Source organism: Hyaena hyaena, unplaced genomic scaffold, assembly GCF_003009895.1.
Source record: "Hyaena hyaena isolate Hyena2069 unplaced genomic scaffold, ASM300989v1 scaffold_131, whole genome shotgun sequence".
Lineage (NCBI taxonomy): Eukaryota > Metazoa > Chordata > Mammalia > Carnivora > Hyaenidae > Hyaena > Hyaena hyaena.
The window spans coordinates 3,271,158-3,332,105 of record NW_024080761.1 but is presented as its reverse complement, the minus strand read 5'-3'; the positions used below and the strand labels follow the sequence as shown (position 1 = coordinate 3,332,105).

The 60,948-nt window shown below is 48.9% G+C and overlaps 2 protein-coding genes and 1 long non-coding RNA gene across 13 annotated transcripts in view; 2 read left to right on the top strand and 1 right to left on the bottom strand.

The window, feature by feature from the left end:
* Positions 1 to 323: 323 nt before the first annotated feature.
* DNMT3B (DNA methyltransferase 3 beta) lies at positions 324 to 39,967 on the bottom strand. Of its 7 annotated transcripts, none has more exons than XM_039237724.1 (23): positions 39,672 to 39,967; positions 26,065 to 26,227; positions 25,043 to 25,104; positions 23,207 to 23,314; positions 22,195 to 22,320; positions 21,327 to 21,536; positions 20,015 to 20,173; positions 16,973 to 17,080; positions 15,917 to 16,061; positions 14,799 to 14,858; positions 13,477 to 13,602; positions 13,280 to 13,324; positions 11,455 to 11,534; positions 11,035 to 11,147; positions 10,234 to 10,417; positions 9,582 to 9,666; positions 8,434 to 8,579; positions 7,660 to 7,750; positions 7,198 to 7,346; positions 6,022 to 6,107; positions 3,171 to 3,240; positions 2,312 to 2,430; positions 324 to 733 (listed from the first exon to the last, which is right to left on the bottom strand). In XM_039237724.1, the coding sequence occupies exons 2-23, from the start codon at positions 26,219 to 26,221 to the stop codon at positions 592 to 594; spliced, it is 2,571 nt and encodes an 856-aa protein (XP_039093655.1). In that variant the 5' UTR covers positions 26,222 to 26,227; positions 39,672 to 39,967; the 3' UTR covers positions 324 to 591. The 7 variants fall into 7 exon arrangements, with proteins under 7 accessions (XP_039093655.1, XP_039093654.1, XP_039093656.1 ...); XM_039237723.1 differs by lacking the exon at positions 39,672 to 39,967 and adding an exon at positions 26,412 to 26,467; XM_039237725.1 differs by lacking the exons at positions 14,799 to 14,858; positions 39,672 to 39,967 and adding an exon at positions 26,412 to 26,466.
* Positions 39,105 to 46,391, top strand: LOC120235413. 2 transcript variants are annotated; one of them, XR_005529403.1, is made up of 4 exons: positions 39,105 to 39,257; positions 41,496 to 41,665; positions 45,201 to 45,295; positions 46,331 to 46,391. It is a non-coding gene; the product is annotated as an uncharacterized LOC120235413 (long non-coding RNA). The 2 variants fall into 2 exon arrangements; XR_005529404.1 differs by lacking the exon at positions 39,105 to 39,257 and adding an exon at positions 40,620 to 40,702.
* A 12,098-nt stretch (positions 46,392 to 58,489) lies between these two features.
* The window catches only part of COMMD7 (COMM domain containing 7), a 20,072-nt gene continuing 17,613 nt past the window's right edge, over positions 58,490 to 60,948 (top strand). For 2 of the 4 annotated variants that reach the window (XM_039237790.1, XM_039237789.1), the window contains exon 1: positions 58,493 to 58,668. In XM_039237790.1, coding sequence (XP_039093721.1) covers positions 58,585 to 58,668 — 84 coding nt within the window. In that variant the 5' untranslated portion in view covers positions 58,493 to 58,584. Of the gene's footprint in view, positions 58,669 to 58,920; positions 59,003 to 60,948 lie in introns of those variants that run through there. The other 2 variants (XM_039237792.1, XM_039237791.1) reach the window with 2 other exon arrangements.

The following is a 60,948-nucleotide window of genomic DNA, read 5'->3' as shown; positions in this document are numbered from 1 at the left end:
GTCCCAGCCCTTTATACTGAGGCCAGGGGAATGTGCCGGGGAAAATTCAAGAAAGACATAGACATCATTTCCTCTTCTGCTAGCCCTAGAGAGAAAAACATCCAGGGCCCTTAAAATATCGCTTAGCTACATGTCTACCACTGCACACTCCTAGAAACAAGGAGCTGCAGTTGTTTTAAAAAAATCCAACTCTTGGGATAACTGTCTTGGGTGATTTTTCAGCATTAACCTGAGTATTGGAGAGCTGTCGGCACTGTGGTTTTGGTATCTTAGCCATTGCTTCTCTGAGCAATAAACCCAGGAGGGGAAAATGAAAAGCCATCTTACTATCTACTTCAAGTTTTAAAAATTTTAGAAGACAAAATAAGCACCGTGTTTGGCCACTCCTAGCAGCCAGGTCTGAATTGTGCACGAGGGCGGCCCCTCAGGCTTTCCCTGCCAGGAGGGGGTCACGCGGCTCTGTTCCTGTGGAGGTTGGGTGGCGCGACCCCACGATGCTGAGCAGAGGAAGGGCAGAGCTGGGGCTGTACCTTCTGGGTCCTGGCTCTGCCCCACCTGCCCCAGTCTCCTGGGCTCAGGGTGCCTGGGGGGCTATTCACAGGCAAAGTAGTCCTTCAGGGGGGCGAAGAGATGTCGGATGACGGGCACACTCCAGGACCTCCCAAGCAGCTTCTGGCGGGCACCGCGGCCCATGTTGGACACATCCGTGTAGTGTACAGGAAAGCCGAAGATCCTGGCAGGAGGCACCAGAGCAGAGATAGGGAGTCAGAAGCGCCCCTGCCAGCAGGCTTAGCACCACTGGAAGATCCTCGATGGAAACAGCATGGCACTGCTCTTTCTGCTCTTTATCCCATCAGGCCAACCAGGCCTTCACTTGAGCCCTCTCTTGACCTCCAGAGGTCAGGGGCACTGGTCCTTCAGAACACAAGGGCAGGGTTCCTATATGAGAATGCCTGTTCTGTACATAGCCAAGCATTAGCGCTGGGCTCCCGGCACATAGCCGGTGCTCCGTGGACCTTTCCCATAAGAATGAATGAATAACTGGATGGATGGATGAGTGAATACATGCCAAGAAACCCAGACAGCAAACAGACAGACTTGTAGCTGCCTCAAACTACAAGATGAGAAGAGTCAGGCAATCTCCTTAATAAGAAATAAGGACACTTCCAGAAGTGGGTTATCACCTGCTCAAATAATTCACTGACTATACTGATATATCCTGCATTTTCTTTATCTCTTCAGAGCCAGTTGTTAGATCAAGGTCCAAGCTGGACATAATGGCAGATGGCAACCGAACAGACCAAGAGCTTCCTCTGTGGGATTCTACCAGGCCTGGTGAGAGGCTGCGGATACACTGGACCTCAGTCTTTCCCGAGTTTACAAACTAATTCTAAAGAGCACACCACTGGGCCAACGGCTGAGTGAATGTTAGGCTGAGTGAATGTTAAGAAACACGCCAGGGATGTAACCCCTTAGGCTCCTGTGTCGTTTGGCCAATAAAATGACAGCCATCTGCACCAGCCCCCGTTTCACAGGGCCAGCCCAACATATTAGGTTTACATTTCCAACTACAGAAGAGCCCACAAGATGAATGGGCAAGGATACCCATCAGTTTCTTTCTACAAATCAGAACTTACTTTTATACTAAGAAGACTTGTTAAGAAATCAAATTAGAAATAAAACCAGCCATAGGACTGAAATAACTGGAATAATAATACGCTACCAAATCCGGAGACACAGCCAAACGTGTAACGGGGACTAGTCATAGCCCTTCCTACATTTCCAACAACAAGGAAAAACAAAAGAAAACAAAAATTGAAACCAGAATAGGACAATTGAAATCCAAGAGCTGGCTTTTTGAATCAAAATAAACTACCAACTTAGCCAAATAAATGGAGATGGCAGACTGTGGCTAAGCAGGAATCAGCTTTAGAACCAACAATGTGGCAGAAGAAATCTTCACAGAAAGACAATTGGCAAGTCAGTTGGGTTTTCTTGAGCTGGCTACTCAGACACCCTGGAACCCAGCGTGTCGGGGCAGGTAGCTGCCAGGCGGCACAGCCACAACGGAGATGGTGCAGACTAACAACCTCGTGTTCCAGATTCCTCACCACCACCCTCCTGCCATTTCTACCAGGAAAGCCAGCACTGACTCTGCAAAGGTGTTATTTCCAGCCCCACGAACATAGGTCAGTGAGACCGTGCAAATTAAGGCAAGCACCTGGCCGTTTGTGCCGCCATCCTTAACCATGGGTTCTTCCCCTTTCTCTCTGCCTGTGGGATTTCCCTCTTCACGTGCAGCCCTGCTCACCTTTCTAGCTCAGTGCACCACAAAACATCTTCTTTGCCATTCATGACAACAGGGAAAAGTTGGTTTTTCCCCTGTCTGATCGAGTTCGACTTGGTGGTTATTGTCTGTACTTTCTTTAACTGGAGAACAAAACGACATCATGGAGTGAGCGCAGAATGAAGGGTCGGGGTCAAGTCAAGGCTCAAAGGCACCTAGGGAAGATGCGGGAGGAAAGGCAGGTGCAGCAGAAAGGGAGGCAGAGGGAGTGAGAAAAGGAGAGCTGGAAAGGCAAGAACATTGTGCTTCCCACAAACACCAAGAAGTTAACGAACATGAAGGACAAGCCTCACAGAGAACAGCAGATAAACAAAAAAGTGACCATGAATGAGATCACGTGGGGGCCATGAAAACACCGGGGTTATTGACCAAGCAGATTAAGCAAAAGTAAAAACCCACCCAGATTGTAGAGAATGGCTCACTGGGTTTTGAATGAATAAAACTTAGCGTGATGTAAACATTATATTTATGGAGGTCTTAATATAATTATCTATGACTTCACAAATTTTTTTAGGGGTCAAAGGTAGACTTACTCGTTTGTTACTAGAACAAGCTGAAATCATCTGAGTCTCTACGTCTATGGAGTACATATTCACAATTGGAAAGTCTAGTTGCCTTTTCTCATGGTGATTATTTGTTTATCAAGAACCTCTCCTACGCTGTGCCTAAAGATGGGACAGAGCAAGGACGTGGGAAAAGAAGCCCAGCACCAGGGAGTCATGTGGGGGGTGGGGGTGGCAGGAGCAAACTTAGACACCACGGTCAAGTCCTCGCTTGGAGGTCACCAAGTGTGTTTCCAGAGACCATTTTTAGAACATCTTACCTTTGCTGTCCTATTGAACTCCAAGCAGTCCTGCAGCTCGAGTTTATCATTCTTTGATGCTATCACGGGCCTGGGAACATCCAAAACCCATTACTTTCTACCAACTATAAAGGGGCCTCGGCTAGGCGCTCCCCACGGTGGGAGTGAGGGCCGAAGACTGCCAAAATGAGCTCTGGCAGTGAACTTGCTACAAATACCTGATAAAAAAAATAATGAGCCTGGCAAGAGCACCAGACTTTTCAACAAAGCCATGGAGAGACTAGCCCCTTGAAGGAGCAGCCCAATATCCCGGAGAGAACGCTCCCTGTTTCCAAATTTTAATATTAGGCAGAGCTCTCCCCCGAGAGAGCAGGAGGAGGGAAAGCACACAGAAAGAGTCAGAAAACCCCTCCAGTCCAGCCCCAACTGCTAACTGGCTGAGTCACCTTGAGCAAGTTAGGCCACCTCTCTGGGCCTCAACAGGAGCTTGGATTACGTCTTTGCATTAGGTCTACTTGTTACAACTAGCACATCAGCCCATGATTTGGTGGTTTACAGGGGGGATGCGGCCTCCAGAAGCTTTCAGGGCTAAAAGGGAGGTACAAGAGAGACAGGAGGTAGTTCACAATACTACCAATTACCCTTTTACCTTTTCCCATTAAAACCTGCAAATACAGAAAGGCAGACAGATGCCAGAGAAGGGGAAGGGCCAGAAATTGAGGAGCCAAGGGGTTAAGCAGTTCTAAAGCAGAAAACCAGAGAAAGGTCTGAACACACAGAGTTGATGAACAAACACCACAGCAACCCCTGTGTTAGGAACTTCAAGGCCAAAAGGCAATCAGACTTAAGAATGAATATGGTGCCCATAAGAGGGGCCACTGGATCACACAAAACATTCCCCTAGATTCTGTCAGAGATTTCCCTGACCTCACCTTCCAGATTTCAAATGCCTGCCTAACCTGAATCTTGAGTCTTCCCTGAACCCAAGGGAGTGAAGGCAGCTGGGGGACACAGCATAGGTGTGTTCCGACTCTACACAACCAAGGTGTTTGGACTAATGGTTGGATTTGGGTCTGTGGCCACGAGGTGATGGTTGGGTCGCCCCTCCTACAGCCCTGTAGGGCACAGCTGTAGCCACTCCGTTCTTCTCACAACTCAGGCAGGAAGCTCTGGAGACTCTGCCGCAGGCCCCTTTCATCTGATACCCTACACCCAATGCATCGGCAAATTCTGTTATTCCTACTCTCACATTACCCACAATCCAATCCTCTATGAAGTTCCACAGGACTCCTGAGCTGCCACGCCCCTCCCCCACCGAGGGCCTTACTTGCATTGTGTTGAGTATGTATGGATGGTGCCTGCTGGGGCCTCACTGGTCTCCCCATTGCTGCCCTCATACTGCTACTGTCCATCCTTCTATGAGCAAGGACCATGAATATGAGATCCAACTCTCACTTGCTTAAAACAGCTCATAGATTCCTATGTTACGACCACATAACTCGGCCCATACTTCCGAGTCCTTTGTCTTACTGCCCCGGCCACTCTGGCCTCTGGAACACTGCTCTCTGAGCTGGTCTTCCAATGCGTTAGTGAATACTGCCCCTTTTGCCCTATTCCTTCTGCCTGGAATATTTGTCCTTTGTTTAAATAGCTGTGCACCTCTACCCTTTCACTTAAGGCCCTGCTGGAAGGAAAAGCCTCCCCGCTAGTTCTTACAATGCCCCCACCTCCAGCCATGACTCCAAAATTATTGACTGTCTTCTCTACTGATCTGCCATGAGCATGTCGACTCCATGAGCCAAGACGGACATCTAACGAGTTTACAGCTAAGCTAGCAGCACCCACAGGAGGGCCTGGCACAGAGAGCTCATGTGTTGAGTGCAAGAGCCCACTTCATCCAGACATGGACATTTTCCATTTCACTGGCTGATTAGCCAAATAAAAACACAACATACCCATGGGGCGCCTGGGTGGCTCTGTCGGCTAAGTGTCCGACTTCGGCTCAGGTCATGATCCCACGGTTCGTGGGTTCAAGCCCTGCGTCGGGCTCTGTGCTGACAGCTTGCTCAGAGCCTGGAGCGTGCTTTGGATTCTGTGTTTCCCCCTCTCTCTGACCCTCCCCTGCTTACGCTCTGTCTCTCTCGCTCTCTCAGAAATAAATTTTTAAAAAAACATTAAAAAAAAAACCACAACATGCCCAACAGAAATCCTACAAGCTATTCCAGCACTTTCTCCCCTCTGTTCACACTTTGCTAAATGCCTGAAAATTATGCTTCCACTCCTTGCTTCTAAAAGAGACATATTTTTTTTAAGCTCAACTCATTTGCAAGTCTGGGATGTCACATGACCATCACATTTGGTTTCTTAATTAGCAGGTTGTTCTCCTGGAAACTGCACACAGGAGATAATGAATCCTCAGCAATGCCATTGACTTTGTGGCTTTCAACATGAAAAGATTGACCAAAAGTTCCAAGGGAGACAGGTTATCACGGCGCGGCCACCTGGCTAGTCACCACAGGCCTCATCCAGGGATCACTTCATCTAACAATTTACTTATGTTTCCTGATTGGAGAGCAACTGGGAGAAGAAGTGGGCTATCAGCAATCTGCTCTAGAGTCTGGCTCGAGGCATCCATGGGCAGCATGGGAACAAGTCAGAGAAGACGAAGGAGTCCCAGCCTCAGATTTCCAGGTAGTTGCTATACTTCCCAACAGGCATCAGCCATTAACACCAGGGATTGGTCTGAACCCCAGCTGGGGCCATTTCTAAGCAGAGTCAATGCTTTCTAGAAGGTTTGAATGATTCTCTGGATCACAAGATTTCACAGTTAGTAACGCAGCTGCTACCTGACCCAGCTTGAGCCCCTTGTTACCTGTTCATTCCAGGCAGGTTGCCCCAGAAGTAGCGGGCCCTGTGAGCAGCAGACACTTTGATGGCATCGATCATCACCGGGTTACACTGCAGAGAGAGAAGGGCAGCAGCTGGGAGCCCAGGGCACAATTCAGGTGGAAGCCAGAGTGGGGCTTGACCTGGGCAGTAACAGGGCGGCCCCCTGGCAACAGAGGAGGCATGGTTCCCCTCAGCAAGAGGAAAGACCAATTCCCATCAAGAATCTAGCTGGGGGAGCCTGGGTGACTCAGTTGGTTAAGTGTCTGACTCTTGATTTCAGCTCAGGTCTTTATCTCACAGTCTATCTCACAGTCATGGGATCAAGCCCGGCATCAGACTCTGTGATAGCATGGAGTCTGCTTGGGAGTCTTTCTCTCCCTCTCTCTCTCCATCCCTTCCTTGCTCTCTCTCTCTTTCTCTCTCTCAAGATAAATAAACTTTTGAAAAAATGTAAGAATCTAGCTGGAAGACAGAAGTACCCAGATATTAATGGTGGAGAGAGACACCAATTGGACCTTCAGTTTCTAAGATAGGATATAGCCTTAGATAAGCCACAGAATTACAGAATATGTACAGGTAGTAAAAGCAGCTCAAAATTGCAATCTGTCAAGCTAGGAGGTGGGTGCAGGAATGCAGTTTTAAGAAATTAGGGCTTCTGTCTTCTGTATGAAATGCCAGGTACATACACCATGAGGGAATGAACAAGCCAGTTCTATATAGCCTCTCCAGCTGAACAGAGGCTATAAAGTTTTAGAGAAAATGACTTAAATGTATAAAAAGCATTCACGGTAATGCTTGATGATGATGCATCATAATGAACTGCTGGCAGCCCCTCAGAGCAGCGATTCTCAGGACAGGGATGAGGAAAACGTCCCCAGAGTGAAGAACAGTTTAGTCAAATCTCCAGAGGCCTCCAAAAGCAGAGAGATGAGGATTTCATCAGACTTCAGTGGGATTCAGGGTGAGGTTAGAGATCAAGTTATCTTCCATGTACTAAAAAAGAATCAACCCACTTGACTCCATTAGTTTTTGATTTAGCCAGGTCCTCCACCTAGAACCGAAAACCATTCACCAAAGGTGAAACACCCAACCATCCTCAACGCCAGCAGGACTCACCCACCCATGCACTCTTGACACTCAGGATCCTGGGTCCCCTTACCTCCAGGAACCGAGAGATGTCCCTCTTGTCACCAACCTTCATGGCCACCACATTCTCAAACATCCAGAAGAAGGGCCGGTCATCACCCTCCTTGGGGCGTGTGTAATTCAGCAGGTGGTAGAACTCAAAGAAGAGCCGGCCGGTACCCTCTGAGCCCAGAAAAGAAGATGGCAGAGCCAGGTTCATATCCGCCACCCGTCCCCCATAGTAAGACCAGTGGGTTCCCGGGTGATCACCTGACTCTAGTGATACCCTACAGTCTTTGTACCTGCAGTCTTTTGGAATGACTAAGGACATGGGCATCAGCAGTGCAGTATTTAAACAAGAAATCTCTGGGGACAGGACTTGCTATGGACAGGGAAATAGCCAATAGGTAAGGTTGGCCAGAAACAAACACTTCTTTCTTAGGCCACTCCTCTTGGACCAGCACTCAGATGACAAAAGGTCTGCTAGGATGCTCACCATACAGGCCTTTCCTGGCTGGATTCACATTTGAGAGATCATTGCATGGGCTTCCACCAATCACCAAGTCAAAGGGGCCCCATTCTTCAATCTGTGAGAGAAAAACATTCTTAGGGGAGGGATGGAGGTGAGGATGGAGGGATACAGCCAAGGTTCCAGGCAATCTATCAAGAAAACCTACTTTTTTAAAAGTTTATCTACTTATTTTGAGAGTGAAAGGATGACAGAAAAAGTCAGAGAAAGAGAGGGGGAGAGACAGAATTCCAAGCAGACTCCCTGCTGTTGGCACAGAGCTGACTTGGGACTTGAACTCATGAACCATGAGATGATGATGTGAGCCATGATCAAGAGTCAGGTGCTAACCGACTGAGCCACTCAGGTGCCCCAAGAAAACCCATTTCTAGGCACCAGACTGGCTCAGTCAATGGAATATGCAACTGTATCTCAGGCCCATGGGTTAAAGCCCCACAAAAGTTGTGGAGCCTACCTTAAAAAAAAAAAAGGAAGGCAAGAAAGGAAAGTAAGAAAATGAAAACCCACTTTTAGACTCTTGCTTGGTCACTTAAGTCCCCAACTCCACTTATGACCCAAGAAGTAGTTTCCAATTTGTGGATCTTGGTACTAGATCTTGACATAATGCCAGGTTCTCTCTTCTACCATACCCCTGGGCATGGGGAAGGGGACCACATGGCCATAAGGACTTGTGGGGCTCAGGGCTGAAGGAGGGGGAGGGGGGGTGGGGCAGGTCTCCGCAGGGGTGCAAGCAGCCCTCACATTTCTCTTTGTGATGTTCCGGACGTCGTTCACATATTTGATGTTGCCCTCATGCTTGACAGTCCCCACCGCGATGGATTCCTCACACACTTCAGAGGCAACATACTTTTCCACTTTGATGCCCAATTCTTTGAGGACCAAGTACCCTATAGGGGGTCAGGGGACAGAAAACACATTAGGGTCGTCCTCCACGGGGCCCTCCCTCCAGTGATTCTCAGCCATCTCTAGATCTCAGACCAGACCCAGCAAGGGCACGGCTGTCCTCGAGAGAACCAGGCAGATGGCCCAGAAACCAACGCTGGCCACACCAGGTGCCCTGGTTTGCAGAGTTTCATGAAGAAAATATATGGGTAACTGGTATAGCCCACTGGCAGAACCTCGCCAAGGCCCCAGCGCCTACTACCCAGCACAGTCAAACACAGACACACAGACAGGAATCCTCACCAAAACCATGTTCAGAGAATTCTCCTAAGGCCTGGTGGCATGGCCACGACTCAGTCCTACTCTGAGTTATCTGTGTCAACACAAACAAGTCTTTATAAGGCCCAACAAAGTGGAGAAAACAAGAGCCACCAGTAATGACTGGGTTGGCAGGGGTGGGTAGGGAGTCATTAAAAGCGGTCAGTGAGTTAGGAATCTGGACACCAATGTACACACATTGAGTACAAATGAGGCGAAGTGCATAGCAGCCGATTTCTACTGCTTCCTACTCTGGTAAGAATAGATGAATCGCAGGGTGGCTGTAAAGATTAAATGAGTTAAATCAGGCTAAACTTCCAGGGCCAATATGCACATGGGCTGTGCTCATTCTATACTTGGGCAACCTGGGGATGTGGAAGAGAACCAAGACTAGAGATATTCAGAGCTGCCTAATTCACCTCCAACAAATCTATGCTTATGGAATGGAAAATCAATGACCAAGATACTTGTACATAATAAAAAATACAACACAGCTAAGATATACGTGTCATTGAAAGGCCCAAAGGAGGGCCAGGTAGATGAAATGGCGGGAGAGGTTTGAGGAGAGAAACAAGGAGCCAGGGATTTCTCAGAACAAGTGACCAACAGGTCATCCGAGGAGTGTTTCTGACCATTAATGATGGGACACCTGGAACAGGTGAGCATCCCTAGGTGAACTCCAAACTCACCTGTTGCAATTCCATCAAACAGGGATAAGACTCGAATGGGCCGCCTTCGGGCTGCGGGAATCGCAGGGTATAACTTGGGGGCTTCCTGCCAGGTTAAAGAAGGAGGTCATGGAGGTCAAGGTGCAGGGGGAAGACTCAACCTCTGGTGGAGGGGAGGGCTGACCTTCCTCTGAGAGTCAAAAGCCCTGTGCTCTGCAACTTCTAAGCTGGGATCCCCTCAGGAGCTCTGGCAGAGAATGGCCACTCTACCCTTAGACACGAACACAGATGCGACTTTGATACAGATACACACACACACAAAAACACGTTGCCCTATTAAGGAATGACCTGGAGCCTCCCTCCATGGACGGCAGAAAGGAGCCCAGTTCCACTAAGATTTAAGAGCAAGTCACAGGCTTCCCTTCCCTCTTCAGTTCCACTAAGGCTAAGGCTTGGTTAGTTCTGTAACCATTCCTTCAGCAGGCCATACAAGAGAGGCCACAAAGGAGGAGGGGAGAGAGGGCCCTGGAGAAGCCCGAGAACTGTGCACAGGATGTGGTCTGAGGCTCTCAGATGCTTGTCTGCACAATGCATCTTTTCTATGAACTCTTGCAACAGACTTCCAGAGCATGCGTGGGGTGGGTGGTGCTGGGGGAAGAAGCCCGTGGCTTACATATTCGAGCCCCATGTCGCTGGTGAAGAAGGCCTGCAGGCGCACATTCCAGTCCTTCCGGCGCCGCAGGACGCCATGACAGCGCTGTGGGAGGCACATGTAGCAGCTCCAGGGCTCCTGCAGCTTCGCGTCGGCTGCCGTGCCCGTGCCCACCAGCACCTCCAGGCACTCCACACAGAAGCACCTGCGCCAGGCGTCCGAGGGGGAGGGATGCTTCAGTCACTGGACAGCCCTCCTACGTACCCCCACCTTCCCCAGAGAGAGCACTGGACCGCCTGAAACTTCTCGGGGCCCAAGAGGCTCCTTCCCACAGGCTGGGAGGCACTGGGTCATGGGTCATGATCGGGGCAACACTAACGTCTCCCTTGGATGCCCAGGTGACCTCAGCCCACTGGTTCTGTGCACTGAAGAGCTCCCCACCAGGTCCCCAGAATTGGCTCATCTCCAGGGGGCCATGCCCACCCTCACAGACCTATGTCTTTTTTTCTTTTTAAGATTTATTTATATTTGATAAAGAGACAGAACATGAGAGGGCAGAGAGAGAAGGAGACCCCCAATTTGAAGCAGGCTGACAGCTCAGAGCCCTATGCAGGGCTTAACTCACAAGCTGTGGGATCCTGACCTGAGCCGAAGATGGATGCTTAACCGACTGAGCCACCCAGGCGCCCCCTCACAAACCTATGTTTCTAAAGCCCATCCCCAAGCCCCACTTGTATTTCCAGGACACAAGGACCACAGCCCCATGGCCTTGGATCCCTCAGGGCAGCAGAGCAAGCCCACAGCCCCCTGGCCCACACTCACCGGCAGCAGCTCGTGTTGCTGCAGAGAAGCAGCTCGCGGCCCTCACAGCACACGGTGCAGTAGGACTGATAGCCGTCGTCGTCGTACATGTAGAACAGCTCGAGGAAGCGGTCCTGGCAGCCAGAGAAAAATGCTGGTAAACTTGGAGACCAGGGACCACCAGGTCCTGCTTGTTTCCTGGCTGAGGCCCTAGGACGCAGCCACAGAACGGGGGACGGGTGGCTTGGTGCCCTGTCCAGGGACACCAGCGGGGACCTGCGTGGCACTGCAGGATGTCCCGCTGCTGCAGCACCTGACCCCAGAGCGGGGGCTGCACGAGAGGCTTCCCTACGGCAAACATGCGGGTGCTTCTTTCTGGGCAGGCACAGGGAAGTGCCGTGGGGAAGGGGCAGGGAAGCCCAGGGCGGGCATAGGACTTACCCGGCACGTCTGGCAGAGCCCACCCTCAAAGAGGGGGTGAAAGGACACCGGGTTCTTCCTCCCACAGGACAGACAGCTATCTGTAAGGAAGATAGGGACGCAGCTTTGGGGAAGTACGGTCCCAATGCCACAGCGGAAGCCTACAGTCTGGGCTCTTGAGTATGTACTCCATGCTGGCTAAACAACAAGGATTCCTCGCATTTTGTTCAACAATGCTTCAGAGTTGTCCCCATTACAGAGACGGGGAAGGTCAGAACAACAGCCCCAAGCAGGAAGTTCCGCAAGACAGCCAGACACAAGGCCCAATAGGAACGCATGAGACAGGACACGGCACAAGGGCCACTCCAGCTGTGGGATGTGCTTGTGAGGACCTGGCATGAAAATTCCTGAGACTCTATTTTTTTTTTATTATTTTTAAAAAAATTTGTTTTTACATTTATTTATTTTTGAGAGACAGAGTGAGACAGCATGAGTGAGCTCATGACCTGAGCAGAAGCCACACGCTCAACCGACTGAGCCACCCAGGGACCCCATCCCGAGATTCTTTAAAGAGGAACTTGAGGGAGGGGCTCCTGGGTAGCTCAGTAGGTTAAGCATCTTTTCATCTGGGCTTAGGTCACGTGAGATTGACCCTGCGTCGGACTCAGGCTCGGCACTGACAGGCTGCAGCCTGCTTGGGATTCTCTCTCCCTCTGATCCCCTCTCACACTTGTAAGCTTGCTCTCTCTCAAAATGAATAAGCTTTGAAAAAATGTCCATTGCTTGTTGACTGGTCATGGTAAGACTTGCCCACACCAACCCTACATGTGGCCAGAGCTGCAATTTCAGAACCTAAGCCCCTTCCCATGAGGATATCCTGCCTTCCCCTCATTTCAGCAGGTCAGGAATGATCACTGATCATGTGGGCAGAGCCATTAAAATGCCTGAGACCCAGCATCCCCGGCCAGACAGCACAGACAGGTGACAGAGTGTTGGGGGATGGGAGGATTACGGGTCCAGGTTTTGGGACTGCCAGGGACGGCTCCAAACCTGAGCTTTGCCCAGGGTACTCTGGGTCGGGAGCGGTTGTTTTCCTACCTAGCACTGAGGGAACCACTCAAAAAGTTATTTGTTGAGGCGCCTGGGTGGCTTAGTCGGTTAAGCGTCCGACTTTTGCTTAGGTCATGATCTCGCGGTTCGTGGGTTCGAGCCCCGCGTCGGGCTCTGTGCTGACTGCCAGCTCAGAGCCTGGAGCCTGTTTCAGTCTGTGACTCCCTCTCTCTCTGACCCTCCCCTGCTCACGCTGTCTCTCTCTCTCTCTCCTAGAAATAAATAAAACATTAAAAAAAAATTAAAAAAAAAGTTATTTGTTGACTAACAGACATGAGGCTGAGGAAGCAAGGAGAGTCCATCTGTCCTCATACATTCTGAATTCCATCTGATACATTCTGGGCAATTCCAGGGGCTCATTCCCAGGCAGGACAAATGCACCAGAGTTAGCATGAGAGGGGGACAGTGGTGACATGTCTGCCTTTTACCTCAAAGCCCATTCTGGTTCTCTGCCAAGAAAGGCTCAAGATGCCTCAGATCATGGTTTCAGGGCTGGAGTTCCTGGGGCCAAAGTGCTCCTACCCTTCCCTTCCTGCACACTCACAGGGGCAGAATCACTCTCCGTGAAGATCAGACAATTCATTGTATTAAATGTAGCAACTGAGATGTCCACACCCCAACCTGAGGTCAAGGCACAGAGCTCTAGGTTAAACTCCCACATGGCAGGTAAACAGGGTAGTCGAGAGCACTGCCCAGGGCGAGAAGGGAAGACTAGCTACAAAGGAGAGTACATTACCTTCCAGGCTACCCTTGTTGTTGCTAACATCCAAAGCCATTTGTTCTGTTGAGAAAAGAGAAGGTGTGACATGGCGTCAGAGGCCTCTCACTCATCAGCTAAGCCACATTCGCTTCCTGAACTGCCCTTCCCACTGCTGCTCCCTCACCACAGCAATTGAGTAGGGTCCCCCAGCCTCCTTGCCACCCCACAGTCACCTCGACTCTGGTCCTCCTCTCCTCGGTCTTTTCCATTGTTATAGCAGTTGGTCTTTAGGCGTTTGGGTGGGGGGCAGTAGTCCGAGGTGGCTGAGTCATCGGCTGTGCGTCTGCGGGTCTTGTTCTCTGTGAAAGGTAAGGAGATGGCAGCCGTGGCAGGGGTGCGGGGGGCGAGGGGAGTGCAGGGAAAACATGACCTAAAATAGGACCGTGCCACATCCGGGTGCCAGCTGCATCTGGGCCATGACATGGGTCCACATTGGGCATCTTACAGTCCCTCTATGGACAACTCGGAGGAATTCAAAATCCCTCACTCTGCATTTATTTACAGGGGCTTCAACAGCCAGAAGTGCAAGGGAATATATCCTCAGAGACCCAGCGCAAGGAAAACACACAAAGCTTGGCCTACGACGTGCAGCCTGTGAGCTAACGGCCACATGTAGTGACACGCACTTCAAATGTGCCTTGTGCTGACTGAGCGAGTGCACTTTACTCTTAATTTTCATTCAGTTTAAAAACTGCCAATTGAAGGAGACTGGCTGGCTCAGTCAAAAGGGCACTCTTGATATCAGGGCCGTGAACTTGAGTCCCCCATGGGACATAGAGAATTTATAAGAAACTTAAAAAACAACAACAACAAAAAACAAAAACCCTGCCCAATTAAGCAACCAACTGGCTCATTTCGAACTCGGGCATCTCTACAAAATATATCAATTATTTCTCATGAAAAATTCAGCCTACAAATTGAGATATCACAAGACATGTAAAAATATAGATTTTGAAAAATGTGAACTCACAATTTTTATATTAACTTAGAGATGCCAAAACACTGGAAATATTGAATTAAGTATATGATTTCTATTCATTTCACCTGTTTCTTGTATTCTTTCCAACGTTGCTACTGGAAAAAAATTAAATTATATGGCCATTGTTTATCTGTTTCTATACACTCCTTTTATATTTTTATTCAGCCTGTACATATCACCTATAAGAAACATGGTTAAGGAAAATTACACAGCCATCAGAAATTGTAAGGACCCTTTAGTGACAAAATTACACTGGACAGCGCACATACCATTAGAATGGAGAAATTGAAGGGAGAGTAGGAACCCAACAAGTGTAAAGAAAAGTTTGGGAGGGATGTGCACACCCAACAGTGTTCACCTGGAGGGCAGTTGTGAGGGACGGGGGTGAAGAAGGGGTGAGAGCTCAGGTGGACCTTTCAACAGATTGGATTCGTCCCCAGTGACCACCGTATATGTAAGAAATTGAAAGGAAGTGCAGAGAAAACAGTGCATAGTCAAAATATGGGAAGGGAGTACCGTGCTTCCTGGGTTCTAACTTCCCACTGCCTGCACGACGCACCTTCGACTTATTAACCACTTATTTGTGGGGAGAGGGAAACAAAACAGAACAGAAAATACTATGTTACATGTATGGATTGTTAAGCCACATAAATCCTGGATTTCGGACATCTGGGATTCTCTGAGTGACCATGTGAAACCACAGCTAGAGAGGAATTATGGTGCTGGTCAGACCGTTAGCATGGGTGACGCTGCTTTCCACTTGGAGGGGGGTGTGCGGGTTTGGGGAAGGGCTAACTCTTTCCAAGTTTTCTCCAATAAGCATAGCTTAATTATTTTTTTCCCTTTCTTAAAAAAAGAGGGGCACTGGGGTGCCTGGGTGGCTTAGTCAGTTGAGCGTTCGACTTTCGCTTAGGTTATGATCTCGCGGTTCGTGGGTTCGAGCCCCGCGTCAGGCTCTGTACTGACTGCCAGCTCGGAGCCTGGAGCCTATTTCAGAGTCTGTGTCTCCCTCTCTGACCCTCCCCTGCTCACGCTATCTCTCTCTCTCTCTCTCTCTCCTAGAAATAAATAAAAATAAAAATTAAAATTAAAAAAAAAGAGGGGCACTATGGGGCAGCTAGGTGGCTCAAATACTTAAACAGCCCGTTTCGGTATCAGCTCAGGTCATGATCTCACAGTCTGTGAGGTGGAGCCCCAAATGGGGCTCTGCTGCTGAGAGTGGAGCCCGCTTGGGATTCTCTCTCCCCTCTCTCCGCCCTTCCCACTCTTCGCAATTGTGCGCGCGCTCTCTCTCTCAAATACTCAAAAAACAGGAAGAGAAATTTATAAAAAGGCATTAGTGACAACTCCATCTTGGCCTTCTATGTACTCAAGTTTTCGCAACAGATTCAATCCCAATTAAGCGTGCTTGACCTTTAGCAGGAAGGTAACCAGGTAGCTGGAAAAGACTGGGCTTTCCAGTTCACTCTTGCAGCTTCCCCAGGGGTTCACTGGGTGAAAGCGCTCCAGGGCTGACAGTTGGCTGGAAAGCCGGGGGATGCTGGGGGGGGGCAGCGAGGGGTGACCGCATCTCCCCAGACAGACTGTCCCCACCAGCAGTTGGTGGTAGGTGTTGCCCAGGGACCCAGTCCCACCTGGTTGCTTGTTGTTGGGTTTGAGGCCCTCGACGCCGGTGGGCTTAAAGCCCCCATGGGCCCACTCCAACATTGGCTTCAGCTGGTCCTCAAGCGAGTCTCCAGGATTGCTGGGGAAGGTTTTGCCGGCCCGCACCCTGGCTTTCTGTGGAGAGAAAGAGGCTGGGTGAGCGGGCCAGTGGATGCTTGCCAGGCCGCGCCCAGGGATCCCCCAGCAGGGGCCTGCATTCCTCTTCACACTGGCCCCTTTCATGGGCCAGCAGCTGTCCTGGGCTGTGGTATGTGATGGGGAAGGGGGGGGCGCCCAGTGCAGGGAGCCGGGCAAGAGGCTGTGCAGAGAATGAAGTCTCTCCATGTAGGCACCAAATAGCATCTCTTCCCCATCGGGCCTTGAGCAGTCAGCTCTCTCTTGGAGCCCAGAGGACCAGAATCAGCTCTGTCACTTTTACATACAGCAGAAGCATCAGCCAGCACGGTCTTATCGCCTCTAAGAAAGTTCCAGATTTCTTGTTTTTTCCCAAAGAAGTTGGGGAGGCCTCAAGTGTTAAGTCATATTACAGAAGCACTAAGAAGTTTTACATGTCTAATTAAACACAAAAGCAGGCTCACAAATGCTAGACAGAGGCCCCTGACCATTTTCTTTCCATGTCGAGGTAAAAGGAATGACAGCCTGTTGGGTCCCTGACAGACAAGAGGCAGCCGTCCTCAGCTGCTCTCCAGTCTTGACCTCAACCACTCAAAGGAGAGAAGGCTTTGAGGCTCTGGAGAAGCTTATTGACAGATAGGAATATGGTCTCCCACCTCCCAGGGCTCCTCCTCCTTCCAGCAGTGCACAGGGAAGGGGGCATGGCGCCATGAACTCAGGGGAAGTCTCCAATCACTTCCTTTCCTTCCCAGTCATCAGGCTTCTGTCCTATCTGCACACACTTCACGTGTCCCCTCCATGCCAGCCAGCATTGGCTACGCTGTGGCCTGAGCTGGCTTGCTGACTTTCTGTAGGGCACTTGCTTGAACTCTGCTCTTGGGGCCAGCCCGCACACCCCACTACCCTGTTACCTCCAGTGCGTGGTACATGGCCTTCCTGTAAGAAACCAGCTTATTGAAGGTCGCCAGGTTAAAATGTTGGCTGAACAGCCCCAGGGCCACTAGCTTATCTGCAGATACCTAGAAGAGAAAGCCATCATCAACATCGCTATGCAGCCTGTGTCTGGGGTGCCCTGTGTCTCTCCCAGGCTTCTTCCTGGGGACCAAGTTCACAGACTTGAAAGAAGGGAAGAGAAAGGAGAAAATAGAAGGGCACACAGCCTCTGCTGCCCACTATAGCCAGAAGCACGGTGAACAGGTCACTCCAAATGGGAGAAGGTAGGATTCTCACCATGGAGGATGCGCCTTGTATTTGTGTATGTGCTGGGAGCAAACGACCCCCAGGTCCCTGGTGTCGGCCCATCTCAGTGCTGACATGCACAGGATGCTCGAATATTGGTGCTTTTCTACATATTCTTCCCTCCTTCGCGAGCATGACAAATGGCAGCTGTGTTGAACTATTTGGCCTTTTATTAACAGAATTAATTTAACGTATGTGTTTATAAAAGTGTTGGCACAAAGTAAGCAATTTTTAGTTACTGTGATTTATTGGTATGTGCCTTCCACTGGGGCTAAATGCACATATTGCACAAGTCTCCAGGCCGTGCACAAACTAATCAGGCTGCCCCTGGGAGGAGATGAAAACTGCTGTCCAGGGGTGCTGACTGATCAGCCCGAACGACAGGTGATGTCTTATTCCCCACAGCGCATGCTCACCATCTTGCCACCTCTGTTTTTTGCACTCACAGCTCCAACCCTGAGGGAGTATTGCCACCATGTATAAGAAACTGGGCAGTGGAGGGGGGGGGGGCGCCTGGGTGCCTTAGTCTGTTAAGCGTCCGACTTTCGCTTAGGTCATGATCTCGCGGTTCGTGGGTTTGAGCCCCGCGTCGGGCTCTGTGCTGACTGCCGGCTCAGAGCCTGGAGCCTGTTTCAGTCTGTGACTCCCTCTCTCTCTGACCCTCCCCTGCTCACGCTGTCTCTCTTTCTCTCCTAGAAATAAATTAAAAAATATTTAAAAAAAAAAAAAAGAAACTGGGCAGGGGGGTGGGGGAGAGGCTGAGGGGATAGGTCGGATAAGTGTCCATTTCTTGATCGTGGCTCAGGTCAAGATCTCACAGTTTTTAGGGGCACCTAGATGGCTGAGTTAGTTAAGCGTCTGACTTCTGCTCAGGTCATGATCTCACGATTTGGGGTTCGAGCCCTATGTCACGCTCTGTGCTAGCAGCTCAGAGCTTGGAGCCTGTTTCAGATTCTGTGTCTCCCTCTCTCTCTGACCCTCCCCTGCACATGCTGTCTCTCTCTCTCTCTTTCTCTCTCTCTCGTTCTCAAAATAAGCTTTAAATAAAAATCATTTAACAGAAACTGGGGATCAGTGTGGTTGTATGCTGAGAACACAGTTTTCCCAGTTCTGTTCTGCTCTATCACATGCAGTGTATACCCCAAACACCAGGACCTGCACCTCCACCCCATTCCATAGTGCTGATAGCACGCCCACATCATCTTATTCAGCCTTGCAAAGCTCCATTTGTGTCTCACTGGGCCAAAGCAATTACACAACCCATGTTGCTTCATTTCACAGAACTCAGAGCCGACATCCTTCAGGGAGATGCTTCAGGGAGCGCATGAGCCTAGGACATTTGTTGTACTTCTCCCTCTGCTGGTGAAATAGAGTATCTACATGCATCCTGCCTACCAGGGACACTCCATGTCCTCCTTTTTTTGCCTGCTGGGAATTTCAATGTGTTTGTGGCAAATGGCCCTGAGGAAACCCAAATCATGGGAAAAAACAGAACCTCAACTTGATGCTGAATCACACAGATGTACCGAATGGCCCTCCATTTCCACATCTGCCTCCATCCAAGCCCAGCTTGCTGCTCCTCATCTAACCTCCAGGCCTGGTGGGACTAACATTTTGAAAAAAATTTTTTTTAATGTTTTATTTAATTCTAGGAGAGAGAGAGAGACAGCGTGAGCAGGGGAGGGTCAGAGAGAGAGGGAATCACAGATTGAAACAGGCTCCAGGCTCTGAGCTGGCAGTCAGCACAGAGCCCGACGCGGGGCTCAAACCCAGGAACTGCGAGATCATGACCTAAGCCAAAGTCGGACGCTTAACCGACTAAGCCACCCAGGCGCCCCAATTGGACTAACATTTTGAAAAGAGACCATCAGAGGCAACGTATTGCGTACACTATTCGAATCACAACCTGAGATCTCAGAATGTTCTTTCAATAGGTAAGAAACCAAAACGGCCTGATTCATGCCCAACAGAGCTCTTGTCCCACAGACTCTCGAGAAAGAAGAACATAAAATGGTTACTATTGGCACCAACAAAAGCAGCTGTGTGGCTCCATCAGTTAAGCAGCCGACTTCAGCTCAGGTCATGATCTCGCAGTTCGGGAGTTCCAGCTCCGCATTGGGCTCTGTGCTGACAGCTCAGAGCCTGGAGCTGCTTCTGATTCTGTGTCTCCCTCTCTCTCTGGCCCTCCCCTGCTCACTCTGTCTGTCTGTCTCAGAAATAAACATTTAAAAAAGTATATATATCACCAACAACAAGAACACACCCTGAAATCAGTACTCTGAGTACCAAGTGGCCCTGGGCCCAGCCAGGCATGTCCCTCTCACACCTCGCCAGGCCTAAATGATGCTCAGAGGCAGAGACCACCCTTCCTGTCTCTTCCAAGCTTCTCCAAAGATCTTTGAGGATGCCTGCCATGCCCAGCTCCTTAGGAATCTATGAGAAATAAATCCAAGAGAACACAAGTGGCCACAAGTGGATTCAAAGAACTTTCTAGTTCTTTGTCTCCTGGAAGAGCAGATGGAGCTCTGAGTCCCATGAGACCCTATATATGTATTTATCCTGTTTAACAAGAAATTTTCATCCTTCCTAGACAGACTGAGTCAAATAGCTTCATCCATCTGGCAATCATGGGCCTTTTATCTTAAAACATCAAGTGTAAAAGGAAGGGATGAAAGCACTGCAGGTCTGAGGAGCCTGCCTTGCGCTGGACTCACCTCAGAGAACTTGCCATCACCAAACCACTGGACCCACCGCATGCCAGTCATGGCCTGTCGCTTAGAGGTGGCTTTCCATGACACTACCATAGCAGGCCACCAGGAGAAGCCCTTGATCTTCCCCCACACAAGGTCCCCTATTCCAAACTCCTTCCCATCCTGGAAGAAAAACCACATGAAGGAATTCCAATGAGACAGATTGCCTGGGCCCAGGAAAAGTCCTGTCCACCCCACTGACCCCAGTGGCTACTGCCTAGGCGACCAACTTGGGGTTCCCTCCAAAGTGCCCAGCAGGGGGCCCCTAGTTGGCTAGGTTCAACCTCAGCTGAGGTCAAGATCTCCATCTCCTGGTGACTTGAAGCCTCACAGGCACTCTGCTCTCAGTGTGGAGCCCACTCTGAATCCCCTGTCCCTCTCTCCTGCCTCTTCCCCCACGCTTTCATGGGTTCTTTCAAAAATAAACATTTAAAAAAAAAAAGTGCCCAGCAGACGGGCGCTTGATCTCAGGGCCAGAAGTCGAACCCACATTGGGTGTAAGGATTACTTAAAAAAATTTAAAACCATGAATGAGAACCCCTTGAAAATAAGGGGCCAGTATGGTTATTTGAGAGGAACATGGGATTATATTAGATTTATAACATTTCACATATACATTTAACCTAGTATCTAGGAATGAAAAATTGTCAACTGAAAACTCACAGAAAATGACATCAGAATAAACAATGACTATCACTGGGTATCCCCACCAGAGGCCATTAAACAGGCTATTACAAAGCCATTAAAATGCAAAAAAAGAAATTGTAGACATTTGCACATAAAAAGCTTAACATAAAAGGTGAGATGCCCATGAAAACAGGTTGCTAAAATATACCTAGTCTGATATACATAGAAAAAACATAATACACATACGTGTATATGTACATATTTAGCAATGCTGGAGTGAAATAAACAAGCCCCATTAGATAAGTGACCTATACACTTGATGGATTATACAATACAATGGCTTATAGACAAGAGAGTGAGTCACCTCCAGTTCCTAATAAGTGAAAATGGCTAGTCTACAACTGAACGTAAAACAGGACAAACAGAATCGTATACAAACAAGGTATTTGGGAGTACAAATATGTAATGTTCAGGAAATCATCAATGAGGTGTTTGAATTGTGTCTGGTAGGTAAGTAGGGCAAAGGAAGGACATGTTGCTGATGGAAATGAAATTCAAATAGAATAGACGTGACAAAAAAAGACATGGGAATAGCCACATCTGGGTAAGAAGCTGTTCTCCCCGACTACGGAGGCCTTTCCAGTGGTACCTGATACTCAGTGCTGTCGGCATCTGTCACCTCTGCATCCACCTGCGGGGACTCCAGGCTCTCCTGCTGGCTGTCCTGGGCCAGGCGGGCGTAGGGGGTACTGCTGCTCTGGGGCACCACATCGTCCTCTGTGAGGTCAATGGTGAGGTAGGGGCTGGCAGGGGACGGCCACGGTGTGCCTGCCAAGGATACTGTCCGCCGCCTCAGGGACTGTGGACAGAAGGACACAGAACTTGGGCCACAGCAAACCAGGTGGGTGACCGGAGACCGGTGGTACCCCCAGGGGATTCCCGGGCAAGCGTGAACAGTGAAGGCGGAAGGTGAAGAGAACAGACACCACCAAGGATGGTTTTCCAGGAACGAGTGTGGACCCCTTGAGTAGCGGGAAAAAGCAACTTCCAATCAAAACAGAGACAGAACCAGGACAAAGGCAGAATAAGCATGAGTGATGTTGAAAGACTCCCGAGCCAAGCTCAGAGAGGACCACTGGGTTCCTTAAGTGCTTATTATCATGTGGCCAGCCTTGCAACAGGAGTGGAGAATTGTGGCCACTGGGGTTGCCTCAATACAGTCAGAGAAGACAATATTCTGGAGTCAGTAGACTGGAGCTCATTCCGAGAAGGCGCAGGAATCCAGCCAACAGGGAATTCTCACAGTCCGCCAGAGTTCCATCCAGGATCAGGCCAGGAGAGAAGTCATCAGGCTTAGGAGAAGCTTACCCGGCACCCAGGAGTGAAAGGAAAGGCAAGACCCTAAGAAGGTGCTGTGTGTGAGGAAGAGATACAGGTTCAACACCGGCCTCTTTCAGCCGCACAGTGACAGAGGCAGATCAGTCCCTTCAGAGACTGGGGGTGTCCGGGGAACCAACCCTGGTAGCTGAGAACTCCACAGGGGACTCCTCCACGTGGCTGCGGCCCTGTCGGCCTCGAGTGGAGCGTGGGGAGGGCCTGTGCCTCTCCCGGCTGGAGGCATTGTTGTTATTTCGGGTTCGGACCTGGAGGCAAGAGAGGATATGCAGGAGGCCTTTGGTGACTACAGGCTCGGGGTTTGGGCCTTGAGAGGTCGCCTCAAGTCCGCAGAAGTGAAGAGGTGGGTAAGGAGGGAAGGACTCTGGACTGAAAGTGTCTCCCCCGGAAACCCCCCAGTTAGTGGGAGAAGGGGGTTAGGGCGCCAGCAGGGCTGCGAAGGTCCCCAGCGGATCCCACACTGCCCATCAGAGGCAACTGGCACCTGCAGATTGAAAGGAAAAATAATATCCAAGTTTACCCCAAACCAAACATTTCTTCCCCCAAAAGCATTAGGATGACCATCGCCTTCTTCTGGAAGGTACCAGATCACCAAGCTGGATGAGAAGCCCTTAGGCTCCTTTCTCAAGGTGGCATGAACTTGGGTGGTGCACTCCTGTATTCAATTCCTGCACACAAATGTCAATGTTTAACCTTGGGTAAGTTACCAGAATCTTCTCTCATCTGCAACGGGAATGACCTACACCATATGCTGGACGAGATTATAAACTACACCGAGAGGGTCTCTGAGTCTCAGCCTGTTGTCTAACGGGGTGGGTGACCACTAGCAATAATCGGCTACCCATCTCCAAACCACATAAGGTCACAGACTCCACTTACAGAAGTGACTCCCAGGGGGAATGGGTAGTTGAGCCACTTTCCTACAAACTAGTGCTCTTGGGCACTTGGGAGTCAGGAGTGCCCAAAAAGAGCTAAAACCCTGCCATGTGAAAGAAAATCTTCACAATGATTGTTCAGGAGCCTTGCTGCCATTCTCCGTGCTTAAAACATATGTGCACCTCTCTCTCCAAAGTTCCCTCCAGGAACCAAGACCATTTTTTGTTTTAGTGCCTTGGCTCAAGAGTGGGGACTTACAGCTGGGCTTTCGGACCGAGTCCTGGTTTCACGGAAGAGTTTTGGCATCACCGGGGTGTCAGAGCCATCCCCATCTTCCCCTTCGCCATCTCCATCACCCGTCAGATCCTTTATGAATGAAAAGGTGATGAACTTTAAATGTCATTAAAAGATCACATAACCAAAACAGTTTAAGAATGAAGAGTCAATCACACTGAAAATAATCATAATACTGGCCCATGTGACCTGAAAATATTTTCAATTACTACATTTTGTTTCAAAAAGACTTTATGATGGCTTACTACGGGGATCACAAATTTAAGACATGATTTAAAAAGAAAAAACCCTGGGGTGCCTGCGTGGCTCAGTTGGTTAAGCATCTGACTTCAGCTGAGGTTGTGATCTCGCTGCTCTGGATTCAAGCCCCTGGTCAGGCTCTGCGCTGACAGCTCAGAACCTGGAGCCTGCTTCAGATTCTGTGTCTCCCTCTCTCTCTGCCCCTCCCCCACTCAAAAACACTAAAAGAAAAAAAAACAACCAGTAGAAAATCAGGAAACCTACAATACAGTATGAATGCAATATGCATCATGATGACTACAGTATCTACACCTTGGGGAGACTGATCTAGCTATGCCTAACAGGGACAGCTGGTCAATTTGCACAATTCAGTGGGAGAAGTCAAAGGCTCAAAGGAGATGCTTCTTGATATAATGACCAGGAAAAAATGGCACCAATGAGCCAATGAAGAACCCCTAGAGCATGTCCCCTGCTGCAGAGCAAAACCCAAAAACCTGAGCACCGGGAAGCAGCCCGAGTTTTGGATGCAATATTAATAAATTGATGTCACTGCACTTGCCAATTTTGTGGCTTTGTCTGAGTCCATTTCACTCCTTAAAAAGGATACTTTCCTTAGAGCACAACAGGGATATAAAGAGAATCAAGTAACACACGCCTCGCCAAGCCAGACATAGAGGAAATGCTCATCCAGGGTCTATTGCCATTCCTGGTAATGGCCACCAGAATTAAAACAGCTGTCCAGAGCACCCGGTCCTGTTCATCCACACAGCCCTTATTCTCATCATCTGGGTGCCCACTGGTTGCTTTCCAGCAGAAGAGAAGCTGTGTGAGTGTGAATTTGCACTTGTCCATACCTTTGTCCCCAGTGCTTGACACCAGTTCTTTCAAAAAAATAACCAAGTTGAAAAAAAAAAAACACACCTCTTACTGTGATTAATACGAACACGAAAGGCGTGAAATGATGACGAGAATTAAAAAAAACATATGGGAAGACTATTGCATGGAAACAAAATTGATCAAGGAGAAACCTTGACTTTGCAGCAGGCATTAAAAGACATTGCAATGATTGTCAGAAATCCCTAAAACAAGTTCTTTCCAATGTGAGGGAAAAAAATCCTTGAGGCCACAGCACCCTGATATCAAAACCAGACACAAATATATTCCAAGAAATAAAAAACCATACATCCACTTTATTCATGAATAGCTCCTAAACCTCATCACATTGAAAACATACCACAACCAAGTTGGGCTCCCTTCAGGAATAAGAAGGGCGATTTTACTACATTAAAACTTTTATCAATGTAATCGATCATCTGGGCTGAGAAAATGAGAATTCTAGACATATGCTGGGAAGCATTCAGTAAAAAGCTTCATAATGGAGTAAAATAAATGTTTATAATAATAAAAGACTTAGCAGAAAATGCCTTCATGCATGAGTTTGTTCGAAGCCCTCGTGTGCTTAGCAGTATTCAAATCTATCTTTCAGCAAGTATTTATTGGGTACCACTCAAGTTCCCCATTGAATGAACACTCCTGCAAAAGGGACATTAGAACACATACCTGAGTATAACTGAGCAGACTGGAGACCTCCCTCTTGGACAATCGTGAGCTTGATCTGCGGCCTGGAGAAAAAAGGACGAGAGTCTTATGTGTTGAAGGACCAGCCCCGTCTTCCTTTGCTAACCTGTGTCCCCTGAAGTCTCCTCTCTGGGTTGTTGGCTTGAGTTCTCTCTAAAACCACTGGCATACCTCAGGGGGTTAACCCTCAGGATCTGAGTTCCCCTCAATGTATTCATAAGGCAACAGGGCACAGGGCCAGGCACATAATAGGACCCCAAACAATACCAAAGGTACTCAAGAGGAAAGGCACCAATTTCCTTCCAGAACTGTGGCCACCAACTGCAATTAATGACTGTCTGGTGGCTGCCATATCAGCCACGTTTCAAGTGCTCATGTGTGGCTCGTGGCTGTCCTAGTGAACCATGCAGAAACAGAACACATTCACCCTCGCGGAATGTTCTATGGGACAGCACAGTTCCAGAGGATTTCAACAACAGAATGGGACACTAAAGGGGTTTCCAAACCAGCTGGGTCAGGAAGTCTCAGTGGGGAGGATCCCAGGTGATGTGATCCAGAACTGTGGAGGGGGAAGGGGGGAGGGGGGGAGGGCAGGATGGTAAAGGAAGCAAGCCTCAGATCCTCCCCTGCTCGAGTGTCTTCTTCCCACATGATCACCTGCAAGGGGAGAGGGGTCCCTCTGCAGAAGAGCCACAGACCCCAGGGTATGCTCCAACCATCCCCCCCCCATCATGACTGGAAAAGGACAGGGGTCATCACCCTGGGGTTACCTCCTCAGAGTCCCAGCTGAGGGGAGAGGAGAAGGGGGCCAAGGGCTATGGGCAGGGAGGAGAAATGGGCTGGGCTCTGCCTCCATCCATTTCCCTTTCCTGGGAGGTGTGGCAGGGGGCTTGTCAGAGACCAGACCCTCTCCCCACAACCTGCCTTGAGCCTGCTCGGAGGCTCATGTCCCAGCTGCTGTCTGCAGGGCCTGGCCCGCCCCTCCTCCCCACTAGCCCAGCCACCTCTGATCTCCGGGGTGCTGATAGCCTCCAGGATGGGGGGTGAGGGCGCATCCTTGGAGTCAGAAGACTGGTCGCTGCAGCCCCCATTAGTGATGATGGAGTCTTCCCTCCCGCTGGCGTCCTCCTCTCTGTTGAGTTGTCTGGTGTCTCCCTTCATTGTTTCCTGCAGGAGGGGCCAGAATGGGTGGGGTAGCAGGGACGCAAGGGCACAAGGGGGCAGCACACCCCCGACCTCCCGCCAATGGCTCTATGTCCTCAGGCCAAGAGAGGCCCCTTGACATATTCTCCGGGTGATATTCCTGCCCAAGGACCCCACCCAGACTGCCCCCATAGCCCGCCCCCCTCACCAAACTCGGAGGCTCAGGACTTGGTTCCATGTGGCCAGGCGGCCCGAAGGCTCAGACACCAGCACCCAGGACAGAGGAGGGGGCTGGGCTGTGGTCTGAGGCTTAGGCTGTTCTGTGCAATTAGCCGGCCACTTCAAACAATGCCATTTAGGACCCGCCTGCCCCGGCCTGCCTGCCGCCAGCCTTGGTCCCCTCTGCCCCTGGCCCCCTCTCCCTGCCCAGCCTCCGCAGGGCCTCAGGAAGCCAGTGCATTATTTTCCCTCCTGACCCCTTTGTTTGCTCTCTCCCTTCCCCTCAATCTCCAGGTCCTCTTCCCACCCGCCCCCTCCTCCCCCACAGAACAGCTTCTCTCCTCTCCATGGCAGCACAAGCCCCGCCCCACCCCAACCTCAGGGGCCCATTGGTCTGCTGGCCTGTCGCTCACTCCCCTCCTCCCTCACCAGCTGGGGCTCAGAGTCCCAAGTTCCCAAGAAGGGAAAGGATGGAGAAGCACAGGCAAAGGACTGGGGCAGTTAACAAGGGGGATGCTCCCCATTTGCTCCAGCCTCACCCCACCTCTGGGCCTTTGTCTCCCCACTGCTGCCCGTCCTGGTAACTGCATCATCACCAGGCTATGCTGGCCAGGTTCTCTTCTCACTGAAGGGTGGAAGAGCTGTGTGACCTTCATCCTGGTTTTCTACATGTTGGCTCCAAGAACCTGCACCTTTCACTTACTCCTCCTATTCACGTGATCGTGGGCCCATTTTATAGAAAAGGAAAACTGACATGCAGACAGGGTTAGTCTCCAACGTGAAAAATCACATCTAAGAGGTGGGGCCATGGCAAAACTAGAAACTAGGTAGCACGTGAGGGCCCCAGACTCCTATTCCTTAGTTTCCCCCAAACTACTCCAGAGGTATTTGGCACCACACCATATTGCTCTGGACTCTGTCCTGGGAAAAGCTTCCCAAGCAAATGGCTGCCGATCAGCACTAAGCACCCCGAGTCCCTGTATCCCATTGTGGGGACTCACCACAGGGCACCAGATGACCCACACTAGCCTCCCAGGGTACCTTCTAGAAGCATCCTCTAGGCTACAGGGCCGTAGACTGCAGTAGTGATGTGGCACCCCCATCCACCAGGGGGCGATGTGGGGACCAGTCTGAATTGGCCTGCAGCGCCCCCAGGTGGATATACGATGGGGCCTGGGGTCCCAATGCCATCCTCTGCACCTGTCCATGCCCCAGGCCAGGGCATGGGGGCAGCTAGACCCCTGCTTTATTTCCCACAAGGCACCTCAGGAATCACCTGGGAGCTGGTTAGAGCTGCAAAATCTCAGGTACTTGGCCTAGACCTACTAAGTCGGGACCAAAATGTTTGAAAGACCCCTGGGTGATTATATGCAAGTTAAAGAAGCATTGTTCTGGCTCTAAATGTATACTGATCCCTGATCCACAGAACAGTGTGGCATTTACCCACGCCACGTGGTCCAGGGTCACAATTCTGATCTGTTTTCTCGAGATACATGTTAAGGCAACCCACCAACCCCAGGGAAACAGGAGCATGCCAGACCTGGTCTGATCAGCTGCTCCGTACCCCCATTCACCGCCAAGCCCTGACCTGGAAGAACAGGCTGCCTGACCTATGGCCACTTCCTGTGAGGCCAAGCTGCCAAACTCCCAGGAAAACTGCTGGAGTGTAGTTCCAAGTAATAATTAATTCCCAGCGTCTTGCCCCAGGCCAAACCAGTGAACTAGGCAACCTAGGTAGCCAGCCTGACACTGAGAGGGGGTCTGGGTCATCTGGGTCGTGGGGTGCACAGAAGATTAGGGGAGGAAGCAGCAGTCAGGGCTTCTAGTCAGAAGCGGTAACAAGCAGGTCAGAGGCTGAAATTGGGGGCCATTACTTCCCTCTCAAGGGCCCAGGGTTCCCTCAGACGGCCCTTTCCTGTGTCAGTCAGGAGGTTCCCTCCTAGACAGGCCTGGTGTGGACAATGATTAACTATCTCAGGCCTTCCCCCAGGGCCTCAGCAGTGCCAACCTGTCCCCCACTCTACCAAGCACATGTGAGCAGAGCACCTTTCCCAAAGCCACATGTCCACATTCAGGAAAAACCTCCTGCTCCTATAACCTCAGCACATGAGGACTGGAGGAACGTTCTGGGAAGAAAACCAACCAGCTCTAAGTGGCCTCGGCTACCTGGGCTGGCCCAGGGAGGCTATTTTAAAACACTCCCCCCTCTCCCAAATGTATAATTCAATTATGTGATTTCACTGGATGATGTGAGTTTCATCGCCCTGGGTTTGCATTGACGTGAACTTCCCTTGCCCACTTACTGCCACAACACACACCACCATCCAGGACCCGCACAGGCTGAACGGTGCCTGGCTCGGCTCATCTCCCTGATCACAGTCTACACACGGGATGAATAAAGCTCATCTCTAGGCACGTGCTACGCTGCCCCCTCAGCCTGGAAGCCCTCCACATCTCTCCCTACCACATACCTCCCTGTTGTTCACTCCAAAACCACATCGTGAAGGTTGGGAAGGCTTCTCCCAATATACTCCTGCTCCAAAAAGCCATAACCTGGCCCTGCTCACACAAATCCTCACCGAAAGATACAGCTTTTTTTTTTTTTTTTTTTTGGTGTTTCTTGCTATATACGCACCACCCTCTTCTGTGCTTTACCTGCATCAACTCATTTAATCCTTCAATGAGGTGCATAGTATCCCTATCTTACAGATGGACAAACTGAGGCACAGATGGATTAAGCAACATAACACACACTTGTGAAGCAACATAATACACACGTGACCAGTGGGACTTGTTAAAGTGTTCCAGTCCAGAAGTTAAAGAACAGACAGACCTAACCACGTGCTCTTCAGAACAGGAAGAAATTAGCACCAGAGACTGGTGTGCAATGAATGAATGGTAGACAAATCACCCTCACCTCTTCCCACCACCTCCCGCATAATGTGGCCCCAAGACAAGTCAACTGCTTTATCTACTGTGATCTTTCTAACCCTGGAGGAAAACCTGGCTGAGTCACCCCGAGAGATGGCACCTTCCTGAGGGACTTTTCCAGAGGGGGTGCTGTGCTGGCTCAGCAGCGGTGCCTTGCCACTCACTCCACTGTGTCCCAGCGCCCAGGTCCCTGCCTGCCGTGAGCCAAAGGCAGCACAAACCGCTCTCTCAACCCGCACCAGATCCCGAGGCAGGTCCTGTTATCAACCTCCTTCCGAGGGTTTCCAATGAATTAATCAAGTCACCCGACAAGGTGGAAATGCCAAGACTCATGCCTATACAGTCCAGGGCAAGTGCCTGTAACTGCTGTGCCGAGACACTGTGGCCGAGAATTCTAGTTGTGAACATGGCCTCGCCCATCCCAGAGACTGCGGGAACCTCAGGGCTGAAGGACAGGATCCACCAGCCAAGTGTTTACCTTCACAAGAGGTGATGTGATGGTCTAGCCTCGTGATGTGTGGTGAACTCTGACCCTTTCCCAGAAGCTGGGGTCTGGCACGTGATTCGGGGGCGGGCAGCAGTGCAGGGTGGGCTCACCCGCGAGGTTCACCCTGCAAGGCTCTGCCTCATTAGCGCAGGGTGCCTGTGTCCCAACTGAACCAGGTCAGACGTGTCCAAATGCAATGTGGCAGACAGAAGGGTGGGTGGCACATCCCCCCCCAATCAGACTCAGGGAGGAAGCCTAGGGACTTGGCCTCCCCCCACCTGAACCCAGCTATAAGGCTGAGAAGTGATGTCATTTATTTCCTCCAGGCTGGCACTGGCAGCAGAGACATTTCACAGCATCTTGCAAATGTTAATTGCATTAATTAAATGTACAATACCAAAAAGGGGTAGGATGGTGGGCATAATGGGGACATAGGTACAAAAGAGGCCACTTGGGCATCCCTGTCCCACATGAGTCCCCCAGGGGTTAGAGATTTAGTGATGTAAAAGGGAGGTTGAAAGATATTTCCACTCACCTATTTAAGAAATTTCGTCTTCTCCATGGCCCCTGCAAGGGAAATCTAGACTCCTGTATCCTCCCCCTCAACTGCTCAAGTCTTTCCTAGCTGTTCCCCTTGTCCAAGATTCCAAAATAGTTGAGATGGAGCAATTACTATATATCTCACCAAAAAAAAAAAAAAGGGAGAGAGAGCGAGCTAGCTTACTCTTATGAGGCCTCATTTTGTAGATAAGCAAACTGAGCTCAGAGATAGCAGATGGCCAGATTCCTTGCCCAGGCTTGCACAGCAACTAAGTGATGGAGATTTAGACTTCGTTCAGGAGCCGGATCTCAAAGGCATTTAAAATGAATATGCTAAGTATAGTTATAAAAGCAAGGCCTGGGGAGGGACACCTCACCACGTGAACAGAGAGAAGGGGGGAGGTTCCCAGGCAGCAGGAACAGCTAAGTACAAAACTAAGGGGCTGGCAACAGGCTCCCCACCTGGCTGGTGGCAGAGTATGAGGTCACAGAGTCAAGGCCTTTACCTGATTTTTAGAAAATCTTTGCTAAATTCCAGAAATTGCCAGGTCCACGGGAAAGTTGGAAGGAAAAAGCCCTCGATGGATTTTCTCAAACCCTAGTTTTATCATTTATGAAATGAAATGACCTCACCTAATCCCCTGGGTGGTTGATGCTGCAGACCCAGCGTAGAGAATGACACCCTGAGAACCTGGAGCTAACACACTTTCGCGTGCCTTCCTGCCTAACTTCCCAGCTCTGCCTCACAAAAGGAAGCATCCCTTCATCCCGGGCAATTCAGAAGCAATGTGGACAATTGTTCAGTGCCTCTAGGCCTCAGTTCCAAGCACCACTTGTCATTGTACAGTAAAAACTGGGTTCTGGTATATTGATCAGAATTATTAAAATTATTGATCCAAGCAGGGGTCAAATTGGACAAGTGCAAAAAAAATGGCTATAGGAACATGTTCCTTGCAGCATTGCTCATATTAGCAAAATACTAACAAACACCTAGATGTTCTTCGGTCAATTGGAATTAAATTATATGCCAATACCCTTATAGATAACTCACAGAAGAAAAAGCTGGGGCATCTGGATGGCTCAGTCTGTGGAGTGTGTCACTCCTCAACTCGGGGTTGTGAGTTTGAGCCCCACTTTGGGTGTAGAAATTCCTTAAGAAGAAAATCTTAAGAGAAAAAACAGGGAATATACAGGAAGAGCTTTAAAGACAAGGAAACAAACTGGAGTTTAGAGTCAAGCTTTTTACCCTCTAAACAAATCTAAGCTCGCAGCCCCCTTCCCCTACAATTAATTGGGAAACCCTTGGAGGGGTGTGCAAATGCAGAAGGAAACCAATGGTTAGCTCTGGGGTGGGTGGGTGGGTGGGGCAGCATAAGGAGCAAAGGATTCTGGGAGCTGCTATGCTCACCCCTATGGCCAGGTGACCCTTAGCAAAGCCAGGCCCCACTGCCCTCTCTCCCCTAAGGATAGGGGAAGAAAGACCAATATTCTGAAAAGCCACCACCTTGGCTCTCCCCCACAGTCGTCTGCTCCCGTTGCCACAGCCAATGCCTTAAATCTCAACTGTTTATGGAGGCTATGGGGACAGTTAGCCTTTAAGATGGCAAAATGGCAATACCTAAAATGCCAAATGTTCCATTTCCTGTTGCACAGGACTCTTCTGCTACAAATCAACCCAGTCCAAAGCTCTTACCAAGACCTATGTACAAGCATGGTCATTGCTGTTTCGTTTACCATAGCAGCAACTTCAAGCAAATGACTGGCTAAATCCCAGGCAGCCATACTGGGGGATGCAAATGAGAGGCAACGAATGAGGGAACGACTATGCGACAGGAGTGTCAAGTGAAAGCCTGCACAACAACACAATCGCAGGTATTATGTTAGCAAATGCATTAAGCCATGTTCCTCCAGCACTTTTTTCTCTAACTATAAAAATCCCGGTCTCTTGGGATGGTAGCTTGTGAGTGAACTACCACATGCCCATGTTACTGTAATAGTCAGATACTTTTTTTTGAAAATGTACATTTTCAAAATTTGAAAATTTTTTCCTTTGAAAATGGACATTCAGGGGCGCCTGGGTGGCTCAGTCGGTTAAGCAGCCAACTTCAGCTCAGGTCATGATCTCACGGTTCATGGGTTTGAGCCCTGTGTTGGGTTCTTTGCTGACAGCTCAGAGCCTGGAGCCTGCTTCAGATTCTGTGTCTCCCTTTCTCTCTGACCCTCCCCTGCTCACAGTGTGTCTCTCTCAAAACTAAATAAACATTAAAAAAATTTTTTAAAGAAAATGGACATTCAAGGGGTGTCTGGGTGGCTCAGTTGGTTAGGTGTCTGACTTCAGCTCAGGTCATGATCTCATGGTTCTTGAGTTCAAGCCCCGTGTCAGGTCCTGTGCTGACAGCTCAGAGCCTGAAGCCTGCTTCAGATTCTGTATCTCCCTCTCTCTCTGACCCTCCCTTGCTCATGCTGTGTGTGTATGTGTCTCTCTCTCAGAAATAAATAAAAATATTTAAAATTTTTAAAGCCTATACCTTGGGGTGCCTGGGTGGCTCAGTCGGTTGAGCAGCTGACCTCAGCTTAGGTCATCATCTCAGGGTTCCTGAGTTCAGGCCCTGTGTTCAGCTCTCTGCTCTCAGCTCAGAGCTAGCTTTGGATCCTGTCTCCCTCCCTGCCCTCCCGCACATCCATGCTGTCAAAAATAAACAAACACTTTTTTAAAAAGCCTATACCCCACCCACATAAACCACTTTAAAAAAAACTAGCTACAGTTACCTGGTATGGGCTAGGGTCTGCCCATCTCAGTGGTGAGGGAGGCCTGCAGGCCAACAGTGGGCACTAGCGGGCCCTCCAGAGTATCTTAACCCGACACATCTGTGCATCCTGCCAGTTCTGTGGGTCTAAGCCAGGTGGGACAAAGGTCTCAAAGAAATGTAATGGCATTTCCATCCACATTCTACTCCCTGCTAGCTGTGTGGCTTTAGGTAAGGGTGACAATCGTGCTTGATATTGAGCAATCACTCTGTACAGTGCTTCCACAGAACTTCACAGGACCAATCAGGATGCTGGGAAAGGCCACTCTTACACCTGCATCAGACAGGAGGAGCACTGGGCTTCAGGAACCATGCTCAGCCCTGAGAGGCACAGGCAGACAAAGGCCAGACAGCCTATCCTCACAGAGCCGCCAGTTGGCTCAGGAGAGAATGATAGGATGAAGCCAGCTGACAGGAGACAATAACAAGGTTGGTTCACCCCAAAACCTACACTGCTCTTCCACTAAAGGCCCATTTACGACGACAAGTCCATCAGGACAAGCGTTTGCTCACACCTCTACGCAGATTTGCTCCGAGTTTTCCAAATCCTACCATCCGGTGTCGCATACTGCCACCCCCATAACCCAGAACAACCCAGAAGATCTGTCACAGCACCTGCTTGTTCAGGCAACTAGCCTAGTTAGTACTCCATTTCTTACATCCCGGGTGAGCCAGCTTCCTTCTGCTCCTCTCTCCTCTGGATTCTAGTGCTGCAGCCACACACTCAGGCAGAGCCATGTTTTAGTCACGCCACAGAGTGCACATTCGTGGAGCCCGGGGCCCAGCACCGTGCTGGCTGCTGGGAATACCCACTGACCAAGCAAGTGTCACCCCTTCCCCAGGGGCTGGAAGCCTGGGTTCCAGCCGCAGCTGTGGCCCAAGCGTGTCCACTCCCAACAGCAAACCAATGTTGCGTAAGAATAGACCCAATTAATCTCAGAAGGTGGGGCTGCAGGGTGGATGGGAAAGGAATAGTCTGATATACCAGCTCCCACCCCAGTCAGTCTGTTCTGTAGGCCACACTCCTCCTCACCCAGAGGGTTCCACAGGATTCCTGACTGAGGCTGAGAAGTCTCCAGTACGCTTTCCCTGCTGCCCTGCCTGCGCCTCTCAGTCAGGGCACTAGGAGATCCCTCTGCTCCAGGGAAGACAGACCCAAGAGCAGAGAACATCGTTCCCATTTTGGGAGACACAAAGGGAAGTGCTAGTCATTGTCCCACAGAGAGAGAAATGCTCCAGTTCAACTCTCAAGACAATTTTGGTCCTTCTCAATCATGAAGGTCAGGTTCAAAACTGAAATATTAAAAATGAAAACAGTAGGGGCACCTGGGTGGTTCAGTCGGCTTCGGCTCAGGTCATGATCTCGCGGTTCTGGAGTTCAAGTCCCGCATGGGGTTCACTGCTATCAGCATAGAGCCCGCTTCAGATCCTCTGTCCCCCTCTGTCTGGCCCTTCCCCACTTGCACTCTCAGAAAAGAAAGAAAAAAGGAAAGGAAAGGAAAGGAAAGGAAAGGAAAGGAAAGGAAAGGGAAGGGAAGGGAAGGGAAGGGAAGGGAAGGGAAGGGAAGGGAAGGGAAGGGAAGGAAACAAAACAGAAAAAAATCCTCTGAAATATTGGAAGGAGCACTAAACAGAAAATCTTCTCAGGGAGATAAAAGACGGATGTGAACGTCACTATACATAGAATTTCTGGGACAAGAATTCTTTAAAACATGAAAGACAAAAGTTAAAATATTAGGGGTTGGAAGCTGAGGACATCTCCCAGGAAGCAGAACATTAACATTAAGAACAAAGGGTCAAAGGAAATTCCACCAGGCCAGGAGACTTTATAAGAATTATAAAATGAGGAGGAAAAAAAAACCTAGGGAGGTGATGATCCAAGAAATGTATTCCCTCAACCTTAGGAGCCCCCAACCACGTCGGGCCTCCTCCCATCCTACACCTAGTCAACAAATGGTCCCCAAATGGAAATACATTGGTTAAGAACCTTTATCCACAGACAACTGTTCCCTCTCCCACCCATCAATTCTCAGTCATTTTTGAAATCTGCTGTAGTCTTTCAATGGCTACCACTCTCTACACACTTCCAAGACTATAAAAGACAATTTTCTGGAAAATTTGAGTTTGATCCCGGAGTCACAAAGCTTAAGCAGACAGACAGAGAGAAGGGTAGGCAGGGGTTTGCACTAGGGCAGGGCCCACATAGGATGAAAATCTGTGAGTGAAGTGTGAAGTGACAGGCAACTTTGATCAGGTGAGCTAAAAAAAAAAAAAAAAAAAAAAAAAAAAGGCAGAAGCCAATGGTGGTAGGTTCCCGAGAATCTGTTCCCAAAACTCTTCTCCATCTGCTTGCAAAGCCAGCCCCAGTGGTGACCACAGTGCCACCTTTCCTTGCCACTCTGTACTCCTTGGATCCAGGTCCCTTTCTTAGAAAGGCCTCCTGGTCCTATCTACAGACATGGGGCCCCCCAAATAAAAGCAAAACATGGATTCCCTTTGGCATTGTGAAATTATAGATGACTAGTTTCTTCTTGGCATCTGAAGACAGTAAATGGGATGTTCACACGTATCAAACATTTTTTGAAATAGTTCAATTCCCTACACAAAACAGGTCGTCCTTATTCTTTGCTTATTCCCTGGAAGAAACCTGAGGAGAGACTGCGAAGTGGGACTGTGTTTCCCTCCTGAAGTAAAGAATAACCACTTGTCAGTATGAGTATTTACTACCTAATGTGCAACATTTTTAAAAGTTTAATCTCTATACCCAGCATGGGCCTTAATCTCACAAACGGAGGTTGAGCCTCATGCTCTTCCAACTGAGCCAGCCAGGGGCCCCCACAACATGCAACATTCACTCAACTTTTTAAGCTATAGCAACTCAACTGATTTAAACATTGCCTGCAATTGGCCAACCATTCTTGGGACTATTTTGCGGATGGAGAAATGGAGGCTCAAGCCAGTGACTTAAAAATGGAATGAATAGGTATGTAAATCCAGCCTTGATTCTAATGCCCAGGCCTCTTTCTTGCCTCAGACTAATAATATATATAACCCAATGGATAACAGGCTTTTTTACAATACAGTTGACCCTGAACAATGTGGGTTTGAACTACAGGTGTCATATATACTGATTTTTTACAATATATTGAAAAAAAGTTTGGAGATTTGCGACAATTTGAAAAAAACAGACCAACTACATAACCTAGCAATACGAGGAAAAAAATTAAATTTTTAAAGTTTATTTATTTTGAAAGACAGAGAGAACTAGTGGGGGACGACAGCAAGGGGGACAGAGGAGCCAAAACAGGCTCTGTGCTGACAGCAGATCATGACCTAGCCAGAGTCTAACACTTAAGCAACTGAGCCACCTAGGTACCCTGAAAAAAAATTTTAAAGTTAGGTATTATTGGAAGAATAAATTATATAATACATGTAACATGCAAACAGACTGTTTATATTTTCAGTAAGGTTTCCCATCAACAGTAGGCTATTAAGTTTTGGTGTAGTCAAGTTATACATGGATTTTCAAGTGTGTGAAGGCAGAGGGGTCAGTGCCCCTAACCACTCGGTCCCAAAAGCTACAAAAGGGATCTGATGAGATCAGCCCCCACAAGAAGTTAGACAAATCTGCCCATCACTTTACAAAGAAAAGGATGGTCTGCAAATGAAATGACTAATTCCGCACTTCTCTGATCCAACAACCTGAATTCACAATTAAAAAATAAACTCACAAGAATGAGCCAGAGCTGAGGCCCTGTACCTGTCAAGTGCTGGAGGAGACTGGGGGCATTTGTCAGGATATAGGACCCAGGAGTTAGAGATTTAAAATGGACTAGCTCAGGGTGCCTGCGTGGCAGGTCGGCTAAGTCCCACTTGGGCTCAGGTCATGATCTCAAGGTTGATGGGTTCCAACCCTGCATCGGGCTCCACGTTGGCCATGCAGAGCCTGTTTTGGATCCGGTGTCCCTCTCTCTCTCAAAAATAAAATTAAAAACATTAAAATAAAATAAAATAAAATGCACCACCTTGGAAAAGGTGTCTGAGCAGGACAGCCTGCGTGAGAGCTGGTCTGAGACAAAGGAATCCTAAGGTTAAGTTTTCTCGGAAGAACTTGCTCAAACCCCAAATCGTTAACTGTCCCTGGGGCTGCAATAATGAGGGGTGACAGGCACCATTGGGTCGCATGCCCCACGTGGCTGGAGGAAGGAAAGGAAGGCAAGCAACTTCCCCCAACCCCACCTCCCTTGCTCCTCCCTTTCACCCCCTGCAGCTCCCAGATACTCTCCTCCCCTTCCAGCTTTTGAAGGAGGGGCGGGTGATGCCTGTGGCTTTAAGGAGCACAATGCACTCAGCCCCAACCCCTTTGTCTTGGCCCTCTTTACCCCAAAGAGGAAAGTTAAAGGGTCTCACTTAGCTCTGCAATTATGCCTCCAAGGTAGGCCTCAAGCTTTTGGGGGACGAAGGGTAAAAATGTCCCCCAACCCATCAAAGAAAACCCTGGCTCCTTACAGAGGGAACAAAGGCGTTCCTTCCTGCCAACTCCCAATCTGAGGACAATGATCTGGAAAAGCTTTCCTAGCTGAAAGGAATAGAGCACCTTGGAGGAAGGCAGGATAGGTAGGGCCAGCAGAGGTCCCTCCCTTCATCCCCATTTCTCATCAATGGCTACCCTAAAAAGAGGGGCTATTGGTTAACTATTACAGATGTCAACATTCATCACCTGCTATCCCATCAAGCCCTTTCTCCAAGCCCAATGTGGAAGGAGCTATTGACACCCATCAGGCAGCTAAGGAACATAGAGGGTTAAAGGTTAAATCATGCATAAAACTGGTTTCGTTCTTACACAACCTGGGGTTATTAGTAAGACTGTTCCTATTTCACAGATGTAATAACTAAGGCACAGAGGGAACTGGAGTTGCTCGGACAATTTTAAACGCATGCCAAAGACCTATGTGTGCTGCTAAAGAGGGCAGCCAGCTTACCCCACATGCTACCTACGAGTAATTCCTGCATACCAGTCCTATAAAATAGGTAGCATCATTTCAACCCTGGAAAAATCGGATCCGTCTTGGAATCTATTGGTGGGGGTGCAAGAAGCCACAGCAGGTGTTGAGGAAGAGGGCAAGGGTAGGTCAGTGTCCTGAGCCCTCCGCCTGAGGGCGGCAGAAGGGTTATCCCTCCTCGGGAAAATTTCCGCCAGTCTAAACCACAGCATCCAGAAATCAGGAAGTGGTCCAAATCCACACTGCCCATAATTCGGTTAAATGCATGCACTCTCTCAGCTGGGAGGGGGGTGGGGGTGGGCGGGGAGTGCAGGAGGTGGGATGCATAGAAGCGCAGGGGGAAGCCGCGAGGGAAGTGGGGAGATGGGGAAGCTCAAGAGTCCAGTCTCAGGCCAGAGAATATGGGGAAAAGGCAGGCTGGAGGCACAGGCCTGGGGTTGGGCCCAGAAAGGCTGCCCTTCTTTGCCACAGGTGAGTAAACCCAGCAGGGAAGCCCGAGCCGAAGAGCGGCTCCCTGTTGCTAACTTGCTAAGTCCACCCCGCAGTCTTTCCTGGTTTCCACTTTCTCTCCAACGAAGTGGGACTCAACACCCACTCTCCCTCCTCGAACAATCACACAAGCAGGGAAGTGGGTATTCTGGAAGGTGCTAAAGGTTTTGAGACCTCAGTCTGTGGAGTTTGGGAAGTGGGACCAGCTTCACCCCGGAAGAGGGGGAAAATGGAAAGTGAGCCCCCAGGGCAGGCAGCGTGGCCGGGGCAGGGCGGCGTCGCCCCAGCCCGGCTCCTCCCCGGCCAGGTGTGCACGGAGAGGACAGCCCCTCCCGAGGGCGTCCCGGCTGTCCCGCTGTGCCTCGCCCCGGTAGACCACCCCCCTGGTGCACACACCCTGGCCCACCTGCTCGCCCGCACCCACATCCATTCCTTTTCTTCTATCCCTGGGAGGGGGAAAACGGGTTTCGCCCGAAACCCACCGGTCCAAGTTTTAAGGAACCGACGCCCACCTTCCTGGCTGAACTCTTTCCTCTTTCCCCCGCCCCTAAGGAGGCTACCTCTGAAGCCGAGGCCAGGTAAGGACACCCCCGCCCGATGAGCAAGGGACCACTCTTCTGGTCCACTTCATTCCGGAGAAGCACGTCCTCTCCTCCACTGTAGACCCCAGGAAGGCCACCCCATCTCCCTCCCTGGGGACAAACCCCTCTCCCCGGTGTCTGGGAAGTACAGCAAAAGTATCCCTTCCACCCGTATCTCTGCAAGACATATCACCACCACCCCGCGCTATTTTTCCTTCTTGTCCCAGGTGGTCCAGTGGTCCTCTCCTCCCCTGCCATGCCAGGTCTCCAGCCGGATGGGAGCCGCTCCCCCGGACGTCCCGGGGAGAGAGTCCCTTCTGCCAGTCCCGGGACCCCTCCGTTGTCCCTCCCCCCCCCCAGCCCCCGAAGTCCCCGGACTGGCGAGCCTCCCCCGGGCCACGGGGCGCTCACCTGCCGAGAGCCTGGCTCGGGCGCCGCTCCGCGGTCGAACCGCGGGTCGGGACAGGCTGGCGGGAGGCCGGCGGGCGGCCGCGCAGGGCGCTCGGCTTGCGAATCTCCGGCGCCGATCACCGAGCTACGTTTACTTGGGCCACTTAACCCCCGCGCTGCCGGCCGGGCGCGGCGGCCGCCCGCTCGCCGGCCTGCCAGTGGGCCGGTGGCGTCCGTCGGGGGGCGCTCGGAGCGTCCACGCGGGCCTGGTCGGCGGGGCTGGGGGGCGGCTGCGGCGCGGAGGCAGCGCAGGCAGAACCGGGCAGCTGGAGTGGGTGGGGAGGGGGCGGTGCCGAGGCCCCTTGTAACCCCGGCCCGGCGCTCGCCCCGCCCCCGCCCGGGGGCGCCCCTGCCGCAGCCACTCAGAGCAGGCCCCGGGCGAGAGCGGGGGGAGCCGGGGGTGGGGACGAGGGAAATTTGAAATCACTCCGGAGCCTCCCCTCCGCCCCTCCTCCACAGGCACCGCCTCCTGTCTCCCCCACCCCACCCCCCGGCCTGTTAAATTACCCACCGCTCGAACCGGCCCCGATGGGGAGCTCGCAGACATGCCCCCCAACTCCGGGACTCCACCCGGGACCCTGTTTCCCCGCCCCCCCCCGCTACCGCAAACTGGTACGCACAGGTCTGGATGCGGGGCCCAGAGAGGGAAGCACCCCCACTGGAGTCACACAGCGGTTGAATCTTCCCTCTACCCCCACCTCAGCCCCAATGCCACCAGGGCGCTGCTTTGCCCCCGCCAGTCAGTCATCCCCTCTGGACCCTCGGATCAGTCCTCCCTTCCTCCCACCCTGCTGGGCCTTTGTCAGCCATCTTGAGGGGAGGGGAAAGGAGAGCAGACCGGGAAGGCCGTCAGGTCCTTGGCTACCTGGGTTCTCTGGCCCCGCCGGCCTCACCCGCAGAAGGAGAAGCCCCACTCTTAGGTTTCCACTGTGCCTGCCCTTAAAGGGCGTTGAACTTGAGGGAAACAGTACTTCCTAGTATTATCGTACCTGGTATTTATGTTCATACATTCATTTATTTGCTTATTGTGTGTGCCTCTCCATACATTACGCTATGGAGGCAGGGTCTCCGGGTATCTTAGCACACAGTAGATGCTTAATAAATATGCGTTGAATGAATGAATGAATGAACAAATGGATGATAACATGATGGCCTGCAAGGCCCTATAGGAGCTGGCTCCTGCCTGCCTCCCCCCCATTTCCTATCCTCCCCCCCCCCACACACCCCACTTTAGGCAGACTTCTCACCACTTTGCTCTGAAACGCCTAAAGCAAGTTCCTGGACATTCCTTGTCCAGAGATCTCTACATGGCCAGTCTTTCACCCTTCCGTTCTCTCCCAAAAGATCACCTTCTAGAAAGACTTCTCTGCTCTCACGCCACTGATCGCCCCACCTAACAGTCTCCTTTCTCCATCTTTCCTATTTCATTCCCGGGATAGCACTGAGAGCTCTTTGACATTGCTTCACATACTTCCTTGTTTACATCTTTCTTTTTCTTGTTTTTTTTTCCCTTTGTTACACATAGGCTATAAACTATCCTCCACAAGGGCAGAAACCACATCTATCTTGCTCCAAGCTGTGTTTCTAGTGCCCACAGGAGGCATTCAATAGGAGTTTGTTGAATGAATGAATGGACACAGGTTTCCTGCCGCTGGGGCTCCAGATCTCTAAGTAAAACCACAGCTTTCTCCCTTCATCTCTCACCGGGCCTTTGCAAATTACTAAATGACAACTTCTCTAGAAGCTGCAAACCTTTCTAAACCGATTGGATCTTGTCCGACCTAGGAACCTGGATGGAGGTTAAGGAAACATGAAAGTGAAATGGGAGAGCCTCCTGTGAAGGAGCAGCAAGATCTTCTTGGCCTCTAGCACAAACATCCAAAATTGAGTTCCAGTCAGTTTGTGTAGGAAGAATGCGATCTCTCAAAGGACGTGGGGCTTGTCCCCCATCTGAGGTATGCTTTTAGAGGAAAGAAATATATAAGCTGGTGGGCCTTTGGGGAGGGCTGTTGGGCCTATTTTCTGATCCATAAACCAAGATCTGCCACGTGGCAAAAGATGTCTGTACCATCAGAAATGTCTGGGAGGCCTAGTTTAGATGCCAAAGGGGTGAGTCTTCTGGGACATGCAGACATTTTTGGCCAAAGCAGACTCCCTAACTCGGGGGGGTGGGGAGGAAAGGAGAGGGTCTGAATGAGCAAGTGTTGAGTCCTATCATTTGGAAAGGAAGGTGAGTGCCAGAACGGATGAAAGAGCAATGGCATGGTGTCACCCTACGGCACAGCACTTTATAATTTGCAAAGTTCATGGGTCATGTTTACCACCTCATTTGAACTTCACAGCCACTCCATGAGGAGTCAGGGCAAGGAGAGTCAGGGGCACCATCTCAGATGACGGGACTGAGGCCCAGAGAAGAGATGGACTTGTGCGCAGTGGGTCAGCCAGGCAGCCTGACCTTGACCGAGCACCTGCTATGTGGCAGGCGGCTGGCTAGGAATTGAGACAGGAAAGCCCCTAGCTTACCTGCTGAGTAGAGAGTATCAGAACATGAACACAAATAAGCAAATGAGAGAATATCAGAGTGAGTCAATCTGGGAAGGAGATAAAATGGAGACAAGACTGATGTAGCCTGGGGAAGACCTAGGTCAGGATCCAGCTTGTGGATGGCTTTGGTAGGGACAGCCAGGACACCAGTGTGACCAGAGAGAGTGAGGAGGGGGCCAGGTCTTGTAGGACCTAGTGAGCCATGGCAGGGTTATTGGATGTCACCATTTGAGCCATGATCTGGACTCAGATGTTTAAAACAGATCCAGGTGGGGAGATGGACAGGGAAGAAACCTCGTCTAGAAACTGAGGATGGGGGTGCCTGGGTGGCTCAGTCGGTTAAGCGTCGGACTTCGGCTCAGGTCATGATCTCACGGTTCGTGGGTTTGAGCCCTGCGTCAGGCTCTGTGCTGACAGCTAGCTCAGAGCCTGGAGCCTGTTTCAGATTCTGTATCTCCCTCTCTCTCTGACCCTCCCCTGCTCACACATGACCATGGTGGGAGCAGAAGAGGTGCAGAGAAGTGAATTTTGGATAGATTGTGGAGATTGAGCCAAGTAATGCTGGTGGCTCCAGGGGGTAGAGGAAAGGATGGCATCAAGGATGGCCCCTAGAATTTTGGCCTGAGCACCTGGGTGAAGGGTGGTGTACTTACCTAAACGAGAAAGGCTCACATAATGTGGATTTGAAGGGGAGTTCAGAGAGTCTGCCTTGGCCTTGGCCGCATGAATGTGGAGTGACACTGTGGTCTGGGCTGATACCCAGATCCCCTGACTATGTCCAGCGTTCCTCTCACTGGCAGGGCATGCCATCTACATCTCCCACGCCACACCCCCTGCTCCAGCACTCATTCTCTAGGACGGACCCACATGTCCTAGAAAAGGATTTTTATCAGACACTGGTTTGAATCCTGCCTCCAAAGTTGCATGAATCTGATAAATCACCTGGTCTCTCTGAGCCTCGGTTTCCTCAGCCAAAGAGAGAGAATACTTCATTGGCACCGGGGCCATTGAATGACCTCAAATGAACACACTGATTCTGGATTACCCAGTTGGGCAGACAAGGCTCCAGTCCCCAGTGAAATATTTTTATGAAAGATTTTTCTTTCTTCCTCCAGACTCCCCAAGATTTTGTTTTTTGATGTTTAAAAAACCACGTAGCTGGGGCACCTGGCTGGCTCAGCTTTAAGGGGGCCCTGGGTGGCTCAGTTGGTTAAGTAACAGACTCTTGATTTCAGCTGGGGTTGTGATCTCATGATTTGTGAGTTCAAGCCCTACGTCAGGCTCCACGCTGACAGCATCAGCGCAGAGCTTGCTTTGGATTCTCTCTCCACCTCCCTCTCTCTGTCCCACCCCTGCCTCCCCTGCTCACTTGCTCTCTCTCTCTCTCAAAATAAATAAATAAACTTTTTAAAAATATTTAAAAATAGTAATAAAAATAAAATCTTTAAAAATGATTAACAAGTAAAAACAAAAATTTCTCGTAACAAATCACAATCATACTCATGATGGTAATCGATGTTTATAAGGAAACAACAAAAATTCTGTGATTAAAGGTCATTTGTTTCGTCATCTGAAAAAACACATAGATAAGGGAATGTCCTTGCTCTTAGGAAATAAACACTAAAGTATTCAGAGGTAAAGGGGCACAACATCACCAATTTGCTCTTAGGTGGTTCAGAAACAATAATATGCTTATACATGGGAGAGGGAGCCTGTAAAGCAAATGGAGCGAAATGTAAACAAGTGAAAAATCTGGCTAAGACATTCATTCATGAGTTCCTTGTACTAGTCTTATAACTCTTCTCTAAACTAGGGATTATACAAATAAAAAGACGCGCCCCCCCCCCCAAATTAACGTTAAAAAAATGAACCAGGCATGCCAAATTTACGTTAAAAAAAATGATCCAACTTCAGCTCAGGTGGTAAGGTCCTGTCTGGCTCCGGGCTCCACACTGTGCAGAGCCTGTGTGGTATTCTCTTTCTCCCTCTCCCTCTCTCTCTCTCTGCCCCTTGTGGGATTCTCTCTTTCTTCCTCTCTCTCTGCCCCTCACTCACTCATGCGCTCTCTCTATTTCTTTCTCAGAAATTAATTAATTGATTGATTGATTTAAATTAAAAAATAAAAAATAAACCCCATATAGGCACCTGTCTGGCTCTGTGGGTAGAGCGAGTGACTCTAGACCTCAGGGTCTTGAGGTCAAGCCCCACGTTGGGTGTAGGGGTTATTTAAATACAATTTTTTTTAAATAACACACATAAATACATACCCCTTTCATGACATCATGCTAATGACATATTGATGGACTTCCACCTAGGTTGTGTTTAAGTATTGTGTTTGTGTTGAATTCTACCATCGTTTTCTCAACTTTCAGAGCAGCTACAAGTTTCTAATAACACACAAAGTGCTAAGCACTGTGCTTGTTGCATAATAGGTTTTTCACAGGGAGTAGGTATTTTTATGAGCAAGTGACTTCATCTCTCTATGCCTCGATTTCATCATCTACAAAGTGGAGGTAATGAGAGCACTTGCTTCATAGGATTGTTGTGAGAATCATATGAGTTAATACATATAGGGCATAACAACTATACATATGTTTTGTAAATTTAAAAAATACACTTTTTTTAATGTTTATTTCTATTTTTGAGAGGGTGGGAGAGGCAGAGAGAGGGAGGCAGAGGATCCAAAGTTGGCTCCACGCTGACAGCAGAGAGCCTGAGGTGGCGTTCAAACCCACAAACCCATGGGTTCATGACCTGAACCGAAATCACACTTAACAGACCGAGCCACCCAGGCGCCCCCTCAAAATATATTGTCATTAGTAGTGCATGCATGCTGCTCTTCTCCCCTGCTGTCCCAGCTCTTGGCAGGTGCAGAGAAGAAAGCTTTCACTGCCTACCGCCCCCCTGCCCCCCCAGCATCACATAACCCTGTCCCTTGGGCTCCAGGTTGCTGAGGCAAACCGAGTTCACCACTGGATCTACAAGCAGTGGCTAATATGATGAGCTCCATTTTACAGTTGAGGAAACTGAGGCTGTGCAAGGTAAGGAGGTTTGCCTGAAAGCCATAACTGGTTGGTGGCAGAGCTGGAACTAGACTCCCAGCTCAACCCCCACTCTGTGGGGACCCCCCCCCCACGTGTACTATGCTAAGGAGTTTGAGCTTCAGTCAACTCCCAGTCTGATTGGAATAATAATAATAATAGTGATGAGTACTTCCTGGAGTGACTGCGCACATTCTCTGTGCCCAGGTATGTGAAAGAACGCTATTGTGAACGACTCAGTCTTAATTGTAGTGTCATTAAAGGCCACGTTCATTTGCAAAGTGGGTTCCACCTTTCGTTTTCAGTTGGAACACCCAGACTTCTCTCTGCCCCAGTCGACCACAGAAGGAATTCTTTTATGCCTTTTCAAACCTAAAAGTGGGCCATTGAAATATTTGCTTTAAATATACCTGCCTAGACAGGTACACAGAGTCTGGGCAAGTATTATTCATTCGTTGTTATTAACTAAGCATGTTAGTAGCAGCCACCAAGAGAATAACCATGTGCCAGCTCTGGGCTGAGCGTTTTACACATATTATTACACACTGATTCTTGTGGCCCCTTTACAAAGTAGAAAGGAGTGTTATCTCCATCTAACACACGGGGAAACTGAGGACCACAGAGGCAGAGTAATTATTCCAGGTCATACTGCCAGGGACTGCTGAGAGCCGAGACTAAGTTCTAAGCTGTGGTCTTAACCACTTTGCTACCCTGTAAAAAGTTTAGCATGATGCCTATGAGGTGGCACTGATGAGCAGGAGAAGGGTCCTATGTCTCCCTAAGGGCCCCTCTCTCCCTGCACAACCCCAGTGACTTTCCTTTGCCCCGGGGAAGTGAGTCTGCCAGCTTCATCTCAGCCAAGGAAACTCTATCCTGAGGCTTTGCTCCTGGTTATCTTCCATGCCCTCCTCCTTTCCCTCCTTCAAAACAGAAAAATGCCCTGGGGTGGGCATGAAAGTTAGGGTAGGAAGTAGCCACCCTTCTTCTTTGTCCTGCATCTCTCTCTCTTTCTCTCTCTCTCTCCATCCCCTACAGAAGCGGCGCTTTCCTTGCTGCTGTCACTGAGGAAGATGCTTGGTGGAGGAGGATGTAGGTATCTATCGAATATATTGAGCTACATGCCAGGAGGGGTGGTTAAGGGCTGGGGATAAAAGCAGACAACAAAAAAAGACTCAGTCCTGGTTCTGCCCTCCTGGGGCTCACAACCGAGTAGGGAAACAGACACTAGTTCAATCTGTCTCATGAACAATTATGACGGTACAATTGTGTTAAATGCTAGTAAGAGGAAACGGCTTAGGTCCTGGGGCCTGAGAAGTCTTCCCTGAGAAAGTGATGGTCCAACAGAGCTCTGAGAAGATGCAGGCTGCAGGGTGGGGGGAAATGCGTGTGTCCTGGGCAGCAGGAATAGCACTTGCTAAGGTCCTGGAAGTAGGTAGGAACTGAGAGGCAGCGCGTGTGGCCAGAGCCAGCGGCGGGAAAGAAAGATCTGGTGAAGAGGGCAGGGCCAGATCACGAGACCTGAAGCAATGAAGTCATTGGAGGGTTTTCAGCAGACAGATTAGTAATGTGATAGGATGTAAATAGAGCATTTTGCATCCTGTCTAGCACAATGGTACCTAACAGAAGGCAAAAAAAAGCCCTCCCTTTATTCTGCAAGTTTCTGTACCTATAGATAATATTTTATCCCAGTTTCTCCAGACATCCAATGAATGAATGCTCAAGTTATTTATTATCATTATTATTCATAGTGATAACAATATTACTCTTAATTTGCTTCCCCCAAATTGTCTAAGGAGATGATTTTTTTTTAAAGGTAGGAGACATCATTAGGAAAACACAGCCCTGGACCACCTGTCTGGCTCAGTCAGAAGAGCATGTGACTCTGATGTTGGAATTATTGAGCTGGAGCTGCATATTGGCTAAAGAGATTACATATGTACGTACGTACGTACATACATACATACACACACACAATCTTTTAAAAAAAGAAAAGGAAAGAAAACACGGCACAATTGCCCACCACGGCCCTGAAACACACCCCTCAGAATGGCCCTTTCGAGAAGAGGCCCCACTGCAAAATAGTCCATGATCTGTCTTTGGCTTTTGACTTGGGTCCCAGGGTCTGAACCATTGATTGCTTTCCCCATCCTGAGCCGTCAAACAGATAGCATGCCTTACTTTCGAGAGAAAGTCCCTCCATTTTTTGTGATGATCATGAAATAAACCATCCTTACTCGATCAGTTTCTAAATTTTGGAAGTTCTTTGAATAAGTCTTGCTTTGCCACTTGTTACCCAGGAGAGCAACCTCGCCTGGCTGAGCTTTACGTTCTTCACCTGTAAGAAGTGGTCTGGTGAGTGGAGAAAGGCACGACGCAGCCCCCCATGTTGTCATCCTGCACACTGGTGCACACTTGAGCCTGGAGATCTTCCTGAAGACACATCAGCTGGGCTGGTGCTGGAGATGGTGACAGGGAAACACAGGTGCCCAGTAACCAGGCCATGTTCACCTTTTACAAGTTTTAGGCCCCAGCACCCACCCCAGTTCCGTTCTCAGGGCCTCCGAGAAACCTCTTTCCACCTTCCAGGTTACAGGGTTCCGCCTGAAGTCCTCGTCTGCCACTCCCAGGCAGATGCCTAAAGGATCTTACATTACAAGGTCTCCTTTGTCTTCCCACTCCAGTGCCCTCAGGCCTCTGCTTAAAACCCCGACACAGGTCACTCTGACACAGGTGCAAAACCCAAAGTCCTGGAGGTAGGGTTGAGGCCACGTTATGTTTACGTGTGTAACATTTTGTCCTTTCCTTGGCCAACCCAGATAGACAAAATGTCCACGTCGACATGTATGACTCTGTCATTCTTTCTAACAGCTTGACAGACTCCCACAGTATGAACAGACTGCAGTTTATCTCACAGTTAATCCTGCTAACAGACAATTCATTTGTCTACAAGTTTTTCCCATTACAATCCTGGTTACCAAGAACATTCCTTACGTTTCTTCCTCATCTGTATATGCATTTCTAGTTCTTTTTTTTTTTTTAATTTACTTTTGAAAGAAAGCGCGAGCAGGGGAGGGTCAGAGAGAGAGGGAGACACAGAATCTGAAGCGGGCTCCAGGCGCTGAGCTGTCAGCACAGAGCCTGACACAGGGCTTGAACCTACGGACTGTGAGATCATGACCTGAGCCGAAGTTGGATGCTTAGCTGACTGAGCCACCTAGGCACCCCTGTATCTCTAGTTTTACAGTTACTATTCAGTTATACCAAAATGACTATAGAACAATTTATTACTTGTATACTTTTCCAATATTTTGTTATGGAAAATATTCTAACATTCAGCAAAGTTGAAAGAATTTATGGGGAACACCCTTTTACCTACCACCCAGATTTTGCTATTAACATCTTATCCATCCATCCATCTTACTTTTTGAAGCATTTCAAAGCAGACATCAGTACACTTCTTTCTAAACATTTCAAAATGCATATCATTAACTAGAGTAACATTCGTTTACACTTTTTTGTCTTCAATGTAAAATTTGCGTAAAAGACAGGAACAAATCTTAAGTGTACATTTGCTGAACACTCAAATGCACATACACACACGTGCGTGCTTGTGTAACTCAAACCGCTATCAAGATACAGAACATCAGGGCGCCTGAGTGGCTCAGTTGGTTAAGCATCCAACTTCGGCTCGTGTCATGATCTCACAGTTCATGAGTTTTAGCCCCGTATCAGGCTCTGGGCTGATAACTCAGAGCCTGGAGCCTGCTTCGGATTCTGTGTTTCCCTCTCTCTCTGCCCCTCCCCTACTCACGCTCTGTTGCTGTGTCAAAAATAAATAAGCATTAAAAAATTTTTTTAAAAAGATACAGAACATCATCATCACCCTGGAAAGTTCTTTTGTCCTTTCCAGGCAATCTGTGCCCCAACTACTACAGAGATAATTGGTGTTCTAAGTTTTTCCACCACCACCGATTGCCTGTTCTAGATCTTTATATTTTTTAATGGGGGTAGGTGTGGGGGTGGGGGTAGGGGAGGAACACTCCCTATATATACTTTTTTCCCTCCTTTTATTTTAATGGGAGAAAAAACTATCTCACCTCCTCTCCAGTGCCCAAAGGAATTTCTTTCTGGTCAGATAAGTTCTATTTCTTCTTTGAGTTCCAATAAGCAATTAGCTTCTCATTCCCTGGGACACAGGTATTCAGGTTCTGAGCTACCTGAGTGTGGGGACCACAATTACCCCGACAGTAGGTACTCAATAAATGTTTCTTCGCTTGAAACCCTAACTTATTTTTTTCTTACTTTCAGACACAGCATAAAGTATACCTGTGGGTTTTCTTTTCTTTCTGGAAGCTCAGGTTTGACTCCTGAGCAGGGTAGGATGGTAAAGGGAGGAAGGTCAGCAGCCTGGTCTTGTTCTTCCGTCAACCCACTGAATGACCCTGTGCAAATATTTTCCCCAGTCTGGGCACTGGCTTCGCACACTGTCCAACGAAGAAGATGGGACGGTGTGGAATGGGGTCAAAAACCCTAAGTGTCATTCTTCACTCCCTTCTCTCATATTTCCGCACAGGATCTGTCAGCACATCTGACAGTTTTTTCTTCAAGTCTGATACCAAATCTGACCCTCACCACCCTTCCGATGCCGGCACTGTGGTACAAGCTACTGTCACTCCACCAGAATCCTGCACCGAGCCTGCTCACTGAGCTCCTAGCTTCCACCCTTGCCCACTCCTGTCTTCTCTTCTAGAGCAGTCAGACCAGTCTTTGTTCAAAGCCCTCCTGTGACTCCCCGTCTCACTTGGGGTAAAAGCCAAATTCTTTCCAAGGCCCCCCATGACCTTGACCCAATCCCACCTTCTACCATCTTCAGTTCTCACTACACTGACCTCTGCTTTTCCTTGAACACGCCAAACACACTCTGACCTCAGGGCCTTTGCATTTACTTTCCCTTCTACCTGGAATTCATCCCCCCAGATATTTTCACAGCTCCATGTCTTCACTTCCTTCAGGTCTTTGCTCACCTGCCTATTAAAGAGCACACCTCCACCTTTCTCCTCCAGTACTCCCCATCTCCACTTACCATCATCCAAGGTGCTATGTATGTACTTACTTATTACTGCCCGTCTGCCAGACTAGAATGTAAGGTCCATGAGGGACAGTGTACTTATCTGTTTTGATCACTGCTATATTTTGTTCACTGTGCACCTAGAATAGAGCCTAGCTCGTGTAAATATTGTTGGTGAGTCAGGGAACATGGGTTTGGGATTTACCTTTAGCGATTATCTTACTAAGGCTTGGATTCTTCCCTTTAAAAAGGCTCTCGATGCTTTCGGCATTGTGTTGTTGTGAAAAGTTAAATGCTACATGGAAACGCATGTTATAGAGTGCTGCCTAATTGAGAGTGAAGAGGTCTTATGACTTAGGGCTCTGGCTTCTGACACCAGGTCACTCAGGGGCCCTGGCCCTTCTAGTACCTGCTTCAGAAGTTTCCTGAGAGTTATACAAGAAGCCAAGCACAAAGTGCTTAACACAGTGTCTGATGGGGTAATAGTAACAACCCTCCTTGTTGAGGGACTGGAAAAGGATTCCAGTTCCTGGGATTTGCTCTGGATCTGGACTCTGCCTCCTCTTTTGTTTTGGGATAAACAGACCTGTCCAGACCTGTCCTTATCTCCCCTGGGCAGGCCCTCTCCCTCCAAGCTTCAGGAAGTCCATATACACAGACTACAGATAACCCTGCCTGCAGGCTGGGCTTTGGAAAGTGCTTACTGAGTCATGCTGACCACGGGAGTAGTGGGAGAAGGCAGGGTGACAAGCCCCAAACCCCAAGGCTCCCCCTTTGGATGTTATGTTTACGCCCACGGCCAGTCAGAGGTGGAGGACTTAGCCTGCTTAACCTCCACTCATCTTTCAGGTCTACCCACAGATGGCTTACCCCCACAGAGGGTTCACCCCCATTGAACCTGCTCACAACCTCCCCTCCTTCCTAGCATTCACAGCTTTGTAACGTCTTTGATGGACTTTTTAAATCCAGTGGGGTGGCGCTTGGGTGGCTCAGTCGGTTATGCATCCCACTTGGGCTCAGGTCATGATCTCACGGTTCGTGGGTTTGAGCCCCACGTCAGGCTCTGTGCCGACTGACTACCAGCTCAGAGCCTGGAGCCTGCTTCAGATTCTGTGTCTCCCTCTCTCTCAGAAATAAATAAGACATTTAAAAAATAATTTTAAAAATTAAAAAAAAAAGCCAGTGGGTCTCCCCCATTAGATTATGAGCTGCTGGGGAGGGGGTCGGGGCAGTGATCTGTTTTGCTCACTGTGTCCCCAGCGCCCAGTACAGGGCCTGGCACACAGAAAGTATTCCATAAATATCTGATGCCAGAGTGTCTGAATGGACTTTTCTACCTTTCAGATCAGAAAGATGGTCTAGAAGAGAAAGTTCCCCTGGCCACTCCTCCAAGGTTACACCCAGGTAGTGTTCTCGGCACCCTGCAGCCATTTGCATTGCAGTCCTAAATCAGGCGAGGCCAGGCATTCATTTTATAATTGTCCTGAGGAGAAAAACAAAACAGACAATAGAGATCCGAGGCCTCATTTTCTCAGGCAAAGGGATTCCTAGCATGAATTTGAAATAAGAGGTGAGATTCCCCAAAGGTGGAGGCATTATCACCCCCACCCTCAAAAGTAGGAACTTCCCAAGGGTCCTTTAAAAAGCAAATTTCTAAAAAGAAAAAGAAAAGGAAAAAATATCTATATATAAAATAAATAAATAGCACATTTCTAGAAAGGACAGTTTAAAAGCCAGTTGGAGCTTAGGCCAACGTCAATGGTCTTAAAAAGCCTTCACCTTTACCCTTGGAGTTCTGCTTCTAAAACTCATGTCAAAGAAAAATCTTGAGATTCAGGGAGAGTTTTGAACCGGTGAGCAACTTCTTCTCTACATCCTATTCAAAACTCAGAATAGTAACTGTCCTAGAAGTCGAACAATAGAGGAATGTTTACATTAATGTGCAGGTATAAGGATAGAAAACTAAAAAGGAATTGGCCCCTCTCCCCACAACTTCCAGCAAGCTCAGAACCCATTTGAAAACTAATCAATAATCTCTCCACTGCTCCACATGTTGGTAAGTTTACGCCCTACCTGGTCCTGATTTACCTTCCTTTTTTTTTTTTTTTTTTTTTTTTTTAACCCTCCTACCTTAAGTGGCTCATTTCTTCAGCCAGTAACAGCCTCCCAACAGGGGAGTTTTGTCTGGTTCACTGCTCTGTCCCTGCACCCAGCATGATTCTCAGTAAAGACACGTTGCATGAATGGACAAATATATCCACAGGGTTGACTTCAAATCTTGGGCAATTTCACAACTCCTACCCGAATGAAGGGTGCCAATCCGGCAATTCCATTGTAAGACCCAGGAACGCCATTCATAAGATATCTGTATGCACTGCACGGATACCTCTGTATATGAAAAGGCAAGATGCTAAATAGTGTAGAAGTGTATATAGGAGTCCATGGTTGGAAGCAAAAATAATAACTCTGAGAAAAAAGTCTAGGCCATTTTAGAATGAACCTAGAAGCACATTTGGGAAGTTCAGATCTCAGTCCTGCCCCTAACAAATGTGTGACCTTGGATAGCACCTTTCCTCCCTCGGCCCCAACCCCCTCCCTCCCAAAAAACAAGGATAAGAGTTAAGACCCCCTGGTGGGGTTACTGAGAGGATTAAGGAAGAAAATGCATGTAAACGCCCAGCACCTCTCCTAGAGTGAGTACTCAGATATATTAGTTAAAGTAGAAATTTGTTTCACTTGTGTCAGGATGGGAACAAAGATGGTTTAACTTCTTTTCACCCCTTTAAAAATGTATTCTGTAAATAAAATCAAATTGATGAAAGAGTTTCAAGAATAGAAAGACTACTCACATACTGTACCCAGAGTCAACAAGTGTTAACCTTTGCCATATTTGTGCTTTTTACCGCCTCTTCGGTTTTTTTTTATTTGAACCATTTCATCCCTCTGTACCCCACTTTCAGCATGTAATTCTGAAGAACAAAGATATTCTCCTACATAACCAATGTACAAAGTAGAAGGAAATTGAACATTGATACAATTGTGATTATCTAGTTTACAGTCATCTTCAAATGTCATCACTTGTCCCAATAATGTCCTTCTTTAAGCTTGTGGTTAAAAAATAAAACGTGTGTAACAAAATTTACCATCTTACCCATTTCTAAGCATATAGCTCAGTAAAGTTAAGTATATTCATGTTGTCGTGCCAATAATATATTTTATGGCAAGCGTATACCTCCATCCAAGACCACACATTGCATTTAGTTATCTTGTTTGTTTTTGTTTCTTTTAATCTGGAACAAGTCCCCAACATTCCTTTTTCAATGACTTTTATGACATAGGTGTTTTAAAGAGTCTAGGCCAACTATAATTTTGCATTTCGTTATGTGCTTTTATAATAAAAGAGCTAGTATTGGAAGTATGATTTTGATAATAATAAATGGAAACACGAAAATATCCATAGTATTTTTCTTCCCCAGTTTTTGGTAGAAGGTGGACCTCGAATCTATCCCTTCGGTTATAAGGCCCTTGGGCAATGTCGCACCAGATCCTTGTGGTGATGGAAATGTTCGGTATCTCCTATCAATGTTAGTATTTCGCTTTACAAGATAGAATCTGTACTTGGAGGGAAGCTGGGTGAAGGTATCATGGATCTCTCTATTATTTCTCACAACTGTACATGAATCTACAATTAACTCAGAATTTAAAATTTAATTTTTTAAAAATGCTTTTTGGCATTTCAGAGCAGGAAGGGTCAACCCTTCCACCAGGAAGAACCTGGCCCCGTGGTGAAATTCCCAGCAGGAACCCTCGTGCCTGAGAAAGGACTTCTTAATGAGTTCCTTTCACTTGCAGGGGTGGGGGGAGGGCGCCTCCTTTGCCCTCCACAGGGACATTTTAAAGTGAATGAAGGGAGCAGGGTCCCTCATTAAGGCTGAAATGGGAGCTGCTGGGGGCAGGGGTTCTCTAGAAAGGAGGCCTTGCCCCAGGTCTGCATTTCCTGCGACAAAGTTATGGCATTAACAATAATCACCACTTCTTCATCCGAGAATGAACTGTGAAGGGAAACGTTGGAAAGGCCATATTACCTATTATTTTCATTAACTGCCAAGCACTTAATAAAATTGAAAAATTGTAAAGCCCTAAATAGGTATCCTTAGGGATTAGTTATGGGCATTATATTCTCGCTCAGTAGAATGGTAGGCAGCATCTAATAGCATTTATAGTTGAAGCCAGGAATGGCATTGTCTGAGATTTTGAGGTTTCTTTTAGAAGATTTGGAATTTTCCTCAAGGCTGAGGGGAGCTGGGTTGGAAGAAGAGCAACATGTTTTTAAGAGTCTCATCAGGGAAATGAACCTGCCCCCGGACCGCTGTTCAGGGTGAAATGCTAATTTTTGAGATTAGTCATGGTCTCTCCCTACCTAGAAAGTTTGGCCATTTTCTTGCTGTTTAGAACCCAGAAGGTCTGAACATAACATTCCTTGACCCTCGTAGGAATATCTCCTAAAGAAATCATCAGAGGTGGGGGAAAATGTGTACAGGGTTGCTTATTGCCATATTCTTTCTATAAGATTGGAAAATTGGAATAATAGTAACAAGGAATTGTTGAGCACCAGTTGCTCTGCTGTTTCATGAGCGTGGTCTCCTTTCATTCTTTCAAGTAGGTTCCATTATTATCTCCATTTTTACAAATGAAAGAAGACATGGAGGCAAAAAAGCTTAGTAATTTGCCCAAGACAACATTATTAGTGAGGAAGACAGATGTGCAAATGACAGCAATAATGCGATAAACATTAAAATAGAAACAATATGAGCAACTATAGTTAGGATGATGCCAAGTATTACCATCATATGCATTGTCCGTTCAGGTGTTTCAGATAAAGCCTAGCACATGTAAGCATCTAAAAATGGTTGTTTTTATTTATACTTCAAACTTGAATGTGCCCAGGAATCACCTGGAGATCTTGTTAAAATGCAGATCCTGAATCTGCAGAAGGGGAGGGGGGGGGCGTGAGTGCTGAGAGTCTGCATTTCTAACAAATTCCCAGATTGTGTCCATGTCATTCAAGAACCACACTTTGACTATCAGAGAGTAAGTAGGTTGGGGAAGTGGGAAGCCCTGAATATTTAAAAACAAATCACAGAAACCCCAAGGATCTGTGATGTGGAAGAAAACTGGAAGGCAAGATAGTCACTGTGTTAGTAGTGTTGGAGAGCAGCTTTGAGTGAATTTCTTTCCCTTTGTCTACTTTCTTTTCTTTTCTTTTTTAGTTTATTTATTTTGAGAGAGAAGGAGAGAGAGAGAATCCCAAGCAGGCTCTGCAATGTCAGCTCAGAGCCAGAGGCAGGGCTTAAACGTATGAACTGTGAGATCATGACCTAAGCTGAAATCAAGAACTGGACACTTAACAGATGGAGCCACTCAAGTGCCCCCCTACTTTTGTCTATTTTCTGTCTTATGAGTTAATTCAATTCCACAAATATTTATTGAGTGGTTTAGCACCAATCACTGTGAGAACAGAAATGAAGGAAATCTGATGGTTTCCTTAAGGATTTTTTAAAGGATCTTTTTCTAAGTTAAAAATAACTTAGGGGTGCCTGGGTGGCTGACTCAGTCGGTTAAACATCTGACTTTGGCCAGGTCACAATCTCACCATTTGTGAGTTTGAGCTCTGCATTGGTCTCCGTGCTGAAAGCTCAGAGCCTGAAGCCTGCTTCAGATTCTGTTTCCATCTCTCTCTGCCCGTCCCCAGCTCATACACAGTCTCTCCCAAATATAAATAAACATTAAAAATTTTTAATAAATAATTTAAAGAAACATACTGAAAAGTGCATTTCATTTTATATAAATTATACCTCTACAAAATAGACTTAACACTTAAAGATATGAATAAATATCTGGGACATACGAATAATGATGTGGCGTTATATTTATTCAGGAATATTTTTTTAAAGGTTAAAATATTTTAAGAAAGGGGCGCCTGAATGGCTCAGTCAGTTAAGCGTCCAGCTTCGGCTCAGGTCATCATCTTGCGGTTTGTGGGTTCAAGCCCCGTGTCGGGCTCTGTGCTGACAGCTAGCTCAAAGCCTAGAGCCTGTCTTTGAATTCTGTGTCTCCCTCTCTTTCTGTCCCTCTCCTGCTCACACTGTCTCTCTCTCAAAAAAAAAAAAAATTAAAAAAAATATTTTAAGATAAAAAGTCCTGGATGGTGAGTCAGGGGGCTTGAGTTCAGTCCCTATCTGTCAGTAACTTGAAGGTTTACTCTCTCCCAGGTAACTTGGACTTGGACAAGTGCTCTGCATATATTTTCAAAACACTTTGTACTTCTTTTTTTTTTTTAATTTTTTTTTAATGTTTTATTTATTTCTAGGAGAGAGGGAGAGACAGCGTGAGCAGGGGAGGGTCAGAGAGAGAGGGAGTCACAGACTGAAACAGGCTCCAGGCTCTGAGCTGGCAGTCAGCACAGAGCCCGACGCGGGGCTCGAACCCACGAACCGCGAGATCATGACCTAAGCGATAGTTGGACGCCCAACCGACTAAGCCACCCAGGCGCCCCAAAACACTTTGTACTTCTTGACATCAGTTAATAATTTCACACACATGTGAATTTCCCGTGTGTGTGTCTGCTATCCTGAGTACACTCCGACTTTCCAAGTCATGCACCACTTCTGGTTGTCACTGTGGTGTCCCAGCCACTGTCATGGCATCCACCCCACAGTGGACACTGGATATTATCTAGTGATAATATGAGTGAATGAGTGAAATCATGACTAAAGGGGAGGTACTTGGCCTCTAGGTAGAGGGCATTTGGTTCATACCAAATATATAATAAAGGGATATTTAGTAGAGGGTGGAAAAGAAAGCCTGGTAGGGAAAGCCAGCTAATCCTTTCCATACTGCTCCATCCTATGGATGTAGGCACCGCCTCCCTACCCTCAAAGCTGAGTGCAGGGGTAGGTGAAGAAGCTCTTGGGCTTGGGAGTCATGTCCTAGATTCCAGAGTGCATCTCTCAGTTTTTTTTTTTTTTTGTTTTCTATTTATTTCTGAGAGAGAGAGACAGCATGAGCAGGGGAGGGTCAGAGATAGAGGGAGACACAGAATCTGAAACAGGCTCATGGCTCTGAGCTAGCTGTCAGCACAGAGCCTGACGCGGGGCTTGAACCCACCAACCGTGAGATCATGACCTGAGCCCAAGTCGGACGCTTAACCGACTGAGCCACCCAGGCGACCTATTTTTCTTATCTGTCCAATGGGGATTAGGGTGATAGTTACTTGGGGCTGTGGGAGGTCCTTGGCAAGAGACAGATCAGGGGTTAAAGTGTTTCAGGGGCCACAGTGATTGTCACTGTCCTAATAATCTCCCTTCATCGACCTGACCACCACCCTCCCTGATATTACAGTCTTAGCACTTCTTTGGAGCAGTGTCCTCCACTCCAGAGGTTCTCAAACCGTGATCCCTAAGAACTTGTTGGAAATGCAAGTTCTCAGGCTCCACCCTAGACCCTTCCAGATGAGATTCTTTGGGGATGAGGCCCAGGAATCTGCTTTACAACAAGACCTCCAAAAGAAACAAGCCCAACTTTGAGACCCTGCTGCTTGCTCAGATGTAAGCTCTCCTAGGGACACTGGGCCTGCATTGTTCACTTCTCTATCCGCAGGGCCTGGCATAGTCGACTTGTAATAAATATCTGCTGAATGCATGATAACTACCATACTGATAGCAACTAACCATTGATTGAGCGCCTTCTTTGCCAGGCTATCTTCTAAACGTTTTAGGATTAGCTCAGTTAAGCAGCCATCCCTGGGATCATTTTATGGATAGTGAAACTGAGGCTCAGGGAGGCCGAGCTCTGTGTTCTGGGGTCACCTAGCGGAAGACCCGGTATGGAATCCCGCGTTTGGTGGCTCGGCTCCTCCCGGCTCTCCAGGGGTCGCAGCGGCCGCGCGCTCCGGCGGCTCAGCCAAGGCGCCCCGCCCTGCCCGAGGGTCCGCGCGTGTCCCGCACCAGCGCGTGTCCTCGAGAGCGCCCGCCCCGCCCCCCGGGCCCGCGCGTGTCCGCGGCTCCGCGAGGGTGCCCCGCCCCAAGGCCGGCCGGGGGAGGAGCGCGGTGGCGGCCGGAGGGCCCGTGGCGAAAGTGCGGCTGCGGAAGCGCGGCGAGGCGGACGGCGGCGACGGAGGAAGCTGGGAGGCGGCGGGCGCTTGAGGGGCCGCGCCGACGCCATGGGCCGCCTGCACTGCACGCAGGACCCCGTGCCCGAGGCCGTGGGCGGCGACATGCAGCAGCTGAACCAGCTGGGCGCGCAGGTGGGCCGGGCGGCCGGGGCGCGGGCCCGCGACGGTCCCGAGGGCTGAGGGAGGGGAGGGAGGTGGGCGGAGGGCCGCCGGGGGGCGGGGAGAGTCCGGCGCGCGGGGTGGCGTGAGGGACTTCCGGGGACTGGCTCAGAGGGGAGCTGGGGTCTGAGGAGAGTTTGGGGGGCCGAGGGCTGAGGAGGCCCGAGGGCCGGCGGAGGGGTCCCGGGGGTGTGGGCACCCAGACGTGGGACTTCCGGGAGGCCTGAGAATGGGGACTATTCGAGGGATCTTGCTAGAGGAGTTGAGGGGAGCCGCGATGAAGCTGAACGCCGTGTGGGGAACCGAGGTAATAGACTGGGGTGTCGGGAAGCCGAGGCAGTTTGGGGAACCGTGGAATTAGAGACGTTCAGTAGGGAGGGAGACTGAGGAGGGTCTTAGGATCCCCTGGAGGCCCGGGGGTGGGGGTGGGGGAACTCGGAGTAGGGGCAGGTTATCCGGGGCCGCACGTGGGTTTGGGTAATGGCCAGGCCAGGGCGGGACTGTCCTACTGCCCAGTTTAGGGGAGTACTTGGCAGTCCTCAAAAGTCGTAAGCCATATAATCCCACAGTGGAGGACCCCCACCCCTACTCCCCGCCTTGGCAGTGGCGAAGCGGATTTTTGCTTGTTCCGGCAGCAAATGCCAACCAGCCAACTTCCTGCCCCTGGGCTGGCCGGGATGCCCTTTTCAAAGCACCAAGGCCGCGAAAATAAATGGGTTTAAATGACGCTTCTCACCACCATTGTAAAGGTGCGTCTGCTTCCCCCACTGGGTCTTAACTCCCAGGAGATGGGGTCCCTCTCCTTTATCTCAGCACCCCCTGCAAACTGCTGTTTTCTCCTACAATAATTGCAATGCCAGACATATTCTGAAGCCTCTTTCTCCAACAGAAATAAATTGCAAGCCACATGTCTAATTTTACATTTTCTTGTAGTCCCATGTAAAAATTAAAAAGAAGGGGGGCGCCTGGGTGGCTTAGTCGGTTAAGCGTCCGACTTTCGCTTAGGTCATGATCTCACGGTTCGTGGGTTCGAGCCCCGCGTCGGGCTCTGTGCTGACTGCCAGCTCAGAGCCTGGAGCCTGTTTCGGAGTCTGTGTTTCCCTCTCTCTCTGACCCTCCCCTGCTCACGCTGTCTCTCTCTCTCTCCTAGAAATAAATAAAAATATTAAAAAAAAAAAAAATTAAAAAGAAGGGCACCTGGCTGTGACTCTGGATCTCGAATTGTGAATTCAAGGCCCACATTGGGAGTAGAGATTATTTGAAAATAAAATCTTTAAAAAGTAAATAAAAATGAAACAGAAAGCTAATTTCATGTTTTCTTTAATCCACTATATCAAAATACTATCATTTCAACATCTAATCCACATACAGAATATCAGTGGGAGATTTTTACTTTTTGGTACTGCTTTTTCAAACTTCGGTGTGTGTTTTACATTTACAGCACATCTCAAATTAGACTAGCCTTTTTTAAAAATAGGGTTTTCAGGGTTTTTTTAAATTTTATTTTAGAGAGCACAAGCTGGGGAGAATGGCAGAGGGAGATGGGGCTTGGGGGAGAGAGAGATTGAATTTCAAGCAGGCTCCATGCTCAGTGTGAGCCCAGCAAAAGACTCAATCCCACGACCCTGGGATCATGACCTGAGCTAAAATCAAGATGCTCAACCGACTGAGCCACCCAGAGGTCCCTAGACTAGCCTTTTCCAAGTGTTTAATGGCTACAGTGGCCACTGTTTATCATATAGCACTTCTAAGTGCTTTTAGGTATATTATTAAGTCATTGAGTCCTTACAAACACCCTAGGTGGTAGGTTTTATTATCATCCCATTTTACAGATTAAGGAAACTGAACCAGAAAGTGGTTGAACAAAAACACCTGTCATTTATTGAGCATGCACCATGTGGCAAGCACTGTTTTCAGTGCTTTAGGTATAGCAACCCTAAAAGGTAGGTGCTGTTATTATTCCCATTTTACAGATAAGAAAAATGGTTCAGGGAAAGAAATTGATCTGTTTGAGGTCTGGCACCAGGAGGCGGTGGAGCCAGGAATTCAGGACCTGATGCTTGATTTTAGATTCCAGAGAATTAAACATAGAGAACAGAGCTTTGTAGATGATCTCCCTACCCAGGTAGCTTAGCTTTTACTCCTATGCATGGCAGGATTTTCTGGAAGACTTCCATTTGGAGAAGAAGAAAGATTCTGCTGCTAAAAGACTTTTTTGAAGCTACAGGATGATATCCCTAAGGTTACCTCCTC

Excerpts from the sequence above, each read along its gene's own strand:
- DNMT3B (XM_039237723.1), bottom strand. The coding sequence starts at position 26,441 with ATGGAACCAAGTCCTGAGCCTCCGAGTTTG. Across the intron at positions 20,174-21,326 it reads CCGACAGCACTGAGTATCAG|GATGGGAAGGAGTTTGGAAT; the intron begins GTACCACTGGAA and ends TTTTTCTTCCAG. Across the intron at positions 734-2,311 it reads TGGTGCACTGAGCTAGAAAG|GATCTTCGGCTTTCCTGTAC; the intron begins GTGAGCAGGGCT and ends GCCTCCTGCCAG.